This window comes from Adiantum capillus-veneris, chromosome 13 (genome assembly GCF_014529385.1).
Source record: "Adiantum capillus-veneris isolate H3 chromosome 13, ASM1452938v2, whole genome shotgun sequence".
NCBI classification, from domain to species: domain Eukaryota; kingdom Viridiplantae; phylum Streptophyta; class Polypodiopsida; order Polypodiales; family Pteridaceae; genus Adiantum; species Adiantum capillus-veneris.
In genome coordinates this window covers 11,675,292-11,747,380 of record NC_140943.1, presented here as the reverse complement: position 1 = coordinate 11,747,380, position 72,089 = coordinate 11,675,292, and positions in this window count along the sequence as shown.

The following is a 72,089-nucleotide window of genomic DNA, read 5'->3' as shown; positions in this document are numbered from 1 at the left end:
TTTAAGGAATTTAGATCAAGTGGCCTTAAAAAATTTAGAGCAAGTGACGTTAAAAAAATTAGAGCCTCAGGAGTGCCCCCCCCCCCCCCCCCCCCCCTTTGGTTTGATGGCGGCTTACTTTTGCCAAGCTAACCAATGGCCCATGTATGACCTAGTGCCATTGTACTCACGTGTTGCACCACAACTACCTGCACATGTGTGTTGCAAGCCTCGCACTTTGTGAGCTTTGCAACCTTCGTGTGCAATATTGTAGGTTTTGGCTTCACCTTCACTAATGTCCTCACTTTTGCAGCAGACTTTGCCGGTTTCTTCACTCCCTCCACTTAATAAAATGCTTGATCCAAACAAGTTATGGGGGATAGAATAGCTTTGAAAGACTTTGGAGCAGTAGGAGGCTCTAAGAAGATTGTTATGAGATGCACTTTGCTTTCATCAGTAGGAAGCTACAAGTTGCTTGTTTTTTTACCTTGTGATAAATCTATTCTTACAAGGCGGACCAACCTAGCCCCTACGTGCAGCTCAACGGTTCACAATTGGACTGTAGGTCAACTTCTTGTGATGTCTTGCTTTGATGCTCTTTGGACACTTAATTTCCCTTCGACACTTAATTCCTTATTACTGACCCCTCTTCATTTCTTCCAAAACAATTGCAAAAAAAAAAAAACATTGATTGCAATGCTTAACCCAAACCACTACGTATCTTCTTCGCTTTAAGGCCACAAGAGCACACATAGCCTTAAATGACGAATTTAATCTCTCTAGGGATGCACTTGGAGATTGTGTTGCACTTGCGAGGGAATCGAAACACACAATCAAATGCCCAGGCTCTTGTAAGGAGAAAATGCCCAGGTTTGTTAAACACTTCTCGGGTCTCCAAAATGCTTTGAGTGAAGGCTTGTACTAAGTGTTCTCTCCACCCATTCCTCCCAATTCCTGTTCCAACATCTCCTTCCACTAGGCACCCATGATTGTAAGAGTGCTACTTATCCCTAGCTACCATGGCTCTAATACCATGTTAAAAACAAGGATCAATCTAAGCTAGGGTGGGTGCAATCTAGTACTTGGTTTGATATGTGTGTGTGTGTGTGTGTGTGTGTGGGGGGGGGTGTGTGTGTGCATGCGTGCGTGCGTGCACGCGCTTATGGACAAACAATGTTACTCAAGTAAATTAGGTCCCAAGATGGAAGCTTGGGCTCATAAACATGATTTTGAGTATAGACAAGGTGATCATAAGTTTATAAGTAGAGTATTGTATCAAAAGAACAAACTTGGATGGTTTCCATTGAACTAAAGGACTCCTTTTATACTTGGCCCTTCACCAATACATTGCATGTGGGATTATTGCCCCTCTCTCTCCTTCACTCTCTACCAAACTTCAACACGCCTCCTCAAAGATGCAATCTTTGGACTTCCATGTCCTATATGCCTACTTTCCTAGTAGCATAACCCGCACATGGTGCCCCAGATTCTGTTGGTCCAACAATGGCGCTTGAATCTTGAGGGTAATCTTGAAAAAAAATGTCCTAACTATTCACATCTATGACAAGTGAAGTGTCCTATGCCTCCACCATGGCCTTTGCCTCTTCCTTTGGTCATCTTTCTTCCTTTGATTCCTCCTTGGTTGAAAAATACCTTTTCTCTTGGTGCTTCTATTGGAGCCACATGGTATAGCTTGATCCTGTGCTTTGATTCAAATTCCATGAGTGTTGCGATGAAGCTTCTTTAATTCTATATTCGTTCTCAATTTAGTGTGAACGCAAAGGTCTTACTACTTGTGCATCTAGTCACAAGAACAATGTCTAATTGTGCATACAAGAGCCTTTTGGAGCTAAATTTGGCATACAAAAAATGATGGGTGGTCTTATCGAGTGCGCAATTGCATTGGCAATGTCTAAACCCTTTATTACGAGTCTCACACACATTCATGATTGCATACAAAGATTGTGCTCTTACAATGGCATAGGCTTCAAAAATCAACCTTGATGGAATTTGCAAACATGTAGGCTTTGTGAAAATATGGATTTTGTGAAGTCACTCTTCACCCTTGATTGGAGCACCTCTTCACAAAATCTCAAGCTTGCAATGGATAGCCAAAAACAAATGAAATCAACCAGTTATATTGCCACAAAGAGTTACATTTGGTGTCACAAAGTCTTTGAAAAGCTAGCTTTGAATGCTTGTTAAGGGAGCTATTGCTTTGCCAATATCAAGAAAGTGACATTTTAAGGAATTTAGATCAAGTGGCCTTAAAAAATTTAGAGCAAGTGACGTTAAAAAAATTAGAGCCTCAGGAGTGCCCCCCCCCCCTTTTGGTTTGATGGCGGCTTACTTTTGCCAAGCTAACCAATGGCCCATGTATGACCTAGTGCCAATGTACTCACGTGTTGCACCACAGCTACCTTCACATGTGTGTTGCAAGCCTCGCACTTTTTGAGCTTTGCAACCTTCGTGTGCAATATTGTAGGTTTTGGCTTCACCTTCAATGATGTCCTCACTTTTGCAGCAGACTTTGCCGGTTTCTTCACTCCCTCCACTTAAATAAAATCCTTGATCCAAACAAGTGTTGGGGGATAAAATAGCTTTCAAAGACTTTGGAGCAGTAGGAGGATCTGAGAAGATTGCTATGAGCTGCACTTTGCTTTCATCAGTAGGAAGCTACAAGCTGCTTTTCTTTTGACCTCGTGATAGATCTATTTTTACAAGGCGGACCAGCCTAGCCCCTAGACGCAGCTCAATGGTTCACAATTAGACTGTATGTCAAATTCTTGTGATGTCTTGCTTTGATGCTCTTTGGACACTTAATTTCCCTTCGACACTTGATTCCTTATTACTGACCCCTCTTCATTTCTTCCAAAACAATTGCAAAAGAAAAAAAAACATTGACTGCAATGCTTCACCCACACCACCATGTAACTTTTTCACATTAAGGCCACATGAGCACACGTAGCCATAAATGACGAATTTAATCTCTCTAGGGATGCACTTGGAGATTGTGTTGCACCTACGAGCGAATCAAAACACACAATCAAATGCCTAGGCTCTTGTAAGGAGAAAATGCCCTGGTTTGTTAAAAAATTCTCGAATCTCCAAAATGCTTTGAGTGAAGGGTTGTACTAAGTGTTCTCTCCACCCATTCCTCCCAATTCCTGAACCAACATCTCCTTCCAGTAAGAAGCTATGATTGTAAGAGTGCTACTTATCCCTAGCTACCATGGCTCTAATACCATGTTAAAAACAAGGATCAATCTAAGCTAGGGTGGGTGCAATCTAGTACTTGACATGATATGTGTGTGTGTGTGGATGTGTGCGCGCGCTCAAGTGCATGCACGCGCTTATGGACAAACAATGTTACTCAAGCAAATTAGGTCCCAAGATGGAAACTTGGGCTCTTAAACATGATTTTGAGTATAGACAAGGTGATCACAAGTTCATAAGTAGAGTATTGTACTCAAAGAACAAACTTGGATGATTTCCATTGAACTAAAGGCCTCCTTTTATACTTGGCCCTTCACCAATACATTGCATGTGGGATTATATCCCCTCTCTCTCCTTCACTCTCTACCAAACTTCAACACGCCTCCTCAAAGATGCAATTTTGGACTTCCGTGTCCTATGTGCTTGCTTTCTTAGTAGCATAGCCCGCACATGGTGCCCCAGATTGCTTTAGTCCAACAATGGCTCCCAAATCTTGAGGATAATAACGAGAAAAATGTTTTGGCTCTCCATATCTATGGCAAGTGAAGTGTCCTCTACCTCCACCATGGCCTTTTCCTCTTCCTTTGGTCATCTTTCCTTCCTCTTCCATATTTGTTCTCAAATTAGTGTGAACGCAAAGGTTTTACTACTTGTGCATCTAGTCACAAGAACAATGTCTTATTGCGCATACAAGAGCCTTTTGGAGCTAAATTTGGCATACAAAAAATGATGGGTGGTCTTATCGAGTGTGCAATTGCATTGGCAATGTCTAAACCATTTATTACGGCTCTCACGCACATTCATGATTGCACACAAAGATTGTGCTCTTGCACTGGCATAGGCTTCAAAAATCAACGTTTCCATACATTATGGAAGTTGCAAACATGTAGGCTTTGTGAGAATATGGATTTTGTGAAGTCACTCTTCACCCTTGATTAAAGCACCTATTCACCAAATCTCAAGCTTGCATAAACAAATGAAACAAATCAGTTACCTTACCACAAAGAGTTACATTTGGTGTCACAAAGTCTTGGAGAAGCTACCTTTGAATGCTTGTTGTGGGAACCATTGCTTTGCCAATATCAAGAAAGTGACATTTTAAGGAATTCATAGCAAGTGGCGTTAAAAAATTTAGAGCAAGTGACATTAAAAAAATTAGAGCCTCATGAGTTCCCCCCACGTTTTGGTTTGATGGCGGCTTACTTTTGCTAGGCTAACCCAGCGGCCTGTGTACGACATAGTGCCACTGTACTCATGTGTTGTACCACAGCTACCTTCACATGTGTGTTGCAAGCCTTGCACTTTGTGAGCTTTGCAACCTTCACGTGCAGTATTGTAGGTTTCAGCTTCATTGATGTCCGCACTTTTGCAGCAGACTTTGTCGGTTTCTTCACTCCCTCCACTTAAATAAAATTCTTGATTTGAGAAAGTGTTGGGGTGGGGTAGAATAGCTTTGAAATACTTTGGAGCTGTAGGAGGCTCTGAGAAGATTTCTATGAGCTGAATTTTGCTTTTGTCAGTAGGAGGCTACAGGCTGCTTTTCTTTTGACCTCGTGATAGATCTATTTTTACAAGGCGGACCAGCCCAGCCCCTATGCAGCTCAACGGTTCAGACTGTAGGTTAAACTCTTGTGATGTCTTGCTTTGATGCTCTTTGAACACTTAATTTCCCTTCGATACTTGTTTCCTTACTACTGACCCCCTCTTCATTTCTTCCAAAACAATTGCAAAAAAAAAAAAGTCGCGTCCGTGCCATCTTTGCTTCGTCTTTATTGCAACGCCTTAGCCACACCACTGCATAGCTTCTTCACTTTAAGGCCACATGTGCACACGTAGCCTTAAATGATAAATTTAATCTCTCTAGAGTTGTACTTGGAGATTGTGTTGCACTTGCGAGGGAATCGAAACATACAATCAAATGCCAAGGCTCTTGTAAGGAGAAAATGCCCTGGTTTGTTAAACACTTCCCGGATCTCCAAAATAATTCGAGTGAAGGCTTGTACTAAGTGTTCTCTCCACCCATTCCTCCCAATGCCTGAACCAACATCTCCTTCCACTAAGCACCCATGATTGTAAGAGTGCTACTTATTCCTAGCTACCATGGATCTGATACCATGTTAAAAACAAGGATCAATCTAAGCTAGGGTGGGTGAAATCTAGTACTTGGCATGATGTTGTGTGTGTGTGTGTGTGTGCGCGCGCGCGCCTACGGACAAACAATGTTAAGAAAATTAGGTCCCAAGATGGAAACTTGGGCTCATAAACATGATTTTGAGTTTAAACAAGGTGAGCACAAGTTCATAAGTAGAGTATTGTACTCAAAAAACAAACTTGGATGATTTCCATTGAACTAAAGGCCTCCTTTTATACTTGGCCCTTCACCAATACATTGCATGTGGGATTATTGCCCCTCTCTCTCCTTCACTAGGTGGGTGTTATGCTTTTTGTTGCTCTCTCCATCCAAGCACTCTTGATATGCTCATTATGAATCTATTCTAATGGAATGCTCACTATGTTTATGCTATTTTCCGCTACACACAAGTTACTAGGCCATTAAATGTTACATTGGTATCAGAGCACAAGGTTTCTTTTTTCTTGCTCAAGAAGGGAGGTCCTCAAGCTAACTATAAAGGGTTGGTATTATTAATTGCAATCGAGTAAGTAGAATAGGGATTTTTCAACCTTGCAGATGAAGCAGATAACGGGGCATCATCGTCGAGAGCTATGGTCTTAATAGTGGATATGGGGCTTGCCTATGGCTTATTAACCACTATTGAGCTATTAGAAGCTTGACAGGAGCCGGTACTATTTTGGTTTTGAAAGACTCTCTCTTCTATTTCTTGCAATTAATGATATTCGAGCCACGGGTACAGGAGCTTGAGTTCTTTTCTAAAGGGGTAAAGAGGAGTAACAACTAGGGCTTGAAATGCCAAAGTACACCTAAAAAAGTTTACACCTAAGAGTTGTTAGAATGGATGACAATAGTAAAGAGAGTGAAATTAATGTTGATAGCTTTGATTTTGCTAATGAGCAGGCTACTAATGATGCCCCTATGCTTGTTAACTACCTTGTTTCTAGGACTCAACAAGCCATGGGCAATCCATCCCTCCAAAGTGAAGTGCAACGGCAGCTTCGTGCTCATGGGATTCTCCAAACTCCCCACCAAGAAGAGAGAGTGCCTAGGAAGCCTCCTTGTGAGACTTCCAAAAGAGGCCTCTGTCCGATTCGGGAAGAAGAAGAGGATCCGTACGAAGGGCTCAAAAATTTACTACTTGATGACGCATCTCCTTCCCAAAGGAGAATTCAAGAGCCCCCACCATCATAATGAGAAAGAAGTGAGTCTCCTGCCACCTCCGCGGAGATGGCAGAAGACCATCGCACACCTCTCCACACCATAATTCAAAGAGGGATGATAAAACACAGGAGAAGAAAAAGGCAAGAAAGAGATCACCCTCTTCTCCATCTTCTTCATCCTCTTCCTCTTATGAAGAAAGTGATGGGGTAGAAAACGAGGAAAAAGGCAAGAAAAAGGTGAGAAATAGGTCACCCTCTTCTCCATCTTCCTCAAATTCTTCATCTTTTGAAGAAAGCGATGGTGCAACGTTTGAACCACCAAAAAGAAGAGGCCATAGGAAATCCTATGCCGCATGGAAGAGGTGGTCCAAGCTCAAGAAGTTTAAAGAGGGAGGAAAGAACATCTGTTTCCTTACCTACCATGGCACCTTTGGTGCTACGGACAAAGTCTTGGCTTTCATCCAACAATTTGATGCGGCGTTTGGAGATGAGGGCTTCATGGAGTCCTCTAAGCTACACCATGTAGCTATGCATTTTCAAAAGTCCGCTAGGCAATGGTGGTCTAGCCTATGGGCAAACAGTGAAGCCCCATGAACATGGAAAGATTTAAGAGCTTCCATCATGAAGCAGTTTTTGGCCACCGATGCCAAAGACAAAGTACTCACCAAATGGCAAATCTTGAAGCCCTCTTCCTACAAATCCATTCACAAATATGTAAAGTTTTGGGACTTACATCTCAAAGCCACTGTCTTCAAAAAGATGGATTTTGGAGAGCAAAAACAACAATTTTGTGTGGGCTTAACTAAAGATATGGTGGAGTATGTCAACTCCCAAAGGCCACGCACCATATCTGCGGTCATACACCATACCATGGTGGATTCACAAATCAATTTCCAAACAGGGGCTAAGAGAAATCTGAAGCCCACGAAAAACAAGGGTTCCAATGAGCCTAAGGGGAAGGACAATGTCCAAAAAGTCTCCTAAGGGAAATTCCAATAACAAACAAGCTAAGGAGAAGGGAGTTTACAAAGGCAAAAACAAACTCTCTCGTGAAGAGCGTGAGCGTTATCGCAAGGATAACCGTTGTTTCAAATGCAGCGAGCAAGGGCATGTGTATCATGATTGCCCCCAAAAGAACATCCGCCATGAGCCTCCTAGAGCTACCTTGGTCAAAATCCAAGAAGAGGAAACTCACCACAAAGGATCTCCTCCGATGCCATGCTTGTGGAAAGGTAAGAGACTATGATGGTTTTATTCTCTTTGACCCTGGTTCTAGTCACAATTTCATATCCACAGAGTTCGCCACCAAGCTAGGCATCCAAGCCTATGAGATGGGAGACGTCCTACCCACCGATGTTGCTTTCAAGGGGCAAGAAGCTTCAGTCACTCCCTTAATCGAGAAATTGAGGCTCCATGTCCAAAGCTATGTGGACAAAGAGGAATTCTTTATCTCTCCTCTCAAGCACAAGGATGTAATCCTAGGGGCACCATGGTTTGATCGCATGGCTGCCAATGTCAAATTTCCTGAAAGGAAAATCTACTTTAGATTTAGGGAAAAAGACATGTACATAGATGCCAAGGAGTTGGGTAACACCATATCCATTGTACATACACACACTTTCATTAAGTCAATAAAGAGCTCTATTTCCGTGTACATGATTTTTGTTAAAGATTCTCAAAATGAACCTAATGATTTAGCAAAAGAAAATATAACCAATCACAAGGAATTAGGGTTATCCAATTTTCTCAAGGGATTTCAAGATATTTTTATTGACGACATCCCTTGTGAACTACCTCATAAACGAGGCAATGATGACCATGCAATTGAAATTCTTCCAGGAAGTTCACCACCTCTGGAAAACCTCCTTATAGATTTTCTCAAACTCAACAAGAGGAGATTATGCGGCAAGTGCATGAGTTAGTTGAGAAGGGCATGGTTAGGCGTAGCTCATCTCCATTTTTCTCACCCGTATTAGTACAAAAGAAAGACAGCACAGATCGTATCTGTGTCGACTATAGAGCCCTAAATATGATCACTATCAAAAATAGGTTTCCCGTTCCACGAGTAGAAGACCTATTTGATAAGCTGCAAGGGTCGACCTACTTCAATATGGTTGACCTAAAAAGCGGCTACCATCAAGTAAGGATAGTTGATCAAGACATTGCAAAGATTGCATTTTGTACTATCTTTGGTCTTTATGAATACATTGTCATGCATTTTGGCTTGACCAATGCATCAGCCACATTTAACCGCTTGATGGAGAAGCTATTCAGGCCTCACTGATGGAGCGTTCTTTGATGATATTATCATCTACTCTAATTCATTAGATCTCTAGGTAAGATTTCAAGTCTTACGAGAGAATAAAATTTATATTAACCGAAAGAAAAGTGAGTTTTTCTTACAAGAGATTCAATATTTAGGTCACATTATCTCTCAAGATGGCACCCAAATGGATCCATCAAAGCTAGAGGTAATAAAAGGATGGCCTAATCCAAGGAATCTTCATGAACTAAGAAGTTTTATAGGTATGTGTGCATACTATAGATGATTCAAAGAAAAGTTCTCACAAATCACAAGACCATTAGATGACCTAACAAAGAAAAACATTAGGTATACATGGTCTGCCAAGGATAAGAATTCTTTTTAAAAGCTTATCTCTGAACCTGTGCGCACATTGCCAGATCTCTCAAAGCCATTTGAGGTCCAATGTGATGCTTGTGGAGATTGCCTTGGAGCTATTTTGCTCCAAGAAGGGCAAGCCATAGCCTATGAAAGTCGAACGCTCGACCCTATTGAGCAAGCTCTAGGAATATATGAAAAGGAACTCCTCGCAGTTCTACATGCTGGAAGCACTATTTATTGGGGACTCCTTTCATTCTGCGGAGAGTGAATGTGGTTTCCATAGCAACTCACAATGATCTATCTTCTATGATAGATGAGTATGCTATTGATCCCAATTTTAGAGATGTGATTTCAACCCTTGCACTAGGGAAGAAAGAGGAACCATTTACTTTACAAGATGGTTATCTTCTCTATGGCAATAGAGAAGATGGTTACCTTCTCTATGGCAATAGACTATGTGTTATCAACTCACTACGTGAGAAAGTAATGTATGAATCTCATGCTCCTCCTTATGCGGGGCATAGAGGGATTTAGTCTACCCTAAAAGGGATTGAAACATATTTCTACTGGCCTACCATGAAAGCAAACATACAAGAGCATGTTTCTAAATGTGTGGTATGCCAAAACGAAGTTTGATAGAGGGAAGCAACAAGGATTTCTTCAACCTTTGCCAATCCCTAATTCACCATGGGAGAGCATATCCATGGATTTTATCTTTGGATTGCCTAAGTCTATCCATGGGAATATGGGAATATGGACGACAGTAGATAGGTTCAATAAATAGGCTCATTTTATACTTGTAAAAAAGACTATCAAAGCCCATCAAATCGCAACCCTCTTCATATCACAAATCTTCAAGTGCCATGGCTTGGCGATGTCCATAGTGTCGGATAGAGATCCTAAAAAGTCCAGTAATTTTTTGAAGGGTCTCTTTGAGAATTTAGGGACAAGGCTAAACTTGTCTTCAGCCTATCACCCGCAAACGAATGGCCAAAGTGAAATAGCTAACTTAACAATTCTTGATCTATAACGGAAGTAGATAAAAGGTCCCAATGGGAGAAGTACTTACCCTTAGTGGAGAATGCCTACAATAATACTGTACATACCTTCATATGGGAAAAGCTGTAACATTTAATGGTCTAGCAACTTGTGTGTAGCGGAAAATAGCATGAACATAGTGAGAATTTCATTAGAATAGATTCCTAATGAGCATAACAAGAGTGCTTGGGTGGAGAGAGCAACAAAACGTATAACACCTAGTTAGATAGCATGAAAAATACTTCAAAAGAGAGAGAAATTAAGCAATTGACAACAATTGAGGACCGGATTTGCATGGAACCTGTTCCCCCTCCAAAAGGCTTTGTATTATGGTTTCTCCCAATCAAGAGAGGCATTTTACAATACAATTCTTTGTGTTCCTTCAATACTAGCTAGTGCAATGAAGATGAAAGCTTCATGCACTAAGAAAAACACTTATCAAACACAACATCAATTATCCCCGGTCTCAGACCCAAGACCTCACACACCTTCGAAGATGGTGAGAGCTAGCGGGGTATGAGAGTAGATTGAGAGGAAGAAGGAGTAGTCTTACGAGAAAGATGTACCTCTCCTCACATAATCACTCATATTAGCATAGCTTAGCTTAGTAATTAGCATGGTAGAGGAGATGAGAATGCATTGAAGCTTGACTCTTGGTTGGATTTGCATCACAAAGCCAAGAGTTTTTGGTGTAGGCCTCCCTTTTCACTAGCTTGGAGTAGGCGATAAGCTTTCCATTAAAGCTTGAGAAGAGAGAGAGAGTCATCTTACTCTACACATGAGCTTTTGTGAGTGTGTGTGGATAATTGCCTTTGAATATCATCCCCCTCTCTCTCTTGGTCGACCCCTCTTGCTATTTGCTCTTGCTAGCACCTCATTGGACCTCTCCCTGCTTAGCTAATGAAAGTTAAGTAGCATAAGTGATAGTGTTCTGCCATGTGTCCCCCTTTCCCCTTTTTTGAGAGATTTAGGTAATTAATTAATTGAACTAAACTCTCATTGGATCCCTTTGCCTCCTGGCCAATAGGAATCAGGCAAGCCATTGGACTGTTGAATGCTCATTGGACCCCTTGGGAGACTGTCCAATAGTCTTCTAGCGAGCTTAATTCCTATTGGTTCTTTTATTAAGTGTTTTCAAATTAATTAAACTAGATTTAATCTATCCTAATTCTCATTGGTCCACCTCCATGGCCATCCAATAGGATTTGAGTACACCTTGTGGGCATATGGCCTAGGGAGCTGACATGTGTCCCTCTTTCCCCTTGTGTACAAATGAAGCTTGTGAGTGTGTGTGTGTGTGTGTGTGTGTGTTTCTCTCTCATCCCCTACTTCTTGGGCTCGCCCCCTTCTATGTAGGGACTTGTGAAGACTTTTGTACACACACACAAAGCATCCAAATTTCCTAATCTTTTTGGACACAACCTTTGAATTTTGGAACCTTAGCATTTTGGAAGTCTTAATGGGATGAACCCTAAGGTCTTTGGAGCCCATTGTCGCAAATAGATATTTTGCAGATGGACCCCCCTTTGGATCCCTGTTGTGGCCGGTCTGCCAGCTTAACCAATATTCTAGGTTTTTCTCCCCTGGCACTTCCCCATATTAAATGATTAGTTTAACATGAGAAAATCATTCAGGAGAATTAGATATTAGTTATTATGACATTACCTCTCTCTTGAAGTCATAGTCATCCTCGACTATGAGGTAGAGAAGATAAATCATATTCATTAGTCCTTTTGCTAGTAGGTAGAGGATCCATATGTTACCCTACGACATCGTTCCAGAATGGATGACTAGTCCATTTGGCGCTTGAGAGCCTAAGTTGCCGCAAGCATGTCTACACATTAGTCTCATCAATCTTCCATAGTAGAGTGACAAGCTCTACTTGGTGTTTAGGAGACGTCGTCTCCGCAAACTTGATCTAAGTATGCATACTACTTCACATTTGTGCACAATAAAGAAAAAAAGAGTCTTATAAGACAAAAAATTTGTTCATTTTTAAACATTCGTACATTTTCTTACTCTAGGGAAGCATTGTAAGCATTGACAAGGTTTAGGTTATCCTTTAGTTGTTTGCCTTGCATCCATCTAGCATCTTCAAAAGGATAATTCTTAAACTTAATAAGATATCGTCGGATAGTCTTACCGCCTCTTAGTACATTGTGTTCATGTCGGAGAATGGACTAGGACTGTAGCACCTCTTCTTGGTCCTTGATCTCCAGTGGGTCTTCAATAGTAGGTTCTTGAGGTGGCTCTCCTTTGTAAGGCTTTAATAGGCTCACATGAAAAGCATTGTGTATGAGCCAATGGCTGGGCAACTTGAGTTGATAGGCCATCTCATTGATTGGACTAAGAATCTGGAAGGGACCATAGTACCTTTTTGCTAACTTAGCATAGTACTTTTGGTGTCCCATAGAATTCTTGCCCGTCGTGTGTCTTAATCAAGCCTTGGGAAATTTGAGTAAGACCCATTTTCTTTGAAGTCTTGGGCTCTTCTGTGCTTGTCAGCAACAGCCTTTTGCCTTTGCTGTGAGATAGAGATAGCATCCTTAATCTTTTGGAAAGATTCTTGTAGGTCTCGGCTATACTCATCTACAATGAAGATCTTCGCGTGTACCTTAAGTAGCAAGGGAATTTTTGATCTTCCCTCAATTACTTCAAAAGGTGCTTTTCCTGTGGGAGTATGTATAGTGTTATTGTAGGCATACTCCACTAAGGGTAAGTACTTCTCCCATTGGGATGCTTGATCTACTTCCGTTACATAGGCTTTTAGTAGATCAAGAATTGTTAGGTTAGCTATTTCACTTTGGCCATCCGTTTGTGGGTGATAGGCCGAAGAGAAGTTTAGCCTTGTCCCTAAATTCGCAAAGAGATCCTTCCAAAAATTACTGGTCATTCTAGGATCTCTATCCGACACTATGGACATTGGCAAGCCATGGTACTTCAAGATTTGTGAAATTAAGAGGGTTGCCATTTGATGGGCTTTGATAGTCTTTTTGACAGGTATAAAATGAGCTTGTTTACTAGACCTGTCTACCATCGTCCATATTCCCATATTCCCATGGATAGACTTAGGCAATCCAAAGATAAAATCCATGGATATGCTCTCCCATGGTGAATTAGGGATTGGCAAAGGTTGAAGCAATCCAGGTTGCTTCCCTCTATCAAACTTCATCTTTTGGCATACCACACATTTAAAAACATACTCTTGTATGTTTGCTTTCATGGTAGGCCAATAGAAATATGTTTCAATCCCCTTTAGGGTAGATTGAATCCCTCTATGCCCCGCATAAGGAGGAGCATGAGATTCATACATTACTTTCTCACAAAGTGAGTTAGTAACGCATAGTCTATTGCCATAGAGAAAATAACCATCTTGCAAAGTAAATGGTTCCTCTTTCTTCCCTAGTGCAAGGGCTGAAATCACATCTCTAAAATCGGAATCAATAGCATACTCATCTATTATAGAAGATAGATCATTGTGAGTTGGTATGGAAACCGCATTCACTCTCGGCCATCTTGAGAGTGCATCAACTATTTGATTATGCTTGCAAGCAATGTCAGCAATATGAAAATGAAATTGCAAAAGGAAATTTTCCCAGCTCATTAGTTTGTCAGAGAGCTTGGTCTGCGTCATGAAGTACTTAAGACTTTGGTGATCCGTTCGCAGAATGAAAGGAGTCCCCAATAAATAGTGCTTCCATGAGTCTAAGGCATGTAGAATTGTGAGGAGTTCCTTTTCATATATGCCTAGAGCTTGCTCAACAGGGTCGAGCCTTCAACTTTCATAGCCTATGGCATGCCCTTCTTGGAGCAAAACAGCTCCAAGGCAATCACCACAAGCATCACATTGGACCTCAAATGGTTTTGAGAGATCCGGTAGTGTAAGCACAGATTGAGAGATAAGCTTTTCTTTAAGCTTTTTGAAAGCATCATTCTCCTTGGCAGACCATGTGTACCTAACATTTTTCTTTGTTAGGTCATGTAATGGTCCTGCTATTACTGAGAACTTTTCTATTAAGCGTCTATAGTATGTACACATACCTATGAAGCTTCTTACTTCATGAAGATTCCTTGGTTCTGGCCATCCTTTTATTACCTCCAACTTTGATGGATCCATTTGGATGCCATCTTGAGAGATAATGTGAACTAAATACTGAACCTCTTGTAAGAAAAATTCACTTTTCTTTCGATTAACATAAAGTTTATTCTTTCTTAAAACTTGAAATATTACCTGGAGGTGTTGCTTGTGTTCGTCTAATGAATTAGAGTAGATGATGATATCATCAAAGAACACTCCAGTAAAGGTTCGGTGGGGCCTGAATAGCTTCTCCATCAAGCGGTTGAATGTGGCTGGTGCATTGGTCAAGAAAAAAGGCATGATAATGTATTCGTAAAGACCAAACGTAGTGCAAAATGCGGTCTTTACAAGGTCTTGATCAACTATCCTTATTTGATGATAGCCACTTTTTAGGTCAATCCTACTGATGTAGGTGGACCCTTGTAGCTTATCAAATAGGTCTTCTACCCGTGAAACGGGAAACCTATTCTTGATAGTGCTCCTATTTAGTGCTCTATAGTCAACACACATACGATATGTGCCGTCTTTCTTTTGCACTAATAGCACATGAGAACAAAATGGAGATGAGCTAGGACTAACCATGCCCTTCTCAACTAACTCATGCACTTGCCACATAATCTCCTCTTGTTGAGCTTGAGAAACTCTATAAGGATGTTTATTAGGCGGTGAATTTTCTGAAGAAGTTCAATTGCATGGTCATCATTGCCTCGTTTAGGAGGAAGTTCACAAGGGATATCATCAATAAAGACATCTTGAAACCCCTTGAGAAAATTGGATAGCTCTAATTCCTTGTGAGTGTGTTTATTTTCTTTTGTTAAAACATTAGGTTCATTTTGAGAATCTTTAACAAAAATCATGTACATGGAAATAGAGCTCTTTATTGACTTATTGAAAGCTTGTGTATGTACAATGGGTATGGCGTTACGCATTTGCTTGGCATCTATGTACATATCTTTTTCCCTGAACCTAAAGGAGATTCTTCTCAGGGAATTCAACATTGGCATCCATGCGATCAAACCATGGTGCCCCTAGGATTACATCCTCATGCTTGAGAGGAGAGATAAAGAAGTCCTCTTTGTCCACATAGCTTTGGACATGGAGCCTCAATTTCCTGATTAAGGGAGTTACCGAGGATTCTTGCCCCTTGAAAGCACCATCTATGGGTAGGACATCTCCCATCTTGTAAGCTTGTATGCATAGCTTTGTGGCCAACTCTATGGATATGAAATTGTGAGTAGAACCAGGGTCAAAGAGAATAAAAGCATCACGTTCTCTTACCTTTCCCCAAGCATAGCATAGAAGAGATCCTTTGTGGCGAGTTTCCTCTTCTTGTATTTCAACCAAGGTAGCTCTAGGAGGTTCATGGAGGGTGTTCTTTTGGGGACAAGCGCAGTATGCATGCCCTTGCTTGTCGCACTTGAAACAATGGTTATCCTTGCGATAACACTCAAGCTCTTCAGGAGAGAGTTTGTTTTTACCTTTGTAAACTCCCTTCTCCTTAGCTTTGTTGGAGTTGCCCTTAGGAGACTTTTGGACATTGTCCTTCCCCTTAGGCTCATTGGAACCCTTGTTTTTTGTGGGCCTAAAATTTCTTTTAGCCCCCGTTTGGAAATTGTTTCGAGAAGCCACCATAGTATGGTGTATAACTGCCGATATGGTGCGTGGCCTTTGGGAGTTGACATACTCCACCCTTTCTTCAATTAAGCCCACACAAAATTGTTGCTTTTGCTCTCCAAAACCCAACTTTTTGAAGACAGTGGCTTTGAGTTGTAGGTCCCAAAACTTGTCTACATATTTGTGAATGGATTCATACGGAGAGAGCTTCAAGCTTCGTCATTCGGTGAGTACATTGTCTTTGGCATTGGTGGCCAAAAACTGCTTCATAATGGAAGCTCTTAAAGCTTTCCATGTTCGTGGAGCTTCATCGTTGGCCCATAGGCTAGACCACCATTGCTTGGCGGAATTTTGAAAGTGCATAGCTACATGGCATATCTTAGAGGACTCCGTGAAGCCCTCATCTCCAAATGCCACATTGAACTGTTGGATAAAGGCCAAGACTTTGTCCGTAGCACCAAAAGTCCCATCGTAGGTAAGGAAAGAGATGCTCTTCTCTCCCTCTTTGAACTTCTTGAGCTTGGATGACCTCTTCCATGCGGCATAGGATTTTCTATGGCCTCTTTTTTTTTATGGTTCAAAGAACCATCACTTTCTTCAGAAGGTGAAGAATTTGAGGAAGATGGAGAAGAGGGTGACCTCTTTCTCGCCTTTTTCTTGCCTTGATCTTCTTTGTCTTCACCATCACTTTCATAAGAGGAAGAGGACAAAGAAGATGGAGAAGAAGGTGTCCTCTTTCTTGCCTTTTTCTTCTCTTGATTTTTGTCATCCCTCTTTCAAGTATGGTGTGGAGAAGTATGCGATGGTCTTCTCCGTTTTGGAGGTGATGGAGAGCATTTAGCCCGCCGTCTTCATGGAGCCATCTCTGTCAAGGTGGCAGGAGACTCAGTTCTTTCTCGTTCCTTTGGTGGAGGCTCTTGAATTCTCCTTTGGGAAGGGGATGCAGTATCAAGAAGAAAATTTTTGAGCCCTTCGTATGGATCTTCTTCTTCTTCTCGAATCAGAGAGAAGCCTCTTTTGGAAGTCTCACAAGGAGGCTTCCTAGGTACTCTCTCGTCATGGTGGGGAGCTTGGAGAATCCCATGAGCACGAAGCTACCGTTGCACTTCACTTTGGAGGGATGGATTGCCATGGCTTGTTGAAGCCTAGAAACAAGGTAGTTAACAAGCATAGGGACATCATTAGTAGCCTGCTCATTAGAATCAAAGTTATCAATATTAATTTCACTCTCTTTACTATTGTCAACCATTCTAACGACTTTTAGGTGTACTTTGGCACTTCAAGCCCTAGTTGCTACTCCTCTTTACCCCTTTAGAAAAAGCACTCAAGCTACTGTACCCGTGGCTCGAATACCATTAATTGCAAGGAATAGAAGAGAGGGTCTTTCAACACCAAAACAGCACCGGCTCCTCTCAAGCTTCTAATAGCTCAATAGTGGTTAGGGCAAGACCCGTAGGACTCCACTATTAAGAATGTCAAGCTTCTAATAGCTCAATAGTGGTTAAGGCAAGACCCGTAGGACTCCACTCTTAAGACCATAGCTCTCGACGGTGATGCCCCATTAATTGCACAAAGGCAGGCGCACTACAAGGCTGAAAAATACCTATTCTACTTACTCACATGCAATTAATAATACCAACCATTTATAGCTAGCTTGAGCACCTCCCTTCTTGAGCAAGAAATGAGAAACCTTGTGCTTTGATACCAATGTAACATTTAATGGTCTAGTAACTTGTGTGCAATGGAAAATAGCTTGAAAATAGTGAGAATTTCATTAGAATAGATTCCTAATGAGAATAACAAGAGTGCTTGGGTGGAGAGAGCAACAAAACGTATAACACCTAGTTAGATAGCATGAACAATACTTCAAAAGAGAGAGAAATTAAGCAATTGACAACAATTGAGGACCGGATTTTCATGGAGCCGGTCCCCCCTCCAAAAGGACTTGTATTATGGTTTCTCCCATCAAGAGAGACATTTTACAATACAATTCTTTGTGTTCCTTCAATACTAGCTAGTTCAATGAAGATGGAAACTTCAAGCACTAAGCAAAACACTTATCAAACACAACATCAATTCCCTCACGGTCTCAGACCCAAGACCTCACACACCTTCGAAGATGGTGAGAGTTAGCGGGATATGAGAGTAGATTGAGAGGAAGAAGGAGTAGTCTTATGAGAAAGATGTACATCTCCTCACATAATCACTCATATTAGCATAGCTTAGATTAGTAATTAGCATGGTAGAGGAGATGAGCATGCATTGAAGCTTGACTCTTGGTTGGATTTGCATCACAAAGCCAAGAGTTTTTGGCGTAGGACTCCCTTCTCACAAGCTTGGAGTAGGTGATAAGCTTTCCATTAAAGCTTGAGAAGAGAGAGAGAGAGAGAGAGAGTCTTCTTACTCTACACATGAGCTTCTATGAGTGTGTGTGGATAATTGCCTTTGAAACATCATCCCCCCCTCTCTCTCTTGGTCGACCCCTCTTGCTATTTGCTCTTGCTAGCACCTCATTGGACCTCTTGTTAAGTATGGAGCCTGATTTACCCCTTGTAATTTTCTGTGGTAAAAACGCACATTTGTAAGGACCCCATTATGAGGAGAAGACATCATGCTTGAAGAAAAATCACTCGCCAGAAACCAGAATTTTTACGGCCAAAATTCAGGGGCAATTTTAGGGGAACATTCCTTTTCGACGGAATATTATGGCCAAACGGCGGCCGAAAAGTGGTCGGAAAACGATCGGTTGGTTGCCGGTGGCCGGTAGTCAATGGCCGGTGGCTGGTGGCCGAAAGTCAATGGCCGGTGGCCGATGGCCGAATTCAAAAGTGGACTTGTCTTCTCAAGGGCGGCCACACATGGGTGGACTCGGGGGGTTGACTATGTGTAAAACTACCATATCACATGCGTTCAAGACATGTTTGTAAAACCCCTTATCTGTGAATTTTGTTAGGAAAATAATGTATCCTTTTCTTTTAAAATCAGTAAGTTTTTTCAAAATTGAAAAAATAATGCCCTTCTGTATGTTTATTTCTGTAAGTTTCAAGAACTTTAAATACCCTTCTGTTGAACTCACGTGATAGGTTACATTTTTATTAGGTGACCTCCCCAGGTGGGTGGATTGGAGGGTCCGATTTTGACTTATCTACACAAGGGCACCTACACATGGCTGCCTCTCATGAGAGAGGGCAACCCTTTTGGCCTATAAAAGGAGGCCATTTCTACACACATTAGATAGTGTGAAGTTGATGCAACAAGGTGGGTGTGAGGTGGTGAGAGTGAAGCAAGGCGGGAGCTCTATTAAGGGTATAATCCTTTTGTAAACTACTTCTTGTTTTGAAGTACTAAAGCCATTGAGTGGCTACTTTACCGTGGATGTAGCCCACATTGGGTGAACCACGTATATCATGTGTACTCTCTCTCTCTCTCTCTCCTCTATAATTTTTTTTGTGTGAAATCTATCTCTCTTCATTAAGTAATCTACTCAAACATCTATTTAGCTACGTCATATTTTCTAACAACTGGTATTAGAGCAAGGTTTGCTCGTAGCTAAGTTATCTCAAGGAAAGGATTCCTTGAATTGAGTGGGAGTTATGGCTGAGGAAGGGAAGCTCAAGATTGAGAAGTTCAACGGCAAAAACTACCAACATTGGAAGATGCATATTGAAGACTATCTCTACTAGAAGGAACTCTATTTGCCCACTAGGCGGTCTTGCAAAGAAGTCGCAACAATGGCAGATGAAGCATGGATTGTCCTTGATTGAAAGGCACTGGGAACAATCCGGTTAAGCTTGGCGTCAACGGTGTCCTTTAATGTTTCGGAGATGAAGACCACGGAGGACTTGATGAAGTCACTTGACGACTTCTACGAGAAACCATCGGTATCCAATAAGGTATTTCTTATGAAGGGCTTGTTCAATCTAAAGGTGGCAGAGAATGGTTCAGTTTCAGAACACCTAAATGACTTTAACACAAACATAAGTCAACTTCAATCAGTGAAAATCAATTTTGATGATGAAGTGCGAGCTCTCCTTATACTATCATCTCTACCGGATAGTTGGGACAACCTTGTGATGGCTGTAAGTAATTCTATCTCTGGCACAAATACTCTTAAGTTTGATGATGTTGTGGGTGTTCTCCTAAGCGAGGAAATGAGAAGGAGAAGCACAGGAGAATCATCACGTGCTGCACTATTAGTGGAAACAAGAGGAAGGCCTAAGGAGAGGTTCAAAAACCAAAAGGATCGTGATCGCTCAAGGTAGAGCAAGTCACACACAAAGTCAGTTCTTGAATGTTGGAACTGCGGCAAGAAGGGCCACGTCAAGAAGGATTGTTGGTCCAAGAAGAAGAAGGAGACAGAGTCTCAAGACAACAAACCAACATTTGGAGGCCAATGTGGCAGGTAAAAGTAGAGCAAGATGCTCTAAATCTCTCATTAGACAATGTGTCTAATTCTTGGATAGTAGATTCCAAGGCTTCATTCCATGCGACACCACACAAGCAACATTTCCAAGATTACACCAAAGGTAATTTTGGGTATGTATACTTGGGAGATGATGAAGCTTGTGAGATTGTCGACAATGGTACAGTTTCTGTCAAAACTGCTAACGAAAATGAATGGAAGCTTAAAGATATTAGGCATGTTCCTTCTCTTCGCAAAAAAATGATCTCTACAGGACAATTGGATGATGAAGGTCACAACATTGCATTCGGAAACAAACGGTGGAAGATCTCAAAGGGATCTTTGGTGGTTGCCAAGGGAGAAAAGGTCGGTACACTTTACTTGTGTACTATGAGCATGCAACCTTCAGCTTGTGCAGCAACTACAGAAGTTGATAGTGTGGTGTGGCACTACCGGCTTGGGCATATGAGTGCCAAAGGAAAGCAAATCCTTCAAACAAAGAATCTTGTACCAGGTTTGAAAGAAGTGGACTTAGAGTTCTGTGAAGATTGTGTTTATGGTAAACAAAAGAGGGTAACATTTCAAAAATTAGGAAATGAAAGAAGAAAAAAATTTGAGTTGGTTCATTCTGATGTTTGGGGTCCTACAAGTACACCATCACTTGGTGGCTCATTGTACTATGTAACATTCATAGACGATGCAACTAGAAAAACGTGGGTTTATTTCATGAAGAATAAGTCCTATGTATTTTTCATATTTCAAAGGTGGAAAGCCTTTGTGGAGAATGAAATAGGTACCAAGGTTAAGTGCCTCAGATTCGACAATGGGGGCGAATATTGTAGCCAAGATTTTGAAAGCTTTTTTGCTAGCAATGGAATTCAGAGGCAAAGGACAACCCCAAGGACACCTCAACAAAATGGGATTTTGGAAAGGATGAACAAGACAATCATGGAGCGAGCACGAAGCATGCGGCTACATGCAGGCCTACCGCTTGAGCTTTGGGCTAAGCTGTAAGTACGTCTATGTACTTAATCAACCAGTCACCCTCAACGACATTGGATGGGGGAGTTCCAAAAGAGGCATGGACAGGTAAATCGGTGAATTATGCATTTCTCAAAGTGTTTGGGTGTGAGGCTTTCATGTACATAGAAAGAAGCCTAAGATCAAAGCTAGATGCAAAGTCCAAAAAGTGTTTCTTCATTGGCTATGGAGAAGGTGACTTTGGGTATCGCCTATGGAATCCTGAAGATGGTAAAATCTTAAGGAGTAGGGATGTAATTTTTAACGAACAAAATATGTACAAAGATTACTTGGAAAGAAAACAAACAAAAGAAACAGGTGATGAGTACATGGAGCTTGAGGACGGTGAAGACTCAAGGACTACAAACGGTGACAATGTGCAACAACATCAACCAAATGAAGAGCCTCAACCTATTCCCCGAAGATCTACAAGAGCAAGTAGACCTCCATAAAGGTTTGTTTCTTCCTTCAACCATCTCTTGATCTCAGATTCTGGAGAGCTGGAATCATATAAAGAAGCTATGCAACATGAATCCAAAGAAGCATGGACGAAGAGCATGCAAGTGGAGATGGACTCACTACATCGCAACCAAACATGGGAGTTGGTTGAGTTGCCTAAAGGTAAGTGGGCACTTCAAAACAAATGGGTGTACAAGCTGAAGGAAGAAGAAGGTGGGAAGAAAAGGTACAAGTTTAGGCTTGTGGTAAAAGGGGTTTTCTCAAAACAAAGGTATCGACTTCAATAAAATATTTTCTCCTGTTATAAAAATGAACTCAATTAGGCTTGTCCTAAGCCTTGTGGTGCTCATGATTCAAATCTTGAGCAAATGGATGTAAATACGGCATTCCCTCACGGTGACTTAGAGGAGGAAATTTACATGCTTCAACCAAAGAGGTATGAAGTAAAAGGTAAGGAGAAAATTGTTTGCAGATTAAAGAAGAGCTTATATGGTTTAAAACAAGCATCAAAATTGTGGGACGCAAGTCTAACCTCACCATCCTATCTTATTGCAATATTAGCGAGAACCACGATTAATTTGTCAAACCATGGGACGAAGCTGACTTGACTAGTGCATAGAGGCTACAAGAGCTTGTCAATCTCTTGGAAAAAAACTAACAACTTGCATCTAACTCAGGCTACACTCAAGTGACTGAAATCACCAAAAGCCAATCGCTCATCGACAAGAAAATCACATCTGTTACAGCATCAAATGACATCCAAACATAACGAAACTTATAGGAGAATTTTACAAGACCTAAGCACACATGCCTATGGCCTCAAACCCCACTTTAGGTCAAGTTCTAAAATCGCGATTATTAACAACAGTGGATTTTTGACCTAGTCGTTTTTGACCCAGAATGCATATAAATGCTTATCAATGATGCCCCAATGCTTAGTTTTTTATTTGAACATGTAAACTCCTAGATATGATGAAATTAGGCCACGGATCGGAGATGCCAAAAGGTACGAAATACTGTGAATGGCTTATGTCAATGCGTAGAGCTCTTACCTGCGGTTGCAATGCAACAAATGCATTCATAATGTGACAACCGGAGAGGGAGTAGGAAGCGCGATAAGGAGAGAAGTGAGTGTCGTTAGCTCACTCTGTGTATTTCTTATCCAAAAACTTAATAAAATCTTTACAAAGTTGGCTTTTATACCTTAGCCAAGGTCTAAAATGTATAATGTCCGGTGCCCAAGACCTTTGAGACTCCACACTTATTGTATCTGCAACCTAGGTACACTAAGTGACCTATGCTTTACATCTTGGAACTCTTATTGAGCCCGTAACACGTTACAAATATTACAATGCTTGAAATAAATCAGGAATTTACAATACGTGACCATTTTGGGAAAATGTGGAAAATATATAACTCCAATCTTTACTGCTTCTTCACTTTGATCTTCGATGTGCATTCGTATGTCTTCATTCTTTAGCAGCTTTTGTTAACAGACGTTGACTCAGTTAACATTCCCTCCTTCCTATTTTAGAGCCCGTCCCTGTGCACTGTTGAAAAAGTGTCCGTGGAAGCTGTGGAAGGTTTTGATTGGTTGTTGATGGGCTGATCTTCATTTTGTCATTGGATTTGTTGATGAGGTTCAATTTGCTGCAACATCTTCATTGGTCCGAGTAGTCGATTTTGAGAGATGATGTTGCATTTTTCCATTGTAATAGCATCATGATGAGGTTGCTGTTTATTCATGAAAAATATGTACAAGGGAAGTAGAATGATGAGGTTCTAAATTAGGGTCTAATACCTGGATGACCAAAGGAAAAAACCCAGTGGAAAAAAAGTTCCTTTGGTATACGCGCATTATTGGAGTACTTATTAACATGGGAACTATTAATAAAGTACTCAAGGGATTATTTGCTGATAGATATGGAATTAAAAAGGTAGAAAATATGAAAGGGTAGCATGATGGAACATTGGTTTGCCCATTGTAGTTCACTTAAGGTGCATAGGTGGAAGCAAAAAAGGAGTGTCTAATGCATATGTCCAATGATGGGACATCCTATTTATGCATACACAAAAATGCATGGAGAACAATATGCTATGCAAGAAGGATTTTGAGGGATTCTTCAGAAAGATGATGTAGCTATAAAAGCATATGACATGGCTTTTCAAGCTGGCACCCATTTAAGAATGGTTTTTGTTGACGAGGATACGTGCTCTCATCTTACTGTGCACTGTGTGTGAGTGTTGGACTCTACGACACTCCACCAATTGTAAGTTAATAGACTTCGACTCTTATGCTCATCTCATCCACCAGGAGCAACATGACTTAGATATGCTCAACTCTTCCAGCTTGAGCATAAGCCTAATAACTACAACTCTTAGCACATAGTTTAATATGACTTGAAGATTTGGGACTAATGATTTGCTCATTTTATGGCTCAGCAGGCCGACTCTGACTATGCCAAAGAATGTTTTTGGCACCCTGGCGACTTGACTTTTTACATTCTTGAGCTTACAACAAACATTTCTTCAGGTAAAAGTAAGATTGAATCCTCAAAAAGAGGATTACTGAAGGACCAAGTTGGCATTGAAGGTTTATTTTGCCATACCCGTTTTATCTTCTTCAAATCTGCATTCTCATTGGTTGGGTTGTCCTTCTTTGACTATGAAGACTCCATTATCCGTTTGATTCTCCAAGTAGGCCTATTGATAGGAGTCTTTGATGTTGTTGTATGCCTCTGTTGGCTATCGACATTTGGCTTTTGACTAGGAGCATTGGAAGACTTAGGAATCCAAATCTCTTGATGACCTTTGTATCTCCATTGTTGCCTTTGCTTTGCTCTTGGTCTTGTTGATTTCTTGAGATCTTCATGCAGGTTTGGTGTAGTTGCAGTTGGCTTGCGAATGACTGGTAGCCCAATCTCTGTATACCCTGTGTAGAATCCTTGTCCAAGAAGAACATTCTTTGAGGTCCATCTTTATTCTGTATCCTTTTGTGAGCCATGGTATACTTTAACAACATTCAATGTTGTTCTATTGTATACCTGCTTCTTAGGTATCCTAGGATATTATCGAGGTTGATACCTTGTGGACCTTCTTTCTTGGGAGGGACTTGAAGTTACTTCATATGCTCTAACCTGTGGTTTTGGCACCCATATTGTCTGTTACCTCCATAGTACTCCTGTTCCTTTAAGCTCCATTGTGATGCTATCCATCCCATGTGTTTGTCTTTTTGTGTTGATTTATCATTCTTAATCCAAACCGGATCATTGAATTTGACTAAACTACTCGGAACAAAAACTTGCTTGACTTTCCTTTGATTTCTTGAGTACTTTGGCTGATATACCTTTGCTTTTCTGGGTGTCTCCTTAGAGGTTTTAGTTGGGTCAGCAATTGTCTTGAATTTGTGAAAGACTGACTTTCTTGAAGAAGCTAATCCATGAGGGTTCTCTAATGCAGAGACATATGCTGTCACATCTTCTTTGCTAATCGGTGGAAGTTCCACTTTAGCTTTACCTTTGTCTACAATTTTGATCTTCGTTCCTTCTAGCTTTGGTGACATTTTTTGCTCCATAGCTATCATGGTTGCTATTACCTGATTTTCTTTAAGCTCTTCTGAAATTCTGTTCGATGGAGATGAATCAGCTTCAATATACTTTTCTTTGGCATCTGTCTCCATTTTAACTATGCTCAAGGACTTTGTACTGTCGTCCATGGGTGACCAATCTTGGTCTTCATTCTTTGATGTCTGTGATGACTCCGTCATGTTTGAATTATGTATCTCTAACATCTTCTTGGCCATTTGCATGCCCATTATGATGTCGTCTGGCATATCTTTTGCTGTGATCACGTGGAATTGAGCTTTGATGATTTGTGAACTTACTTCAATGGTGGTGGAGATGATTCCCCAGCATTCTGCTCGTTTGTTTCCTGATATGATCACAAATTTAGGAGCGTCTTCCAGCTGTGGTTGGCCACATATTTTCCAAGCGCGAAAAGACATGAGATTCTTATCTAGCTGTAAATCTAGCTTTACTTCTTTTGACAGCTTTTCTTCATTCTCACCAACAATGTTGCACATTCTTAGCAGAGCTTGGATTCAAACAAGACAATTGTGTCCTGTATAGTGATAGCCAAAGCGCTATCCATCTTGCAAAGAACTCAGCCTTTCATTCAAGGACAAAGCGCATTGAGGTGAGATATCACTTCATACGCACTCTTTTGGAAGAGGGACAATTTAAGCTAGGAAAGGTGCATACAAGTGAAAATCTTGCAAACATGTTTACAAAGGTGGTCAACAAGGAGAAGTTGAGCTTTTGCTCATCTTCAATCGACATTCAAGGAGATCAGTCTCCAAGTGGGAGATTGTTAAGTATGGAGCCTGATTTACCCCTTGTAATTTTCTGTGGTAAAAACGCACATTTGTAAGGCCCCCATAATGAGGAGAAGCCATCGTGCGTGAAGCAAAATCACTCACCAGAAATAAAAATAACTCGTCGAAAACCAAAATTTTCACGGCCAAAATTCAGGGGCAACTTTAGGGGAATATTCCTTTTTGTCGGAATATTATGGCCAGACGGCGGTCGAAAAGTGGTCGGAAAATGACCGGTCGGTTGGCCAGTTGGCCGGTAGTCGATGGCCGTTGGCCGGTGGTCGGAAGTCGATGGCCGGCCGGTGGCTGAATTCAATGGCTAGTGGCCGAATTCAAAAGCGGACTTGTCTTCCCAAGGGCGGCCACACATGGGCGGATTGGAGGGTCCGATTTGGACTCATCTTACACAAGGGCGGCTACACATGAGAGAGGGAAACCCTTTTGGCCTATAAAAGGAGGCCATTTCTACACACATTAGATAGTGTGAAGTTGATGCAACAAGGTGGGTGTGAGGTGGTGAGAGTGAAGCAAGGCGGGAGCTCTATTAAGAATATAATCCCTTTCTAAACTACTTCTTGTTTTGAAGTACTAAAGCCATTGAGTGGCTGCTTTACCGTGGACGTAGCCCACATTGGGTGAACCACATATATCGTGTGTACTCTCTCTCTCTCTCTACTCTATAATCTGTTTTGTGTGAAATCTCTCTCTCCATTAAGTAATCTACTCAAATATCTATTTAGCTACGTCATATTTCCTAACACCTCTCCCAGCTTGCCAATGAAAGTTAAGTAGCATAAGTGATAGTCTTCTGACATGTGTCCCCCTTTCCCGTTTTGTGAGAGATTTAGGTAATAAATTAATTCAACTAAACTCTCATTGGACCCCTTTGCCTCCTGGCCAATAGGAATCAGGCAAGCCATTGGGCTAATGACCCCTTAGGAGACTGTCCAATAGTCTTCTAGAGAGATTAATTCCTATTGGTTATTTTTTAAAGCCTTTTTAATTAATTAAACTAGATTAATTCTCATTGTTCCACCTCCATGGCCATCCAATAGGATTTGAGTACACCTTGTGGGCATATGGCCTAGGGAGCTGACATGTGTCCCTCTTTCCCCTTGTGTACAAATGAAGCTTGTGAGTGTGTGTGTGTTTCTCTCTCATCCCCTACTTCTTGAGCTTGCCCCCTTCTATGTAGGGACTTGTGAAGACTTTTATACACACACACAAAGCATCCAAATTTCCTAATCTTTGACCTTTGGACACAACCTTTGAATTTTGGAACCTTAGCATTTTGGAAGTCTTAATGGGCTGAACCCTAAAGTCTTTGGATCCCATTGTTTCATATAGCTAGCTCTTTTGCAGATGCCCCCCCCTTTGGATCCCTATTTCCCTCCTTTGGATCCCTACTATGGCTAGTCTACCAACTTAACCAATATTCTAGCTTTTTCTCCCTTGGCACTTCCTCATATTAAATGATCAGTTTAACATGAGAAAATCATTTAGGAGAATTAGATATTAGTTATTATGATAAATGCAACTTTCGAGGTAATTGAGGGAAGATCAAAAAGTCCCTTGCTACTTAAGGTACACGGGCATATCTTTGTTGAAGATGAGTATAGCGGAGACCTACAAGAATCTTTTCAAAAGATTAAGGATGCTATCTCTATCTCACAGCAAAGGCAAAAGGCTGCTTCTGATAAGCACAGAAGATCCCAAGACTTTAAATAAAATGATTGGGTATTGCCAAGGCTTGATTAAGGCACACGACGGGCAAGAATTCTACGGGACACCAAAAGTACTATGCTAAGTTAGCAAAAAGGTACTATGGACCTTCCACATTCTTAGACCAATCAATGAGAGGGCCTATCAACTCAAGTTGCCCAATCATTGGCTCATACACAATGCTTTTCATGTGAGCGTACTAAAACTTTACAAAGGAGAGCCACCTCAAGAACCAACTATTAAAGACCCACTGGAGATTGAGGACCAAGAAGAGGTGCTGCAGCCCGAGTCCATTCTCGAACATGAAGACAAGGTATTGAGAGGTGGTAAGATTATTTGACGGTATCTTGAGTTTAAGAACTATCCTTTTGAAGATGCTAGATGGATGCAAGGCATACAATTAAAGGATAACCTAAACCTTGTCAATGCTTACAATGCTTTCCTAGAGTAAGCAAATGTACAAATGTTTAAAATGATTTTTTTTTGTCTTAGAAGACTCTCTTCTTTTTTATTGTGCACAAATGCTAAGTAGTATGCATGCTTAGGATCAAGTTTGCGGAGATTACGTCTCCTAAACACCAAGTAGAGCTTGTCACTCTACTATGGAAGATTGATAGGACTAATGTGCAGACATGCTTACGACAACTTAGGCTCTCAAGCACCAAATGGATTAGTCATCCATTCTGGAACGATGTCGTAGGGTAAGATAGGGATCCTCTACCTGCTAGAAAAAGGACTAATGAATAGGCTCTATCTTCTCTACCTCATAGTCAAGGACGACTATGATTTGAAGAGAGAGGTAATGTCATAATAACTAATATCTTATCTCCTAAATGATTTTCTCATGTTAAACTGATCATTTAATATGGGAAAGTACTAGGGGAGAAAAAGCTAGACTATTGGTAAGGCTAGGAGATTGGTCACACTAGGGATCCAAGGAGAGAAAATAGTCGGATCCAAAGGGGGATCATTTGCAGAAGAGAAATGTGCAAGCAACGGGCTTCAAAGACCTAAGGTTCAACCCATTAAGACTTCCAAAATGCTAAGGTTCCAAATTTTAAAGGGTAAGTCCAATGGTCAAACCTTAGGGAAATTGGATGCTTTGTAAGTGTACACAAAGTCTTCCTAGATCCCTATATAGGAGGGGGCCAGTCCTTTTAGTAGGGGATGAGAGAGAAACACACACAAACACACACACACACACACACACACACACACACACACACACACACACACACACACACACACACACACACTCATGCAAGCCCCTTTACACAAAGGGAATAGGGGACACAGGTCAGCTCCCTAATCCATTTGCCCCCAAGGTGCACTCAAATCCTATTGGATGGCCATAGAGGTGGACCAATGAGAATTAGGCTAGAGTACATTTAGTTTAATTCAGTTTAAAACACTTGATAAAAGAACCAATAGGAATTAATCTCTCTGGAAGACTATTGGACAGTCTACCAAGGGGTCCAATGAGCATTCAGCAGCCCAATAGCTTGCCTGCTTCCTATTGGCCAGAAGACAAAGGGGTCCACTGAGAGTTGAATTGCATTATTTAATTACCTAAAGCTCTCACAAAAGGGGAAAGGGGGACACATGTCACAAGGCTATCACTTATGCTTCTCATTATGATTGGCTAAGCTTTGCAGGGTCCAATGGGGTGCCAACATGAGTAAATTGCAAGGGGGGTCGACATAGAGAGAGAGAGAAAGAGAGGGAGCTGATTTTGGCAAGGCATTATCGCACACACACTCACACAATCTCTTGTGTGAAGCAAGAAGACTCTCTCTCTCCTTCTCAAGATTTAATGGAAAGATCATCATCTACTCCAAGATTGTGAGAAGGGAGGCCTACACCAACAACTCTTGGCTTTGTGATGCAAATCCAACCAAGAGCCAAGATTCAATGCATGCTCATCTCCTCTACCATGCTAATTACTAAGCTATGCTAAGCTATCATGAGTGATTATGAGATGAGATATAATTCTTTCTCATAAGTGATTATGAGATGAGATATACTTCTTTCTCATAAGAATGCTCCTTCTTCCTCTCAATCTACTCTCATACCCCGCTAGCTCTCACCATCTTTGAAGGTGTGTGAGGTCTTGGGTTTGAGACTGTGAGGGAATTTATGTTGTGTTTTATAAGTATGTGCATGGTGCTTGAAGCTTCCATATTCATTGCACTAGCAAGTTATTGAAGGAACACAAAGTATTGTATTGTAAAATGTCTCCATGGATGGGGGAAACCTATAATACAAAGCCTTTTGGAGGGGGGAATGGCTCCATGTAAATCTGGTCCTCAACTGTTGTCAATAGCTTAATTTCTCTCTCTTTTGAAGTATTTTTCATGCCTATCTAACTAGGTGTTATGCTTTTTATTGCTCTCTCCATCCAAGCACTCTTGCTATGCTCATTAGGAATCTATTCTAATGAAATGCTCACTATGTTTATGCTATTTTCCGCTACACACAAGTTACTAGGCCATTAAATGTTACAAAAGAAACACCAATCGTTGAGGTTGGGCGAGGGTGGCATTGATATTGGATATGGTGTTCAAGTGAAATTTAGGCATGCGAATGCCCTATTGAACTTATTATAGACAAAGCAAAATGCAAAATCCACTAGAGGAGAAGTGCACGCAAGGTCAAGTTCTAGAATCGATGGGGTGGTGTTATAGTTTTCACATCTTACTTAGGTACACTAGGGATGTCCACCAATTCAGTCAAATTTGCCTCACTGTCCACTTCTTGTTCTACATCCACAAACTCATGCATGCCCTCCTTTGTCCACTAATTCAGGTACATCTACCTCAGTGTCCACATCTTATTACATCCACAAAATCATCTGCACCCTTCTTGGTCTTTGCCTACATATCCCATCTTCTCTGATGGTGTAGAGTGCACTTGGAAGGAAAACTCATGCATTCTCAATTTAACCGCTCTGTTGTATGGGCTTGGCACTTTAACATGCATCATATTCATCAAAAGTGTTGGACCATAAAGAACAAAACTAGTTGTATGCATGCTAAGTTACTATGAAGTTGTGAATGTGTTGTGCACCTCTCTCAAATAAAATGAAGAACAAACATTGCACATGGAAGCAAGAACATATCTATTCTATAATACAATGATGGAAGAATGGAATACATCTTTGTTTGCTTGCATGACTATGTGAAACGTGTATTGATAGATCTAAACTTGTAGACAATGAATGACCTCTACTAGTTGGGATATTTATGCGATAGCACATAAGAACTCCTATCTTAGTATAATCCTTGATGAATTTACAAAAATAGCATGCCATTCTAGGAAAATTCAATTTTTTTTCAGACTAGTAGGATGAGGCCATCACCCGGCCATCATAAGATTACATCTACCTTAGTTGGATCCATTTGAAGGCTAGCATAAGAGATAACATGCCTAAGTACTTCATTTTCGTTTCAAGAAATCACATTTTCTTAGCTTCTCAAAAAACATGTGCTCGCTAAGCATTTCAAACACCAACTTGATGTGATGGAGCTGCTCGACCGTAATGTTGTCAAGGAAAACAATGACCCATTTCTTTGAATAAGTATCATCCATCATAGTCATGAAAGAGACATGAGGATTAGGGCATAACTAAGAACTCACAATGGGCAAATTTTGTATGAAAAGTAGTATTTAGAATATATGCTAAATGTATACCTACCTGATGATAGTTGGAGCACAAATCTACCTTAGAGAGATAATGAGCTTCCTTTAGCTTATCAAATTACTCATACACTCTTGGAAGAGGATACTAGTTCTTAACAGTCATGGCAATCAAAGCACCATAATCTACACACATACACTTAGATCTTTGTTTGTTTCTCAGCCTAAAGGTGTTGCCCATAGTAGCAAAGAGCTTGGATGAATGAAACCACAAATTTAGTCAAAAGATTTTTATTTTACTTCCATGGATTTCATGTGACTAAGTAAGGAGACTCGTGTATATATTTTCTACCATGCACCAAAAACAATGCCATGTGGCACTGAACATTTTTGCGGTAATTCTAGAGGCAAATCTTGAGGGAAAACATCATGATATTCTTGTAGCGGTTGCTAGAGTTGAAGTTCAATGTCCTCAAAAACACGTTTCTTTGTGTGTTCATGAGAAGCCATAGAGTGAGAGAATAAGGGTGCAACATTGGTGAATTTCCTTTATTAATAGACATTTTCTTATTATCATTTGAAGAAGAAAAGCTCAAAAGAGCATGAGGCAACGAGTAACATAAAAAATAACTTTTTTAATTTCATTGTTGTCATACAACTTGGAGAATTCATAGAACATATGAACATAGATTGAGGTACGTCTTGTTCTCCTAGAAGTCGGTTGATTGACCCTCCCAAGCTGAAAATTATCCATGACTATCTTCCTTCTCCTTGCTCTTGCCTTTGCCTGATTACTACTTTTAGCCTCTTCCATATGTGCTTTGCCTTTATCTACATCCCTCCTTGGCTTTGTTCTTTCTCTTATCTCTTTGAAAAGGCCTTCACTCTTTTATTTTTGTACCCTTGTTTTCTTATGTGCAAAGACATTGACCTCATCATCTTCATCTCCCTCATCAACTGCCTCCAAAATCTCTACATTAAACAATGGAGGTCCTTGAGCTTGATTTTGTCCTTCCTCCATTGGCCAAAAATTGAGGAGTGCATCATTGAGGAATTTTATGATTGATAGGTATTTTCTTATTATCATTTGAAGAAGAAAATATCAAAAGATCATGAAGCAAAGAGTAACTTAAAATGATTCTTTTATTTTAATTGTTGTCATACAACTTGGAGAATTCATAGAACATATGAAGAGAGATTGAGGTACATCTTGTTTTCCTAGCAACTTGTCTTCCATTCATGAAAAATTGAAGAAAATTGTGCTCATAAATTTGAGCTAAAGAGGGACCTAAATGGTTTAGCTAAAACCTACAAAGAACAACATATGCACAACTCCCACTGCCAGGTGCAATTGTGAGATATGTGTATCCATATCAATACCAACAAGAGAATGCTCTAGTGCAATACATATGTATTACGAAGAGGAAAGCTACAAACCCACCATGCATGTGATCCTTACTCATCAAGGATCATGGAGTCATATGAGCACAAGAATGCCGCTTCATCCTCTAGTAATCCTCAATCAATAATGAGCAACGTAGCCCAGAGTGAAGGGTTTGCTCTGAGTCAAAGAACATTGATGTCCATGAAAATTTGAAAGCATATGAAGCTAGACTATACAAAAAATAGACAATGTAACATAGACCTATGAATTATCATAATGGGAATGGGAAGATCTTAGGTTGGAGATGTGCAAAAAGTTGATTGAGACTGCTCAAGTCCTCATGGAACCTCCATTAGCTATGCATGTTCAAGCTAGGATAATATCTCAACTCCTGCAGACCCTAAAGAAACAAACGAGGGAAAAGAATAGAGCTTGAATGACATAGGTGAACAAGAATGGAGTCATGAGATTTTAGATGCGGGCAGAAATTATCATGAAACTTCAAAAGAGCGAGGTGAGGAAAATATTGAAATGGAGATGCAAATTCCTCAAGGGAGAGAAAATGAAATCACAAGCCAAAAAGGTTTGACAGATCAAGTGGAAGAAAGCACAACGGATGACTGTGTTTACCAAATACCTCCTACCATGCTAGAGGTCAAAGGCAATTGGCTTGAATAACTTTGGGATGTAGTCAAGAAGGTTAGGGATGGACATCCGGCATGGGAAGCAACACCCATTGTGAACTTCAACCTTGACATAGGCATGATGGATGTCAAAGTGCAATCCATGTATGGCAACCAAGGAACTAAAAGATTGAAAGATTGTATTGAAGAAACCCTTAGGGAGTTTCCCTCTTACTTAGGACCATATGAGAAGAGATATCTCATTATGATCCTACCATCACAATGAGTATCTATCAAGCCAATCATAGATTCTCATGGGTTGCAAGAATTCATATCAACATTGGTGAGATGTACGCTAATGCCATAGCCAAGCTGCTAAAGTCCAGACCACAAATGTGGATGGATGTTGGTAAATATCTTGAGAAAATGGAAATCAAAAACCTTGTTGAGAACCTAGTTCAAGACATGGAGGATTGGAGCCAACCCAAAAAGGATGCAAAACTAGTTCCCATAAACGAAGTTGGTGATTATTGCAAAGGTGAAGAGGGAAACACCACATTTCCCATACAATATTGAGGAATATAAACCATTTCTATTCTGGAAAGTGGCGCTGGGGCTGCCATTGTCACCACAGTAATTTGGGAGAAATGGGAAAAACCTACTCTTAGACAGACGTGGATGAAATTATAGTTATCAGATGGCCATATTGTAAATCCTATTGGATTTTTGGAGCAGGTGGTGATGACTTCTTGTGGAATTGAGTATGAACATACACTTGCGGTGGTAGATTTTGGTACTGTAGATTTTGGACTAACAATAACCTATGATGTTATTTTAGGAAGACCATTCATGCGCCAATTGAAAACAGATAAATAATGGGGCTATGATTACATCTAGTTGCGCCACATGGAGACCACCACGCACATCAATGTAAGAGACCATAATTATAGAGATGTATGTAGAAATCTTGTAGAAGAAGTACCTGTGTGGTTGAACTCTAAAGATCATCTATGGATGTGTTGAGCTTTAGGATGTGACAATCTTGTAAAGGAAGAGCATAAATAGGTCAGACCATTTGAAGATTCCAACTATATACTTGAACCTTTTCCCAAAGAGAGAATGGAACCCTTCGGGAATGGGCTCAGGAAGGGAATGGGGTATAGGAGGGCCTCTTTATTTGGAAGTTTAAGGGAATGCTTAAAGTTGACCAAGCCTAAAAGAGAGGGCAAAAAGGCCTATGCTGAGATTTTTTAAAATACCATTTGTATATTTTGTATTTTGAGAATAGGCTATTTTAACACAAAAGAGAGGTGTGTAATTGAATTTTAAAATGTCTTTTCCCTATCTCTCTAACATATAAAACACCCTGTCTCACTTAGTTCTCATTAAAAGAAGCACTTTTCAGTCCCCCTACCAAAAAAGCATATTTTGCATATTCTCTCATTGCATTCTCTCTCTAAAATGTGAGCCAACTCTTTCTCTCCCCCCCCCCCCCCTCTTGTCACTTCCACCTCCCAATCATCAGGAGGACATTATATGCTGCCTACATCTGACAGAAAGTGTAGATCCTCCAAGGCTGCAGAACTACTATCTCTCCCACTCTCTTCCTTTATGTCTCTCTCTCTCTCTCTCTCTCTCTCTCTCTCTCTCTCTCTCTCTCCTCCCACTCCAGCTTCAAGTGAGAGCAATGGAGAACTCCAGTACCTCTGTGTGCATCTGCATTTCTCTCTGTAAATATCTCATGATCAATATTTTGAATTCAAAGGAGATTGAGCTACAATCCCTCTCTTTCTTCCCTTCACAACATAATCCTTTTCTACTATCTCTGAGTACCTTTCACTTTTTTCCTCCATAGACAGCTTTCCCTGCTTGCAGCAGTTACCATTACACATTCTCTCACTATTTTCTTGATTAGCTAACAAACATGTCATTCAATCGCCCTCCACTGCAAGACATTACTAATAGGCCAAAACGATATCGATTAAATGCTAATTTGGAGTAGGAGTACGCTACTGTGCAACTTGGCACATCAAATCCCAATGCTGCAAAGAAGCTATGAAGCATTGGGTGCAAGTCAATCAACTTATGGGTTGATGGCCACATTTGCCCAGGTGATCCAATGACTAATGCACCACTACCCTTTTGTAATGTCACTGAGCTTCTGCGTTTTATTAGAGATGGAAGAGACAGGCCGTTTAGCTACTGTTGGAGACTGTATTCAGCTTTTGTCAATGAAAGGGAAGCAAGTAAACATCTTTTGGCTGCCTATTCATCACTGCAAGAGAAGTCTGTGAAAGATCTACAACAAGTTAGAGAGGAAGCCAACAAGAAGATGAAGCAACTGAAGGATGAGATGTTGAATCTCAATGAAAAAGTATAGCAATAAAAAAAAGAGTAAGAACGTCGACTAGACAATTATGTTCAACTACAACACACTTCACAAAATATGCATCGGTGAATTGATCATCTCACACACATTCCCCTCGGCTACCACATTTGTAAGCGCAAGAGACAAGCGATGTCCTTGTTATCCTCAAGTGATGGAGCTTGAAAGAAACATGTCCGTCAAACTCGGTAAGAATACTGATGCAAGATTTTGATTTCCTACATGTTCTACAGGTTGGTGTAACAGTAATTCAATATGCAAAAACGTGGCTCGAATGACGATGGGAATTGATCCCGATGCTCAAACAACCGGATGTGCTCTGCTCCAGCATATTATCAAGCCAAAGGAGTTGGTTGAGCTACTAGATGATCCATCCAACATTGGCATTGCTAACGTTTTAGGGCAGAAGTATTTTAGTGAGCTAAAGAGCATTGGGTCGCCTCAAGAGATAATGGAGGTGTGTGACAGTACAGGAATAAGTTTTAAGGCCTATGAATCTTTGTATAGAAGTGTCACACTCGGTCATCGGACAAAGGTTTGTTTCGGTTTTTGCGAACACCTTACAGTGTCACTGTTGCAAAAAAGTGCACCAATAATGATGTTGCAAGCTTGTTGGGCAGATTTCAGTATGTGGAGGATGACATGCCATTAGAAGACAATAAATTCTTCCGCTACAACGAGTTCAACAATGTGTATGTTGACTTGTTGAAGCTCCAAGAGTCAATGATAAGATTTTATGGGTTGACACAAGAAGAGTGTGATGGGAAAGTGATATTTTTTATGAAGCTTGATGGGTGCCAAGTTGTTAAAGGTCAACGGCTAGAAAGGGTAAGTGTTACATTGATAAGTAGGGCCTTGGTGGGTGTCGATGTGGAGCTAAATGCCAATGAGAAGGAAAACACTTGTTTAGGTGTTCAGCCAGAGAAAAATATTTGGTGGCTGACAGCTTTTCATCTCCCACATGAGACACATGAGACTTTGAAATGGTATTTCAATCACACAGCAATTGTTGATGTCATTCGACAACAGCAAGAAGGACAGAGATTGCATATTTCAGGTCTTGGAACGTTCCAAGTTGAGTGGCATTTGGCAGGAGACTTGAAAACACTCAAGTGTATATTAGGGTGCAAGCAAGGTGCAATGACCCTCTTTCCATGCATTTATTGCTGCCACAATAAAGTCTCAATTTGGAACTGATGGCAAGGGTACAAAGGCCCACAATTCGAAAGGTGGTAAGGGTAAGGGAGACAAAGTTACAATCAACTCTACAAAATGTGTGCCCACTACACCAGCAGTGGGTAAAGCACTACAACAATGGTTTCAAGGTATCCTCAGTTGTGACCAGCAAGTACCCCCTAATCAAAACATGGATGATCCAAATTGGGATCCTATTCTTCCAATACCACTGATAAATGTGCATGTGTGCACCCTTCATGTCCGTCTACAAATTCTTGACAAGTTGCTTATGCTCCATATTAATTATGCTTGGAATATGGAGCCTACAGAAAGAAGAGAAGAGTGTATACAAGAACTCGAATCTATTCTATCGAGTGTTGATCTACATGGGGGTGCAGTTGAGTAGTCAAAGGACAAAAAGGCGTCTGGAAGTACACAAAATTTCCCTAATAAAGTATGTATGGGTGATAGTAAAGCTAGACATTTTCTTTCAAACTATTCAGACTCCCAAAGTCCCAATGAGTTTCAGCTGTGGAAAAAGGTGTGTGACATTACCACCTACAAAGGTAATGAAGCAGACCTATGAATTAAGCGTGCTCGTGTGTGGCAGTCTGCTGATGATATTTTTTGTCTTTTGGAAAAGGCAAAGCTAACCTATGATGAGGGATCCACCCTAAAGTTTGTAATCAATAGTTTTACAGCACAAATGGTGGATGCTTGGGGGGAGACACACATAACACATTGCATGGTGTGTTGAACTTTTGATATTTTCAATCAAAATACATATGTATGCGAAACTAAAGTTTGTTTTTTTTTTAGCACGTTCTTTTTGCACATAGTGTATTTTTTCTTGACACTTATGGTTCATTAGGCATTTGGAGCAGCTAAGGAAGCGCTCACACTATCAACCAAAAGCAGTGTATTTTAAAAATACACGACATGGAGGTGGAAGAAAAAAGAGCAATGCCCTTCACGAGATGCTCAATTGGTCCTACAGAGTTTTAACAGGGAGAGAGAGATTGAAGACAAGAGAACAAAGATGTTTAAAATGTAGAATAGAAAAAGGGGTTAGCTTGAGGCGATCACAATCATATCATGCTTCGAGTATAAAAGATCGATTTCGATGCTGATTGGAGACAAGGCGGCGTTGTGAGCGGGATGGAAACACACACAATGCCTCTATAATTACCCAACACACACTCTTGGGATGATACACACACACACACACACACTATGGGGCACCACTCGGCTTACACAACCCGCCTGGCCGAGACAAGAAATACACAGATGGAGTGAGAGGAGAGAGACTATCCATTTACCCACTCCACACAGAGAGAGACACACACACACACACACCCAAAAAACTCACCTCAAAAGAGGAGAATTTCTGATGTTTAGATACAATTGAGCTTGGGCCAACACCAACGGGGAAAATAGCTCACACAATATGGGTAAAGTATGCCAGATACAATCACAAATTGGAGCAGAGGCTTCGCTCATAGGAGAAACTTACACAGACAAAAAACAAACAGTGAGGAATTTGGCAAAATGGACAGCACCATCGTGTGTGGAACAGCCCAAAATCCCAATCTACAATGTCAAAGTGCTCAAATCCGACCTCGGATGAGCAGTTTATGGCCAAAATAGGCTCCAAAAATAGCAAAAACTCAGTTGCGAGTGTTCCTCCTCTTCTCTCCACATTTTTTCTGGTATTCTCTTAGTTTTTTTAGTTCCCACACTTAGATTTATTACTTGGGCACCTTTGGCCTTTTAGTTGACCTCAAACAGACCCCGAACAGGCCAAAAAGTGGCCTTGCAGTGCATAGTTGTCACCCTGCTGCATCCATCCGCACACCTGGCACTCAGCTTTCTGCAATAATTCATCCCACAACCACGTGAAGTGGCCCCAAAAGATGATCCTCAGTATGACCTTTTGCATAATTATCACAAGAAAACACCCATGTTGTGTCCGTACTCATCCACGTGCAAGTATTGGCCCCCATTCGTCCTCCTGACGCCACTAGATGCTATCTGGCGCACCTACTTACCTCATGTCATCGGCCCGCGGATAGCTTCCTTGAGAAGTTTTACGCGCTACCAACTCCTCAATATTATAGAAAAAACACAATGATACTAGTGACGATCAAAATCGATGCACTACATGTTGTCCTACCTATACACATATGGGCCCCATGTAACCACTTGGCTGTGGAAAATGGGCAATTCTTTATTCGATGCACCATGCATGGGTATGTACATATGCGGAATCACTTCTTTCAATAACTCCTAACATAATTTTCCCATCCCCTAGACTACTAGATCATTCATGATCAGCAGAGTAGCAAAAAGAGATATGAGACTCGCCGCGTCATAGGTCTCCTCTTCCCTCACCAACATTACTTTCTCCATAGACATCTCATCTTGCTCCACCATCATTAACCTAGCATGATATAATTAAAGACGCAATCCATTTACCCTTGACTTATGTAAAATCCCATCCAGGTTAGCCAGCTGATATGTACCATTCAGAAAACACTCCACTACCTTGAAAGGGCCTTCCCACTTAATTTGAAACTTCTTTTGGAAGGTGTTGTCCACCTTACTATTGTAGCGTAAAACCAAGTCATGTTTCTTGATACCCTTACTTTTGACCTTTTCATTTATCTTTTCTAAAGCCTTATCCTGCATCTGCCCATAATGTTCCAATGCACTCATCGTATCTAGTTGAACCTCGTGTAATTATAAGAGCCTCTCTTTGAATGCATCACTAGGCGGCCCAAGCAGCTTCTCTAGCATCTTTACTGTAGGCAACTCTATCTCCATAGGCAATAGTGCTTCCTTTCCATATACCAAATGAAATGGAGTAAACCATGTGCCTATCTTTACCGAAGTACGATAAGCCCATAATGCACTAGGAAATTCCAAATCCCAATTCTTTCCTTGGTGCTCTGTCACTTTCGAAAGAATTTTATACAAACTCACCATTGAATCTTTCATCTAAGCCATTACATTGGGGATAATAAGGAGTGGTATGCTGGTGCCTAATCTTCCTCTTCATGCATAAAACATCTAGCAGATTAGCTCTAAATCCTGGTCCCTTATCCGAAATCAGCTCTAGTGGCACCCCAAACTTGCAACATATTTCATCGTACACAAATTTTGCCACATCCTTTGCAGTGATTTGTTTTACGGCTATAGCCTCTGCCCATCTAGAGAGATAGTCCACTGCAGTCAAAATATATCTTTTGCCCCTGCTTGTGATAGGTAACGGGCCTATTGCATCAATCCCCCACTTTTCAAACACATCAAACGCCATAATTTTTTTTCGTAACTCTCGCTTCAACACTCTCTTCCCAAATGCTTGACACCTATTGCAAGACCTACACCAATGGTGAACATCCTTGTGCAAACTAGGCCATACATACCCCTCTTGCAAGATCTTATGCAAGGTGATCTTTAGAGCAAAATGGCCGCTACATGCGCCTTCATGATTCTCTTCCAACACTCTATAAAGCTCCTCCCGCCAAGGTACACATCTCAACACGAGATCAGCCCCTTTCATGTATAAGACATCACCAATCAATTTATACCTGTATGCTCTATGCACAAAACCATACTTCTTAGACTTCTGAATGTCTTTCGGAATGATTCCTGCTAGCAAAAACTCCTCTTCTTGAGCCAAACTTTCTCGGCCATGATAAAGAGGTAAATCGGTCCTCAACACAAATAGCTCCCCAATCATGCTTTGAGCTGCTTCATGTGCCTCTCCATTTAGAGCACGTTCAATGTGTCTAATGCTCCATGATTCAAACTTTTTTAATAGGCCTTTAATTCTGAAACACATTTCCTTCAATGAGGTGTTCTTGCTCTTCCACACACCCAACGCTTGCTTCACAACTAACAAGGCATCACCTTTTATGCTCAACCTTCTAATCCCATGCTTCAAACAAATGTGTAATCCGGCTTCCAATGTAGCATATTCAACCTCATTGTTACCATGAGCATCCAATTTGAACCCTCTCTTGCATACTAGCTTCCCCTCTAGATCATAAAGTGCTATACTCCCTGAAGCTGCATCATGGATCTTTCTGTATGAGCCATCAAAGAAAAACACATGTGCATTGCTGATCTATGGCACTTCTTCAACTACCTTTATCACCACCTTTTCCTTAACAAGAAGGAGATTCTCCTTGTAAGTCAACAAATCAGCTAGGGTAGCCCTTGTAGTGTCTTCCACTAGAAAAGAGAACTCAAACTCTTGCAGCTCATTACCCATTTCTTCACCACATTTGACATGCTAGTGCCATTAATTAACTGTGGCAAAAAGGTGTACTTATCAAGAAAACAAAAGGTCGTGGTAGCAAGTAATGACAAAATTGTCGATAAGCAAATATTACACTGGCCATCACTAGCTCTACTTCCAAGAATTTTCTCTCTGCTACCAACTTCACTCGGCTTGCACAATACACTGGCCTCATATAATGGCTGCCCTTTCCCTTTTTCAATAGCATGGCTCCAATGGCATCATCCCCTACTGATGGATTTACATGAAACACTTGCTCCCAATCAGGAGCTTGCATGGCTGACAACCCCCCTAACACCTCTTTCACCTCTTGAAACACTTCTTCACACTTGTCATCCCATTGCAATGGATCATGCTTTGCCACTTGTTGTAATGGATAAAGAAGCTGTGAAGCCAACGGAATAAACCACACCATGTACTTTAGTTTGTGTATAAAGGTTGCCAATTTCTTTGTACTCGTAGGTGATGGAAGAAGAATAATAGACTTAACCTTGTCTGGATCATCCTCAATGCCATTTTTTGATACCATGTGGCCCAATAACTTCACCCTTGGCTGTGCTAGATGAAATTTCTTTGGATTTAGTTTTCCTCCACATTCATCATATCGAGCCAATACCATCTGCAGCTTCTCATGGTGTTCAGCCCTACTGATGTAGGCATAGAAGTCGTCCATAAAAGCTTTAACACAACTACCAATGAATGGTTCGAATACCCAATTTTCTCTCTCTTGATAGAAAGATGGTCCATTTGACAACCCAAATGGCAATATTGTGTAGCAATAACAGCCCCATGGTGTAATGAAAGCTGTCTTTGTTCGGTCTTTAAGAGCAATCTTCAATTGAAAATAGCCTGAAAAACCATCACACACATTGTACCTCTCATAACTTGCCACCACTGAATCCAAGATCTGATCGATGAATGGGAGAGGATATGGGTTCTTCTTAGTGGCTGCATTTAAGGGTTTAAAATCTACACAAATCCTCCACTTCCCATCCTTCTTTGGACTGACTACTACTGGACTCACCCATTCTGTGGTCTCCACTGGGACTATGAACCCTGCCTTCAATAACTTATCCACCTCTTCCCGCAAGACTTCCATCTGCTCTTGACCCATCCTTCTCAGCCTTTGTCGCATTGGCTTAGCACCTTCTTTCAGCTCTATATGCATCTCTTTGCCCTTTAACCCTCTAATATCTTCATATGAAGTAATGAACAAATCAAGAAAACTAGCCAGTATGTGCAAATATATCTCCTTCTCCATAGCTGGGAGGTCTCCACTGATCATTTGTGTCATCAATTCCTGCTTCTTTGACAATTCAACCTTGGTTTGCATCAGCCCTTCAATCACTTCATAAGGCCTTTCACTTTCATCTTCAATCTCATTTGCAAATGCAACTAAACTACACTTCTGGATTTCTTTGTCCATTAAAAGAAATGCAACATCAACATCCTCATCACTGCTGGTAGTACTATTACTATCCTCATCAATCACTGTGGAATAGTCTTCATCACTAGACTCATCTTCATCTTCATAAAGCTCTTCCAATTTTTTCCTTGTGTCCATATTATATAGCATCTTGGCACCTGTCTTTCCATAGAGGCTAATTTTACCACGTTTCCAATCTTGAACAGCTCGCACTGCATGTAACCATGGTCTGCCCAATATAATATGATATACTCCCAACCTTGCTGGCATCACATGAAAATCAACCACTACCTTTGCATCATATGCCTCCACTTCTAAGCTCTTTACAACACCCAAGCATTTTACTATTTGATGGTTTTCCAATCTAATCCGGAAGCCTGACACCCCAGTCACTGTAAGACCCTTCTTCTCAATGCATGAGTGTGTTATGACACATATTTGGGCTCCACCATCAACATAACCTTGTCCCAAATTTTTTCTTTTGTACCACACATCTACTATTGGGCAAATTTTTGGTAGCTCATCCATCACCAACACCTTCACTGAACCTCTCTCTGGCTCTTTCTCCATTGGGGTAACCATCCTCTTCCACTATCGCTTTAGCTTAGGAACCATCTCTATAAGCTGCCCAAAAGTAACATCTGCCTTCCTGCTTGTCAGATCCTCCTTCAAGTCATAGCTTAATTTCCCATCCCCTAGTGGAAAATCTGAAACATGAAACTTGCGACGAGCCCTTCTTTCCCTCTTGGCCTTGACATCCTCGCCTTCATGGCTCTTTCCCTTCTTCTTACTAGGACCTAGGGCACTTCTTCCTACCTTGTCCCAATAGGCATCACTAATGTATCCTCTAGCTTTGATGCCTTCTCCAAGGTAACCACACTTATCACTTTTGTCTTTCCCTTTTCCTCTTGGGTTAATCCACTGACTCCTTCTTCTCCCTTAATTTTAATGCCATAATCATTTGACCTAGTTAGCACCTGTCTTGGCAATGGATACATGTATCCCCCCATCCTTGGTGGCTTATCACATTGCGAGCTGATGTGTCCCAACTCTCCACAATTATAACATGTGGGAATCTGCCTCCAGAACCTACCATTGATTTGTCCAACACCATTCCTAGGTTTTTCTTCACCTCCTGTCTGATTTGCAAACCTCTCTCGACCTCGATTATTGCCCACTTGACCTAACATGTTTAGGCTGAGATTATTCATTAAATCTACCACTTGCCTCATGTCTTGCCTTAGGCCATCATCTTGCATTGCTATAGTGACCACTGGTGGCATAACTTGAGGAGTAACAAGAACCACTGGTTCATGATGAACCCCTGCCATGTGACCTTGTAAAGACTCCGTTGGCTGAAACTCAGACCTCCTCGGAGAAGACTCCACCCCTAGCTGGCTCATTTTCCCCAGCTTCCACTCTTTGTTCCTCGCTACCTCTAATGCATCTTCATATGTCCTACGCTTCTTTAGCTCCACTCTCCAATGTATATTCTCCTAAAGACCAGCCAAGAACCTGTCCTTCTTCATCATGTCAGGTGGGGGTACTTGTAGTGCTAAGGCCTTGCACATCCGCTCCCATGCCAATGAAAACTTACATATGTAGGCATCTACTGGCTCACCTTCCTTTTGCACCAAACCTTGTACTTCTTGCCACAATTTGTCAGGATCTTCTGTCTTCACAAACTCGACTTCCAATCCATGCCTTAGATCGTTCCAACTCAATCTTACAGGTGGATCAGCCACACGTAATTCCTCTTCAAATGATTTGGATCAAACTCGTACATCACTCTTCAAACAAATCTGGAGAAGACGTAACATCTGTGTTGGGTCATGAATCTGGTTGCTAATGCAGGCAACCTCCATCTTTTCCAAAAAGTCTTCCACATCTTCATCACTTCTTCCATGAAATTCCGGATAAGAGAAAGCCATGGCTACCCAAGTTACGATGCTTTGAGAACCCCTTTTAACACACGTGCAAGAACCCAAAACTTTTGACTGACTCAATCCCTAGAAACTTCAATGGAGCTTGTCTTTAGATAAGGACAAACACATGCGCATCAAATGAGTTTTCATAGTTAATCATCAGAATTACAATAGGCAAAGGACATTCCATTCTCTCTTAATCTTCTTGGCATGAACATAAAGACTATGCACTGTTGGAAAAAATTCTTCCTGGATACATGAACATTTATTTAGATTCTTTGTGTTAAATGAAAAGGAGTGAATTGAGGTGCGTTTTGATCATCCATTAAAGCTAACCATGCAGCTCCCAAGAAGGCACATCTGACTTATCCTCTGATTTTGCAAGAATTTTAGCAGATTAACAGCATAAATGGCTCAAAAGACCAAAAACCCAGCCATCACAACTTGGAAACATTTTGGCAGAGTTTCCCCAGAAGTAGAGCTGTAAGAACCCAGAATATAGACTGTATATGTATGCATAACCTGCCAACAATAGAACTCGAGCATCAAGTAGGAATCACTAGTACATAGCCTATGGCGAGGTCATGAAAAGGGTGCTCCAGCCATCTGTATCACCGAAAGGATTTCACATTTGAGAATCCCCCAGCTCAATAAAACCTCACTGTATGGATCCTCTCATGAAAGCTTATGAAAATCTCGTATAGTCAAGTCTCAGAAATGACTATCTTCGAGACCAAGTCTCAAAAATGGCTGGGACTGCCAAATAAAACCAAGTATGGCTCCACAAAGGCATACAATGGCAGTTTCCATGAGTAACGTACAATACTAGTAGACAATGCGCTCAAACATGCGCTATTTGATGCATAACCACAGCAACTGCAAGTGACTTCCACTGTTAGTGTATCACTCTACTCCAGCTACCTGTACCTGTGTGAATCACCTATACCTATGCATGTCCCTGTAACCTGTAACCTGTAACTTGTAATCTGTAATCTGGTATCCTGAATCTCAAAGCTTGAAGCAGAAGGTACTCAAAGAAGATCCTCAGTGGGGGCACCGAAAGAATGTGAGCGGGATGAAAACACACACAACGCCTCTATAATCACCCGACATACACTCTTGGGATGACACACACACACACACACACACTATGGTGCACCATTCGGCTTACATAACCCGCCTAGCTGAGACAAGAAATACACAGATGGAGTGAGAGGAGAGAGACTATCCATTTACCCACTCCACACAGAGACACACACACACACCCCCAAAAAACTCAGCTCAAAAGAGGAGAATTTTTTATATTTAGATACAATTGAGCTTGGGCCAACACCAATGGGGCAAATAGCTCACAAAATATGGATAAAATATGCTAGATACAATCACAAATTGGAGCAGAGGCTTCGCTCATAGAGGCTTCGCTCATGCTAGATACAATCACAAATTGGAGCAGAGGCTTCGCTCATAGAAGAAACTTACACAACCAAAATAGCAAAAATAAAAGTGAGGAATTTGGAAAAATGGATAGTGTCATCGCGTCTGGAAAAGTCCAAAACCCCAGTCTACAATGTCAAAGTGCTCAAATCCGACCTCGGATGAGCAGTTTATGGCCAAAACAGGCTCTAAAAACAACAAAAACTCACTTGCGACTGTTCCTCCTCTTCTCTCCACGTTGTTTCTGGTCTTCTCTCAGGTTTTTCAATCCCCACACTTAGCTTTATTACTTGGGCACCTTTGGCCTTTTAGTTGACCTCAAACGGACCCCGAACAGACAATTGAGCTTCATTTTGAAGTGATGTGGCAGGTGTGTGATTTCATTGATCCAAGAAAGGTTCGTCATTGCAAAATATTGCAAAATGTGGCTAGTTAGAGCCATTCCAAGGTTTTTGGATTAAAAATTGTATACATGCTAGCTCATAGCTTGGTCTAAAGTGAAAATGTTTTCATTCAAGCTAGCGTAGACAATTTTTTGAGAGCTTTCAAGTAAAAACTTGGCTATTGAGAGCCACTTCATTTCATTCAAAAGTTGCATTACTTTCAGCTCTTGACTTGTTTTTTCCATATTTCATTGAGCTAGAAACTAATCGACTCTTGAATCATGCATGAGAGGTTTTTATAAGTGAATTTGCTTATGTAGAAGCATTTTATCTCTCTCATTGTTGATATGTATGCAAAAATTTTATATCTAAGAGCGTCATGTGCTTAACCAAAGGCATTTTTTTCTCTTGGGTTTTTTCCCTTTGACATATTTGGGTATGCAAGACCCTAGCTTTAGTTTTTTATTAATGTTTTTTGTGTGCTTTTGGCTTTCAATAATTGGCTTTGGAGCTTGTGTTTACACTTAGCTTCAAAAAGCTTCTTTTGCAAATAAAAAGGATCAAGGGGCTTCTCTATACAAAGGGGATGATTGCTCAAGGATGCTCAAAAGAGCATGAATAGGTGTGATCCTTCCATGATTTTTCTCGTTTTTATCTCTATGCTTGGTTTAAGTGAAATTTTGCTTCTAAGCTATTGTTCTCTCATGTTCGAAAGCTAGGTATCTTAAAGTTTCAACACTTTGCTTTGTGAAAATTAACTCATCAAAAACTTAGGTTTTATGTGTGCTAATCATAGGTGATTGGCCTTGACCTTAGGTTAATGTAGGTTCATTTCTCATTAGTTCTAGACTCTTAGTGATAGTCTTAATACTCCATTATTTTTTAACATGACCTAGGGCTATGATTAGGCTTTAGTCCTTTAGTCCAATTGCCATAAAGCATCTCATAATGGAAGAAATAAAAAAGTGCTAAAAAATGCATCAATGAAACAAAAAAGTGTCAAGAAAAAGTAGCAAAAATGCTACTAGAAACATGAAAAGAAAATTTATATGTTGTGTTGTGTTTATGTGAGGCCTAGCGCCTTATGGGCACTTGGCAGGTGAGGGGAATCACCTTGGCTCGCTTGGTCAAGACCCTAAACCGATGCCCTGACTGATAGGGGTTAGCCATCGCCTTGGTAGGCTAGTAGGCTTTTGGAACACCTTCTTGAGGGTTCAAGGAGCCGAGAGCCACACCTAGACTTGCCTTGGGGTGGTAGCCTTGTATTGTGTTTAACTTTTTTCAATGAATAACAAAACCAAAACTTCCATGAGATTTAAAAAGCTTTGACAATGTACTAATAGATTAGGAGCTTTTTTATAGCCCGTAGACATGATAGATTTGAATGATTTATTAAGATTGGTCACATATTTTTTAGGCTAGTAGATTTATGAACTTGCATTAGCCTAGGGTCATAATTGATTGCTTGTGTTTCATGCATAAAACTGAAATTTCAAGTGGTTTAATCTTCACGATATTTTAGGTGTCTTTTTTGCTTTATGTTGTCTAGTTTTTGACTATGATTCACCCATCTTCTAGAAGCAAAAAATCACTTTGCATGATTGTTCATTGTGCTTCATGTTTTATTCATTCTTGGTGACCTTTGATGCTCATTACTTGTTCTTATGTTTTGCAGCTGAACATTTCTTCCATGGACTTGCTTTCTACCATGTCACCGTGTATTGCTTCACCGGCACACAAGGACGTGTGCCAGATTAGGAAGTGGGAAATGTTAGCAGCAGCTAACACAGGCTACACCGAATATGCATCGAGCGGGAGATATGCTATGGATGTCACAATATTCTACTCACTTTGTATAAGTCTTGGGCTCACTTGGAGTTCCAAAGTTGCATTTATTAGTTTGAGGGCTAAGTTTAAACCCATAATAGAAGGGATTGTGGTGAAAGCCCTTAAAAGGAAGCCTTGAGGCAAGGAGGCTTCATTTTTGAGTATCCACTCTTGAGGATCCACTTTTGAGAGCTCCCTCTCTCTAGAGTGTTCACTCTTTGGCATAGGCTTGAGCTTAATGTCTATGCTTGAGAGGCTAGTGCTAACCATTGTAATTAGAGTAATCTCTTCTTGATTAATCTAATTCTTATTTTCTCATTAGTCTACTTCTTCTCTACATCTCATCTTGTCATGAAGTAGTATTACACTTTCGTTATTTTAGATTTGAGAGATGTATGTACTTCTTGCTCGTAACCACTCTTATCTCTCTACGAGCGATTGATTTACGATATTTAGCATCACAAATTAGGTTGATTAAGTTGGGTCTTAATCTTGTAATTTGTGTGTTTCCCTATTCTTTGCTTGTGTGTGTAGATAGGTTTTATGAAGCTCTAGCACCATTCACCTCGTGTGTGTAAGCTATTGATGAACTGCCTTAATTGACATGTGGTAATTAGTGTGTGCTTGTCATTAGTGTGCTTGGGGTTTTTATTCTATGGCAAGACAGAATTTGGTGGGCTTGATGTGTATAGGAGATTAATTGATTAGTGATTAGATTAGGTTTAGAGTTAGTCTTGCAATGGCTAATCTCTACTTACATTGAGAGGTGATCTCTTGAATCCTCTATCCTATTCATCCAATGCTCGTGCTTCCATGCCCTAGCCGGGTTGCCAGATCCACGGATTTGATAATTTTGTGTGGGTTGCGCTTAGGTCGTGCTACAACGCCTCCCCACATTTGGTGTTGTTGTTGGGGATCAATAACCTAAGCTATTGAGTTTAGGATGTGTACAATAGAGTAATTTCACTTCTAATTTTGTTTGTTGAAATCGATAGTCAAATTTGACTAATGAACTTTGTGTGTATCCAAATAATGCTTAATTATCATCAAGAATTCGTGTGTGTATGCATAAAAATCATTTGTGTGTACATGCAGCAAAGAAGGAAAAAACTGCCATCTTGAAGCACGAACCTAAAAATACACCCATAAAAGCATACACCTAATTTTTTGATGACGGTGTACCCACTTGCAGACCTTGTACCCGTCATAAGAGGCCCTTATTGCTTGGCTCACCACGAGCTCATTCACACACACACACACACACACACACACAAAAGAACGCTCGTGATTATTGGCCCCACCCCGCCGTTGTTGCATTCACTGGCCACCACTGTGTGAAAATCCCACAAAAAGACACACACACACACACACTCTGCTTTGTCGCTTTTGGTGCTTGTCAACTTGACTCAGTGTTGATCATAGGATCCCACCTACTCACCAAGCCCACCACTTGCCTTAGGCGCCCAATTTTTTATGCAACCATTAATGCAAGTCCACACCCACTTTTGGCAGGTTTCACTTTTTGATGCCGTTTTGTTTGCTTTTGCCTCTGTTTTTAGCTTGCAAACAAAGCACATATACTCCTATCACGTGGAGTTTTGCCCACAAAATTATTACTCTTGGAAGTTAGCGCGGTGGCTTAACCTCTCCATTATAGCCTTTAGTAGACCCACCATCAAACATACACACCAAATTGCTGTGATACCAGTAACCAGTAAAGGTCATAACCAACTGATATGAGACCTTGGGCATTCACTAAACCCCCTATTCGCCTGGTCGTGACCCTGCTGCAAAACTAGTGTTTATTAAAAGAAAAAGGTCATAACGAAGCGAAGGGAGGCCTTGGGCAGTCTCTAAGCCCCCTATTCGCATGGTCTTGACCCCGATGCAAATGGCGTTCACCAAAGGCAAATCAAAAGAGGTCATAAACAAGCGAAATGAGACCTTGGGCAATCACTCAAGAATGCACGTGATATAGTAGTTTTACACATAGTGAACCCCCCGAGAACACGTTGCACTTCTCCGCACTCAATTCTGACCACTAGTGCGCACGTAGCATCAAGATAAAACTCTCACTCTCTCTCGTACACAGAGTACGCTCAACTCACACATACAAAAGCTTATAAAAGTGACAACGGTTTTTTGCATTGAGGTCAAAAGTGGTATAAATACCTTACAATCGCAAGCCCTAATGTTCCAATTTAACCATTTACTCAGTCTAAATGTCAAAAATAGGATACAATCTGGAAGCTTCTACAAGCCCCACTATTCACAAAGGTGAAATAACGGTTTCTTCTCAATTAAGGAATAAGTACAAAGGAAATTAATATCCCACTGGGCAATCATCCTCCGTTGGGTGTGTCCAGCCACTAACATTAAGCTTTAATGGTAACCTCGCAATTAGGGTTAAGTGCTAAGAGTATCTATGCATCATTAAGCTAAGCTTCAAAGGTAGATTTGCATCCTTAAGCTAAGCTTTGATGGTAACTTTGCACTTAGGAAAAGCATTGAAAGACAAGCTTGCAATTTAGGGTTTAGCTTCCATGATGACTTTGTATGTGATTAGGGTTAAGCTTCCATGGTGACCTTGTATGATTAGGGTTAGTTCCAAAAGAGTCATGGACAGGTAAACCGGTGAATTATGCATTTCTCAAAGTGTTTGGGTGTGAGGCTTTCATGCACATAGATAGAAGCCTAAGATCAAAGCTAGATGCAAAGTTCAAAAAGTGTTTCTTCATTGGCTATGGAGAAGGTGACTTTGGATATCGCCTATGAAACCTTGAAGATTGTAAAATCTTAAGGAGTAGGGATGTAATTTTTAATGAACAAAATATGTAAAAAGATTACTTGGAAATAAAAAAAACAAAAGAAACAAGTGATGAGTACATGGAGCAGAAAAAAATTAAATTTTAAGCCAGTAAACATGCTACGTGTAGGATGTCTACACGGTGTTCTGGTGAGAATTTTGAAAATCTGAGTTGACCAGTGTGTTTAGAAGGTACGTTTTACCCTATTTTCACCTGGAAAGTGGAAGTTTGACCTTATCTTGACAGGATAAGGCCAAAAGAAAGGAAATTACCAGACATCCTACCCAAATTGTGCCAGGGCATTATTTTAAGACCAAAACCATAGGATGGCTTCATGAGCATGATCTATATGATTTATTGAGTGCATGAGAAAGGTTTCATCTCAATTGGGTGAGAAAATTTGGTTTTAGGCAGACTTTAGCATTTTTGACTGAAAAAGGCTAGGATAGCTAAAATTGGGGTCTTTTGAAATCCAAACTAAAATCTAAGCATAGCATTGGGTTGCTGACATCAAGGGGAAGCTGTGGCTCAAGTTTGGGGTCAAACACATCACTTAGACATCCTACGCGTAGGATGTGTTCACAGTGATTTAGCACTCCAAATCCAATTCTGAGCATACCAGAGTGATCAACACCTTAAGAGGAGTCTGTGGGTTGCATTTGAAGCAATTTTGAGCAGTTAGACATGCTATGCATAGGATGTCTACTGCATGATATTGAAGTCAAAATCTGACTATAGGCATAGCAGAGTGTTGTATAGCCTTAGGCAAGCCTCCTAGTCAATTTTGGTCCAAATTGGAGTTGATTTGACTGGTCAGACCAACATCAGGCTGTTGGAATAGATTTCTGATCAGTTGACCAGCTTATAGGTGTCCAAATCAAAAAGTGAGAACAGCTGTGGACTCAGTACATGAAGGGGAATCTATAGTGCAAATTTCAACCGAAAAAGAGCAGGTAGACATGCTACGTGTAGGATGTCTATAGTGGCTTATTGAAGTCAAAATCTGATTGTGGGCATAGAGTGATGTTCCAATTGACTTAAGAGTTCCAGAACTTCTTTTAGAAGTGAAATTGGAACTTGTTTGACCTTTTGAGGGAGCAAAGACTGAATTAAGACTTTCCTTCTAAACTGACAAACATTCAAGTGAAGTATAGTTCCAGATTAGCATATCTAATCAAGAACATCCGAAGTGTATAAAGTACAGTAGTGGTTGAGGTTAACCCTCCATTTATACCAATCACTACTAAGACCACCTCTAGCGGTTAAATGCTTTGATTCGATTTGCCAAAATTAAATGCTTGTGTATAGGTATATTCAGTGGCAAGGCAAGAAGTTGTGCGAAAACTGATTCCTTGCCAGGTGAGTGGTTGGATTTGAGATAAATTGCATTGCTAAGTTTGATGAATTTAAGATCGGGAAGACACATTCTTAGAGACCAAAAAGTGGCAGGTGATCAGGGTAGCTTAGTGTCCACTGAGGAGAGTGTAACTCAGGCAAGGCTAGATCCATTAGCACCGATCATTGAGGAGGGTAGTAATACTGACACTTCATCAGATAAGTCCTTCTTCATGATGAGTAGTCAACAGCCAGGAGGTTTCTCCGGTGAAGGACCAATGCTAGGAGGAAGTACCTACCAAAACCCTTTGAACAATGCCAAGTTCACTATAATCTTATTAGAAGGAACAAACTCTAGGGGAGCCCTAGTTTATTCTAACTATCGGGGACGCAAGTGTATTTGTATAGATAATTCGAGTCTATGATGATGGAGATAGATTCCAAGATGAAAAGGAGAACCACTATCTGATAGTTAGTAACCCTGAGGATTGCAACAGATATGGAAATAATGTGGCAAAAGGAAAAATGGTCTCCGAGGCTCAAGAGCCGCCTCCAAAAATTGATCGACCTGAAGCTCTTTTTATGTATGATAAAAAAACAACCAGGGTCTCTACCTATAATGAAGCATGAGAGCGAGGGAGTAGTCTCTTATTTTTGATGCAAAGAACCCTACCCAAATGAATTAAGCAAAGACAAGGTTCTTTACTTATTCTCTTATGAAATTGCTATGGGGAAGGATATCATTTTTGTTGACAGGTATGGGTGAGAATACAAACGAATTCTCCCAGAGGAGGTAGAAAAGGAAACAGTTCTAGAAACATCAACATATGCCCTTGAAGAAGTGCTAGGGTCCACCTATACCCCTAGCAAGTCTACAAATCCATTTTTAGAAGAGTACGATGCAACATCACATTCTAACCGACAACAAACGTTCAACTACCAGAACCAACAAGCAACCCAACCATCATTGCAGGCATGGCTTCGACAAAGTACGACATTAGAACAATACCGAAACAGAGATGGTTATCCAGATGCACGAGGGCTAAGAGATTTACAAGAACCACCACTCTATTTATAATAATAAGGGGAGAGTAAGCCAAAAACTCAAGAGTTGACAGAGCCTGGAAGATAACCCATAGAACGAGTTCGAAGAGATGAACCACCTCTTGCAAGAACCATCAAAAATTATGGCTTAGGGGCACCTTTGGGAGAGGAACCCTCCCAATCTAAGGCCAGAGGAGGTATATTGAGTAGGACGAGGAGAACCACTGATGAGATTTGTAGACCATCGTAGAAATAGACCTTTTCAGGTGCAAAAATGGGTAAACAAGAAATACACGGGAAACAAAGATCCTAGGGATCATGTAGCAGCATTTGTGCATGTAATTAGAGCTGAAGAAGTGTTGGACTTCCTTATTCAATTTGTAGGGTTGGGACTAACCCTAGAGGAGGATGTTGCTACTTGGTTTGACTCTGTGGAGCGTAGAGACTTTGAGTCTATGGAGGAGATGTTTGACGAGTTTATTGAGGAATTCTCACAAAGGCGGGTAGCTCATAATAGTCTCACAAATCCATAAATTCAAACAGAAAGAAGGGGAATCTGTGCGAAAGGCAGCCCTTCGACTAAAAAGATATGTGAAATTCTGCCCTGTGGAAGAACTACCAACTCAGTCCAGACTTATGCTTATATTTATTCAAGGACTAAGGAATGCAGATCTCCAGAAGGACTTACATATGAAGAGGAGCACAACATTAAATGAGTTAACTAAGGAGGCTCTTTACCTTGTAGACAATTGTGCAGTCTACAAGGAGGGTGAATTCAAGGATCTTGATGACGATTCATCCTCACAACAAAGTGGAAGCAAATCCGCTAAGACAGCACCGAAAGGAGAAGTAACTGTAAGCTAGGAGCAGCTTGTGGAGGAAGTGCTAAAAAAAATTAACACTAGGTTGGTAACCTAACAGGACATAAAAGTGTCTTTTCAGGGTTTTGAAAAAAACCTCCAAAACCATAGTAGATCCACTCATTTTGTAAAATCCTTTCATGAGGTTATAGTTCAAGGCCTACTACACATAGAAAAAATAAGAGACTTGTAAAATTTCTCATCTTTTGGTCACACCAAGCCTCCAAAGTTGATGGACTAGTAGATTTTCATCAAAACAGTCATTTATTACGTTTTTTTGTATAAAAATAAGATTGGGGATTTTTGTAGGACTTGAGATAAATTCCCTTGTTAACTTCAATGGGTTGGTGATCAGAACATATGATTGCTTCTCACTCACTATTTTTTGTTTTGCCAAAAGAAATAGGTACAAAAAAGTTGAATTTTTACCATTCTGGAAACCTATCATCAAAGTTTCTATACCCATGCTGAATACAAATAATATATGCATGTTTTCTTAGTTCCCTATTGTCCTTTAGGTTCATAAGGAGCCATGGAGCATGTCAAAAGAATAATACATCTCTTACCAAGGGGAATCTTGGGGACAAAGATGAAGTGCTAAATACAGCAAACATGAAAAAACTGGGTTCAACATTATGAGTTGTAGAATCCCATAGAAACTATTGAATATCTAGCCAAATTTGATCCTTATGACTAGATATGGTTACTACCTACAAAATGCATATAGTTGTCACAAGAAACTAGCAATATTGAAAAAGCTATACTTGATATACTAGAATGTTTTGTTTTCTTCTATAATAGAAAAAACCAACCATCGTTGTGTACTATGAAAAATAGGGTATTAGGTGCCCAAAAACTCAAGGAATATTAGCTTTATGTTACAATATGGGACATAGAAAATCAAAACTACATTTGGATATCATGAAAGACACCAAAAAAATCATAGAAGAGCTAAAATTGGCTAAAAAACAGGATTTGACAATTTTTGTAATTTGGTCATAACTTACAACTTTAATATTTATTTCTCCCTAGAAGCATCAGGACATGTTGAGGACTACTAAAGATAGTTCTCTAGCATTATAGACCTCACAAACATGAATTCTAGAGTGGTATAGTTGCAAAAAAGTTGAAAAAAGCCAAAAACAGGACCCGTTTTTTCACACAGTTTAGGTTGTGAAATGTTGTGCAAGGACAAGGTTAAAGATGGAATTGATATTCCAAAAAAATGTCAAGTTTTTTTCAGCTCATGAGACAACTTTCTAGATAGATAGCACCTCAAAATACATTTTGAAACTCTTGAAATAATTCAAGGAAAATGGTCACTTAACAGGACATAAAAGTGTCCCAGGACATAAACCTAGTGTTAATATGTATGCCAAGCCTCAGGCTAAATAGCCAAAGTGGTGTGCTATCGAACAAAAATGGACAAACCATGTGACGGAGGAATGTTATTATAACAAGGGATATGTGAGAGAGCGACCATATGCTCCCCAAGTTCACGTAGCATCTTCTCAACTTCCACCGATGCCTAGGTATCAAGCAGGCAACCTACCGGGACTTGTAGGTGTAGAAAGACCACAACCAGTATTGGGGCAACAACCACCCCTACCAGGATTACGACCAGTCAGCATAAGATACACACCAACGATAAACAAACTAGAAGAGAAGGCTTTGGTACCTATGCATGCATATTACAAAGATTCCAATGGATATGCTGCAAATCCTGTCTATTATCCACCGGAAGAACCCACAATGCCAGAACCTTGGATCATGATTGGAAGTACAGGACCACCAATAGCTGCATAGGCAACAAGAGAAGGAAGATACAGCTTGGATGAACGAACACTGTTGTTCATAGCCAACGGAGGCATGGGTGGGCAGAGGCATTCATACTAACAAAGAGGAGCTCAAGGAGCACCTCAGCAGCCTAAGGGACCCTGCTACAAGTGTGGTGGAGATCATTGGCTAAGAGACTCTCCTCACGATGAAATCATTAGAGTCAACGCGTATTTCACTGAGTGTGGAATTACTCACTTGATTCTTGGTTGCCCTAAGAGTCCAAGCAAAGGAGAAAAAACTACTTTGAACATACTGGAAGCAGTGCCTTCCAGTGGAGGATCAGAAAATAAGACAGTAATACCTATTCAGGCAGTGACACGAGCCCATGCTCAAAGAATGACAAACGAACCCATAATCGAAGAGCCAAAGACCGATGCCTCAAGTGCAAAAATGAAAAAGTAGAGAAGCACTTGGAAAGCTAGAAAGGCACGTATGAAAGCCAGGAGAGAACGAGAGCAAACGAGATGCGCGTATGAAATCCAGGAGAGAACGAGAGCAAACGGCTCTATCCAAGGAGTTAAAGCACACAAAGGATAGATTAGAGAGGTTAGAGGATCTAACTAGTTTAAGCTCACACACTGCGGCGACAATAGGACCTAAGGAAATAGTAGAACCCAAAAGTGCAGGATCAGAAGGATCAGTGCTGGCAGAAAAAGTAAATGAGCAGTTGGACGCACTTTTAAAAGCATACGAAGCCAGACTCAAAAACAACCAAACCCAAGAGCAAAGATGGATGACTTATCCATATGCAAAATTAGAAAAATAGAGGTTGGAAATGTGTCGAAAGATGATTGAAACAACCCAATCCTTGATAGAAAACCCGCTTGGCAAACCTACAAGTTGGCACGAGGTACCAGCTCCAATCCCTATCAAACAAACTCTAGAGAAACAAGTAGACACAAAGGAGAGACTCATGATTGCCTCTGAGTCTAGGAAAGAATCTATCATAGTGCCAAATACAACAAATGAGACAATTGATGGTTTCCAGCCTAAAACATTGAGTTATTGTCCACCCGTGTGGCATGCACAAACTCCTGAGGTTACGACCAAACATGTGGACCACCGTAGGGAAATGCTTAGAAAAATTTGGAGTAAAAGACCCTACCTCTAAGCTTCAAGAAGGGATCAGAGAGTTGGACAAGCCTCAACTAAACACTAGGCCAGTACCTTGAAACAAGGTTGGAGAATATTGCGAGGGAGAAGATGGAGATGCCACACTACCAGTAGAGTTCCAAGGAGTAGTTTCCAAAGATATTCTTGATAGTGGAGTGGGAGTCGCTATCGCCACCAAAGAAATTTGGAAAAAATGGGGAAAAACGGCTTTAAGAGCTACCAGAATGAAATTGCAACTGGCAGATGGGTTCATGGAAAAGCCTCTAGGACTCTTAGAAAAAGTAATTGTCACCTCTTGCGGAATCGAGTATGAGCATACATTTGCAATAGTTGATTTCGACAAAAAGAACAATTACGAGATCATCTTGGGAAGACCATCCATGAGACAATTAAAGATGGTCCAGGATTGGGGTTACGACCACATATACCTCAGACATGGGGAAACTACGACCAAAATAAACCTAAAAGACCATAGTTACAAGGATGTGAACTAGACACCAGTGGAAGAGTTTGATTCAGCTACATTAGCAGGGTCCGAACTCCCAGCATGGTTAGGGCAGAAAAAAGAGCTATGGATGTGCGGAGCTTCACATTGTGAGAGCTTAAAAAGAGAGGAATGCATCTTAGAAAGAGCTATGGAGGACAAGGATTACATTCCTGAACCTTTTCCCGAAGATGCCTTAGAACCTCTGGAATGGGAACACATACCAGCAACATTGGATGTCTGTACCATTACAGATAGCCCAACGATAAAATTTTGTGATAAGGATGGCTATGATGTGCTACCCTATTACATGGTAAGCCTTATACCAACAGGAGATGAGAATGTAGACTCACCAGAACAAGAAGAGTTTTATGACTCCTCTAAGCACCTGGAATTAAGTAACAATGCAGATAACGAGTGTTTAGACAGCTCAAGCGAGCGTGGGGAGACAACTACGAATATCAAGTTTTATGATTTTGCAAATCAACACCCTAGACGCCAGGAACGCTATAGAAAAAAAAGAGCAGAAAACAAAATTAGAGAGAAACTGATGCCCATGATAGAAGATAAAACTCACTATCTAATGCTTGTCAAGGCAGAGGATTGTGTGAAAGACCAAATATCAGGAAGATTCTCAAGAGTTCAAAGGGAAAGGACACGTGAGGAAATAAAACAAGCACGAAAGACTAAAACAGAAACAAAATCAAGAAAATCTCAACAATCAAAACAGGAAAAGACAAAAGATCCAGAATGGACCAAAATGGAGCGTAAAAAGAAATACCAAGAACTAAAACAGTCGTTACGAGAGGTATGGACTATTGAGGGAGAAAGTGACGGTAAGGAGGATTCAGAAAAAGGAAACATGAATGTACCATCCCACTATCAAAAATTCACCATCCAAGACAGAAAAATCATAATGACACCACCAATAAGGGAAAGAATAAACCAGGAATCTTACGATGGGCCAGAAAATGCAAAACAGATAGACCTCATTGCACCAAGTGAAGAGCCTTAGCCTGTCTATATAGCAACTGATTTAGATCCTGAAGAAGAAGAACTGCTAACACAACTTCTCAAGAAGTATAAAGATGTGTTTGCATGGTCTTACAAAGACCTCAAAGGAGTTGATCCATCGATATGCCAACATACAATTCCTTTGAAATCAGATGCCAAACCTAGCAAACAGCGTCCTTACACATATAATGATACATTCGCTAAACGAATCAAAGAGGAGATTGACAAGCTGATGGATGTTGAATTCATCTATGAAATCGAGCCTACAGATTGGGTGTCACCCATAGTGGTTGTCCCCAAAAAGATCGGAAAGCTGCGTGTGTGTGTGTGTGAACCTCAAAAAAGTGAACGCAGCCACAATAAGGGATAATTATCCCTTGCCAATCACAGAACATGTGTTTGAAAGGGTGACTAGAAAACGGGCTTATTCGTTTTTTAGATGGGTTTTTGGGGTATAACCAATTGGCAATTGCAATAGAGGATCAACACAAAACAGCATTTTCCACAGAGTGGGGAATATATGCGTATAGAGTTATACCTTTTGGCCTAACCAATACCCCAGCTACCTTCCAAAGGTTAATGACTCATGCGTTCAAAGAATACGTGAGAATATTCTTAGAAATATATATGGATGATCTCTGTGTCCACTCTCTTATACGAGAAGAACATATTGACCATTTACAAAAGGTATTTGAGAAGGGCAGAACATATCGAATCTATCTCAACCCGAAAAAGTGCATTTTTATGGTTAGGCAAGGCTGCATCTTAGGACATATTGTCTCGAGAAATGGCATAACCACTGACCTAAACAAAATTAGAGTCATAGTAGACTTGCCGAGTCCTACTAATGCCAAACAAGTACAATCCTTCATGGGACATTGCGGATATTATCGAAGATTCATATACATGTATGAAGTCATTGCACAACCTTTGTATCGCTTATTAGTCAGTTTCGACTGGACTGATGAGTGTGAAACTTCATTCCAAAAGCTTAAGGAAAACCTGGTATCAACACCTGTACTTAAAGCACCAGATTGGGAAAAGATATTCCATGTTCACATTGATGCATCTACATATGCAATTGGGAGTATTCTGGCTCAACCTCGAGAGGAAACAATGGATTTCCCAGTTTGTTATGCGAGCCGATAGCTAAATAGTGCAGAAAAGAACTACACCACCACTAAAAGAGAGGGATTAGGAATGATTTACGCTGTAAAGAAATTTTGGAATTACTTGCTTGTAAACAAATTTGTGTTCTTCACAGATCATCAAGCTCTTTTGTATCTAGTAAATAAACCATGCAATACTGGAAGAACTGTACGGTGGTTTATTATATTGCTAAAGTTTGACTTCATAGTGGTAGTAAAAAATGGTAAAAGTCATATACGGGCGGATCATCTTTCAAGGCTGCAAAACGGGGAAGCTCTTGAAGGAGTAGACGATGATATACCTGATGCTTATATTTTCAATATTGAAATGATACCCAAATGGTCTCAGGAAATTGTTAGCATTCTTTCCTTTGGAGGAAGATTTGATAACAAGGAAGACATATCCAAACAACAAACATTTCGATAAACAAAAAACTTTCAGTTGATTGATTGTAGGACGACTGTACCATCTAGGCTCGAACCAAATTCTATGATTATGTATAAATCCAGAGGAATTCGAGTGTTATCTTGAAGAAGCACACATCCAGGATTGTGCATTTCATTGTTCAACAATGAAAACACACCAAAGATTGAAACAATTAGGAGTTTATTGGCCAACTATGTATGCTGACACACATGCTTATGTTAACAATTGTACTATATGTAGTGCCAAACGACCGGTGGATCACGCGACATTATTTCAGGTAAACATTACACCTGCATGGAGTCAATATATCATTGATTTCTTAACAACAAGGACATTTCCTGAAAACATAACAAAAGCGCAAAAAAGGGCTATAGAGCTGGAGGCTCGCAACTTTAATTTAATTGGAAATCAACTCTACAAGCAAGGAAAGGACAATCAACTTAGAATCTATGCAAGTGAAAGCGAATACCTGCTGATTCTAGAACATGCACATGGAGGAATAAGTGAAGGCCATTTGTCAGGCAATAAGACGGTAAAAATTTTCTTAATCGCAGGAATATGGTGGCCTACATTGCACATGGATGCCGAGGAGTTTGTAAAGCGTTGTGACGCATGTCAGCACACTAAGGTGCCGATAAAGAGAGATGAAATGCCACTACGGCCAATGATGGGAGCACGGGCATTTGCAAAATGGGGCATTGATTTTGTGGGGCCTATTCCACCCCTTGCATATCGCACCCATACCCAATATATCATTGTGGCTACGGACTATCTCACAAAATGGGCAGAAGCCAAAGCAACACAAAAAGTAGATGAAAGAACCACTGCACAATTTTTGTATGAGAATGTATTTGTACGATACGGATTACTAATAGAAATTGTCAGTGATCGAGGAATACATCTTCTTAATGAAGTCATTGAATATCTGCTAGAGAAATTCATGGTCATACATAGAAAATCTGCTCCATATCATCCACATGCAAATGGACAAGCTGAGGCCACAAATAAGACACTATGCACTATTTTTACTAAAATTGTATTAGAGTCAAGGACGGACTAGGATCAGCAACTACACTCAACACTATGGGCATACATGGTAGCTTACAAGACATCAATCGGAACAACACCGTACAACATAGTGTTTCGTCTAAACGCTATATTACCCATATAGTTTTTAGTTCCAACTCTACGAGTGGCGAAACGCTTAGATGGATAGGGCATGAGCTCTCTTCAAGAATAGATGATCTTGAAAAGCTAGATGAACTTTGACTGAGAGCTGTAGCTTCGATCTATGCCAAAAAGAGAAGACAAAAAGAGTTTTTTGACAAGCATGTGCGTACGAAAGAGTTCAATACAGGTGATTATGTACTTGTTTACACTTTGAAGCAACATGCCAAAAAACTTAAAAAGCGAGGGATGGGACCCTTTGTGATTAGTGACTTATTACAAAGTGGAGCTGTCAAACTTGCTACATTGGCAGGAGAAGAAATGTCAAATTGGATTAGTGGGTGTCGGCGGTTAAAAAAGTATCATTTACCACTAACACAGGATATGCTTCAACAAATCCATCACGAAAAACAACGGATGAAGGAGAAACAGAGGGTATAAGAAGAAGCACAAGCAGAAGCAAAAGAACGCATTGCAAAAAGAAGACTTCTACGACAACAACATCAAAGTGGATCACCGTTGTGAATAAATGCTATTCGATTAATGAATTTTGGTGAAGACATAGTGGAACCAATAATTGCAGCCAAAGTGGGTAGCAATCAAGTTGAATCGACGGCATTGCTTGATTTTGGAGCTCAAGAAAATCTGATCTCTTACAAATTATATAAACAGCTCAAGCCCAAAGATCAACTACATCCTTATCCACAAGTGCTAGAAAGTAGTACATCACATTCGCTAAGAACATTGGGTTGGACAATATTGCATGTACAAATACATCAATATGTTTACCTCCACAAGTTTTATGTGGTTGAGGATGCGAGCACACTACACCCCATGTTGTTGGGACAACCTTGGCAGAAAGAGTATAATGTGCAGATAGATTGGAATTCAGATACAGTCAAAATTCAGCATGCACAAGACCAATAGGTGGTAGCCTTTGCTCAGCAAACCTGGAAGAACCAAATGACAGCACCACCATCACTAGATAAAGAACAAAAAGGATGGGTGCCAATAAAGCACAACATGATACCCATGGAGAACAACCAGGAAACTGCCAACCATGTTCACTACAAAAATAAGACAACATAGATAACAGTGAATAGATCAAGGTTAGCAACACACAAAAAACAAGTATGGGTACGGAAGGATAGAGGTGACCTGGCATACAAACCACAATACAACACCAGAAGTCAACAGAAGAACACGGTTAAACCCACGGGAATAAAAAAGATATGGATCCCAAAGAGAATTCTCAGTAACAACTTAAATGCGACTCACATTTGGATCCCGAAACCAAATCAATAGGAACTCCCTTCAATACAAGCAACACCAGCAGGCAAACACACACTACATATGAAACCGACAAACCAATCTATGTGGGTGCCGATCAGCAGAACAACAATGACGACCACGGACGTGGCAATAAACCTACAAAAGCCTCCAAAACAAAGCTACAAATGGCAAGCAAAAGAGAAAAAGACTACGGCCAATTCAGCCACAATATTTCTCTCCACGGAGACAACCACGGCCATATCGACAGTAGCGGCAAACCACGCAACTTTTGCAAGAAAGATGATCATACAAAGAGATGTAGAGTTACAGCTTTTACTTGCAAAGAAAATCAGCCAACCAAATCAACAACAAACAGGAAACCTCGACGTTGAATGCCAATAAGCATCTTGCTTATTCCCTCCTCTAGCAGAACATTAATTTTTCAACGCATTGACTGAGTATGCATCAAATAGGGCCACATTCCAAGGCCGTGCATTAGCACAATTTTTAATCCATGCACTGCACAAACCCCGAGGTGATACCTTGTTGTCCGGGAGGACTCCGACTAGGAGGGGGGGAGGCATTCTCAATGCGGACCCAATGAAGGTAAAAAGAGCAAAAAAAGGGCATGTTTTTCGACTATTTTGAAGGGTTTTTGTTTGATTGTAAAATTTTCTGGACTAACCTAAGTACATATGCCCTTATACAGCAGGAAGCTACAAGTATATGGGGCCAAACGCCAAATTAGGCCCCTAGGTGTGTGTATATATGTAAAAATAGCCATTTTTCGGGCAAAATATTGGTAAAACGGAGAAATCCCGCCATAAAAATTGCATGTGTGTATACATAGTGTTTTGCGGTGATGTTTTTGAGTTATTATGATTTTTGGGGATTTTTTGGGTTTAATTTGCTATTTTCTTTATAATTTTACTAATTATCGGCAAAAAAACTTCAAAAATACAAAAAGCAGGTGAAATATGGTTGTAATGAAAAAAAATATATATGGAGATAATCAGTGACTATAGTCCACAACCTATGGTATAATGGGGGTGCAATTATGTGAATGGAGCGGAAGACGTGTTTTGGCCAGATTTTGACCGAAACGTCAAATTTCTCAAAAACTGGGCAAACAGAGTTCAAATCAAGAGCTTCTCGAGCCTAAACCGCATCTCGCAAGAAGTTGGGAGCACATGTCAAATTTCATAGAAAGTGGTTCGGGGACCCCGATTATAAGATTTTTTCACTTCACTTAGAGCTCATTTCTACTATTTTCTTCTTGAGAGAGAGCTCTTGCCACCTAGAGCGAACCGAACTTCCAGCTGATTCTACGACGCGCACGACCACCCAACAGGCTCCAGATATGAGAGGTAGGCTCACCACCTTGAGCTTTTCGCGTATGTTTGATGTTTTGTCGCGAAAACTAGTGTAGGGTTCACACGGGGAACGGGCAGTAGAGACCTTACAGGTAGAGGTAGCCACCTAACGGCTAACCCAAAAGCAATAAGGCTTGATAGGGGGTTTACCCTAGCATAGGAGACCACTCTTGAATGCACAAAGGTGGCAAAAAATCATTGCGAAAAACCCTAACTTCTAAAGCCCTGCAAGAGGCCACCAAGTGGTAAATCGGTGGAGTGAGAGTTTTATCTTGATGCTACGCGCGCACTGGTGGTCGGAATCGAGTGCGGAGAAGTGCAGCATGTTGCCCCCAAAGAGAGCTACGCGCCAACACCTACATTGCAGGTGTATGGCCCGAATTCGCGAGATCCACCCATGAGCTATATCTGGTGATTCGGTGAGCATACGTTGTCTTTTTTTTGTATTTCATCATATCCACGCGTTCACAATGAGTAGAGCTACACATTAGGCACTTTAGTTTTCCGAAACAATGACTTGAAAAGTTCGACCAGACATCCTACGTGATTTTACACCGGGTGTTTAGGGTTGGGGTTTTGGTTCATGGACCTTAGGGAGAGCGACATATTGGTGTTAATAGGGTTTCCTTCAAGTTCCGTGGAATTTCGAGAACGTATGATGGGTATTTGGCACTTGAAAGCGTTGTAGGAAATCTCCTCTTATGTACTCTTGAAGGCTGTAGCTTAGACATTGGGTAGAGACCTCTGTAGGAAGTAGTCGAGAGTCGGTCGAGTGTAGGTTGACACCCTATGCTTGCTTCCATGCGTCTGCGGGTCAAAATTCGTCCTTAGCTGAAAAATCTTGTTAGGCGAGTTCTCGTTGTGCTGATGTCCGTGGCGGCATATCCGCCAACACTTAAACCTAAAATACAAGGTAGTCACTAAAGCTTACACCTAAGTGCAAAGTTACCATTAAAGATTAGCTTAAGAGTGCAAATCTACCTTTAAAGCTTAACTTAATGATGCATAGATACTGTAGCACTTAATCCTAATTGTGAGGTTACCATTAAAGTTTAAACCTAAAATACAAGGTAGTCACTAAAGCTTACACCTAAGTGCAAAGTTACCGTTAAAGCTTAGCTTAAGAGTGAAAATCTACCTTTGAAGCTTAACTTAATGATGCATAGATACTCTTGGCACTTAATCCATTGCGAGGTTACCATAAAAGCTTAAACCTAAAATACAAGGTAGTCATTAAAGCTTAAACCTAAGTGCAAAGTTACTATTAAAGCTTAGCTTAAGAGTGCAAATTTACCTTTGAAGCTTAACTTAATGATGCATAGATACTCTTAGCACTGAACCCTAATTGCGAGGTTACCATTAAAGCTTAAACCTAAAATACACTAAAGCTTACAACTAAGTGCAAAGTTACCATTAAAGCTTAGCTTAAGAGTGCAAATCTACCTTTAAAGCTTAACTTAAGGAAGCAAGGATACCATTAGAGATTATCCCTAAAGGCAAGGTTGCCATTAAAGATTAGACCTAATATGATGCACATAAACCTTCCTAGTATTAAAACACATGGTTTAAGTTCATTAATCTTGCAACAAGTAAAGATTACCTCCTCTAAACAAGAGCGAAGTGGGGTTGTAGTCCTTCTTGAAGAGATGTGAGGCTCAAGAAAGAAGGAAAGGGATTTAGGATGAAGAGGAAGGAGAGAGGAGCTTCTTCACAAAACCCTCAAGGGTTTGGCCTTCAAGAGATTGAGAGAGCAAGAGAAAGGTTTAATGGAAACCTTGATTTACTTAAGCATAATCTTGAGAATGGAAAGAATGCAAGTTGCTTAGCAATGTGTGTAAAATTACAAAAGAGAGGGGGTGCTTATATAGGAAATGGTGGGTAGAATACAATGTATATACTTGGGGGGGGGGGGGGGGTGGGGGGGGGGGGGTGGATGAAAAAGTACAATTACAGTCCCACTAAAAATCCACAATAGTAGAGAGAGAGGGAGGGTGGTTGGGCTCACCTTCAATGCAAGCTAGAGAGAGAATGAGTGGAAAGTTGCAACTTTTGACTCATTCAAGAATTTTACTCTAAATTGAATTCTTCAATCAAAGAATTTTATTTCAATTTGAATTCTTCTAAATTCCTATTGGACTCCAATTCTCTTCTCAATTCCTATTGGACCCCAATTCTCTTCTCAATTCTTATTGGACCCCAATTTCTTCTCAATTCCTATTGGATCCAATTCTCTTCTCAATTCCTATTGGACCCCAATTTCTTCTCAATTCCTATTGGACTCCAATTCGCTTCTCAAATCCTATCTCTTAATTTTATCTTCCAATCAAGTTAGTCCCTTTTTTTGCCAGTTCTCGATCTAGATCAGTTCCCACGCGGTTTTTGACAAAGAAGTATAAAAATAATCTTAATCTTTTTGAAAACATATAGGGATGACGTAATTTCTTATCCGGAATATCCTTGTCTTTTCATTCTGGAGTAAAGTCTCGTTGTTTGCATGACTTCTTTGTCGGTCTTGCTTTTTCTAAATTAATTTCTAGGCTGAAAAAGTTTTGAATGGCTCTAGGGTTCAAGGAGGGACCTTACAAACTCCTCAACAAAAAGAAAGAGCTATCCTCAACTCGGGACATGCTTTAGAGAGTATTCAGACTCAATCTTCGGTCAACTTATGATTGAAGATGGTCAGTAACTTTAGGGTAATTAATTAAAGGATAGTGAAGCTGGTATGGACCTTGAATAATACACTTCTCTTCCATTTTTAGCATTGACTCAAAAGTCTTAACCATAAAGAAGTCTTAATGACTCGGGGTTACTTGAATTAGTGAATGTGATCTTACTCAACTAGGTATTTTTCCTTTGGTGTGACCGGATTGTGTTTCTCTTATGAGGTCTGAAGATCATTTCTTCACTTTGCTCTCTATCTAGCCTCAATACACTGTCGTGCTGTGACACGTACATAGTGGGAACACATGCTATAAGAGTTATCTTGTAACTTTTTAGATACATAATTATATTTTCTATAATGTACATATGTATATCTAAGTATAATAATAAGCTTTCTATCTCATCCTATTATCTCAAGGGTAACATATTCTTACTTTACCGTCAAAAAGTACTATTGGAAAGAGTCAATAGCTCTGCCTCTTTAACTTGGGACAAAAAGAATTGATTCTTTGTTTTTACTATCTCATTATTATCTCACACCATAGCTAGATCCTATATCTAGGGTAACTTCCATTATATATATATATTCTATGTGTTTTTCATATTTTTCTTATATTTCTTTTTAAAAAGCTACTAGGAGGGAATCAAATCCTAGTAGGAAACTAGGTGGCATGATTTCAAAGATACATTTATTTTAATGCATTATTGCAAGCATGATTACAAAACTTTGTCAAGGAGCAATGTCATGATTTCATATGGCATGAGGTGTCCATTGGAATCAAATAGAAGTCTAGGCTAAGGGGACCACAAGAAGACTTTTGCTGCCAAAACTATACCCTATTTTGATGGATTTTTTACACGAGATTCCAATTCCAATTGGAAAAAGCATATAAAATAGGAGTCGTAGCTAATGAGCTGAATTTTCTGCCTATATTTTTACTTTTTTATTCGGAGCCACGGTTGAGGAGATATGATCAAAGTACTGGACCCTTGGGGGTTCCCTTTACCTATAAAAAGGACCTCTTCTTCCTTGAAAACCATTGAAGCATTCAAGCCATTGATGAGAGGAATTCATGAGGGAGTGAGTAGTAATGCTTAATTGTACTTAGCCATTAACATAAGCCTAAGCCTACACTTTCTCCTAGAGGAAGACTAGCCATTCTTGTAAGCTATCCTTGGCAGATCAACTTTAATCGAAGAAGGTCTTGGATTTTGTGTATCAATCAAAGTTGAATTCTTCTCTCTTCTTCTCTCTCCATCAAAAATGGTGCCGAAGGGTTTGACAAGTAAGATGTGTTCTACATTGATATTTTGTTGATTTATTGTTGTTTTCTTTTCCATCTCTAATCCAAAAAATATATATCTAATCTCATCTCCTTAACCAAACCTATCTCTCTCAGTCTTAGAAATTCATTCTCTCTATAACTTCTAAGTTCTCCTTGCTACAAGTACATCTCTCCCCGCAGTATCCTTATTGCCTACGGGAAAGAATAGGGCTTGGGAGGGAAACTTCTCATCTCTTCACTTCTCTCATATCTACATTTCTCATATACTATCCTAGTTGAATAATCCACATGATGAGAATTTCTATCGCTTCCACTCTGTGCGATCTATTAGAATTTACGTATGGAATAGCCATAAAATACACTTTCAACAACGTATATTGTTTCTCTTTGGCCCAGAAAGGCTCAATGAAATACTTCTTTCACCGGATGCCATCATACTACCTCTTATAGACTATAACTTTTCTTTTGACGTAAGTGTAGTTATCTTGCTATGAATCAAGAGGATTTGTACACACAATTAATCCCAATCATTAAACAAAAAATATATATATTATGATAAGCACAAAACTACAATTCCAAAGAACAATCTGTATCCTGTTTGGTCGGCAAAGATTGGACGCCATTAACTCATCTATTAACCCTTTCATATTACCTATGATACGTTATGACTTAGCCTTGATATTTTCATCATTGTGTTGTTTTGATATTCTCTTTTGTGTTCTTTCTTTGTGTGTGTGAGTACAAGAGAGAACGAATGAAGATTCTTTGATTGCACTTCCTTCCAAACCCTATACTTCATGGCATCTATGGTTTAACTCCTTCATATAGTTTTTGGAGTTCTCTCACAAACTCTCACAGCCAAAATCCCGGTGCTTTCCTGACAAGACCGTAAATTTCTCGACATATTTTTGAAGGAGTACGAGCGGAAGTGCGACGCGAGAGAGAGTGCGAGAAGAAGAGCACGACGATATGGTGAACTTGCTCTACTGTAATGTGTAGAGCATAGTGAGTTCTTATTAGGTTTTAACAAAAGAATATGTGTACATACCTGGCGGCCCGCCCACTTACCTGGGCGACCACATTGGGCTTTATACCCCAACAACCTCCCACTTAAAGTCCAATGTGGTACTTTAAGTGTGAGAGAAGCTACTATACAAGCTAATATACAAGAGATGTAGAGAAGTGATGTACTACCCTACACCTAGCTGCTTGCGAAAATGTGCAAAGCGCAACCAATGCAAGAAAGCATCTCAATGTAGTCATTTTGACCACCGGAGAGAAGAATTCATCAAAGTCAATGCCTTGTTCTTGCTTAAAGCCCTTGGCAACAAGCCTTGCTTTGTACTTTGGCTGACTATCATGAGCGGTGATCTTATACCTGTAAACCCATTTACAGGGTAGAGCCTTTTTGCCCCGTGGTAATTTAACTAGCTTCCATGTCTGGTTTTTATGTAGAGATGTCATCTCTGATTGCATTGACAATTTCCAATTCCCGAAGTCCTTCATTTGCATTGCTTCCTTGTAACATGAAGGCTCATTGCAATCAGTCAACATGACATAGTTCATAGATGGAACAAACCTATCAGGAGGTCACGTGATACGTCTAGATCTACGCACAATAGGTGGCTCAGGCTCAGGCTCAGCCACAACCTGTGGTTCCAATCTATCCTGTCCTTGCTCCTCTTGAGCCTTGACATTTTGTCTTGCACGTGCAGGTCCATCTTCTTGGAAGACAACTCTTCTAATCTCCTCAACCCTCTCTGGTTTAGAATGATATTTGGATTCATTAAAGTGAACATCATTGCTGCGGACAACCTTTCTGGATTCGGGATCCCAAAGTTTGTACCCCATCTCACCAGAATTACCATAGCCTAGAAAGATGCACTTTTTACTCTTTGGCTCAAGTTTGTTCCTAAATTCCTTTGGAACGTGAGTATATGCCTCACAACCAAAGACTCTGAGATGCTTGTATGAGGGCATTTTGCCTGACCATACCATCTCTGGCACTGAATCCTTCTGCAAAACCTTGCTAGGAGATCTATTTACAAGATGAACAGATGTTGATACAACTTCAGCCCAAAACCCATTTGGCAGCTGTGCATTAGACAACGTACTTCTGACTTTCTCTTGTATGGTCCTATTCATCCTCTCAGTAACACCATTTTGAGGAGGATTGTAAGGAGCAGTAAGTTCACGTTTTATACCTTTTGACTCACAAAAGTCCTGAAAGGCCTTTGAAACATACTCTCCACCATTGTCAGTGCGTAAGCATTTAAGCTTCTTGCCACTCTGATTCTCCACAAGTGTCACAAACGTTTTGAAAACACTAAACGCTTCATCCTTGTGCTTGAGAAAGTAAACCCATACTTTCCTCGAGTAATCATCTATAAATGTCATAAAGTAAGAAGCTCCACCTAGAGATAGGTTAGGCATAGGTCCACACAAATCACTATGAACAAGTGCCAACTGTGTATCTCTTCTACTGCTTCTATGCTTATGTGGCTGTTGTGTTTGCTTACCATATAGACAATGTTCACAGAATTCAAAATCATTAAATGAAAAGCTAGGAAAATAACCAGAACGAGACAAGATTTCCATTCCCTTCTTGGACATATGTCCTAACCGGCTATGCCACAAAGAAACGTTCGGCTGCTCGGTTACATTGATTACATTTTTAGAGACATTTGATACATAAATAATGTAAAGTACTCCAGACTTTACTCCATGTGCTACTGTCATAGAACCCTTGGATATCTTCCACATGTTCTGTCCAAAAGTGGTGACGTAGCCAGCATCATCAAGTAAACCTGTGTTGATCAAGCTCTTTGTAATTGCGGGAACATGTCTCACATTCTTCAGCGTGAAAGAAGATCCATTCTGAAACTTCAATTGAACATCTCCAACACCTAAGATCTCACATGTCTGCCCATTGCCTAGCCGAACATGATCTTTAGTGGGCACATAAGAGGTAAACAACTCCTTGTTTGGAGACACATGAAGTGATGCCCCTGAGTCTATAATCAAGTCACTCAGTGCATTTCCATCAGATGCTGTAAGAAGAGCTGAGTCCATTGTATTCTTCAAGAAGTAGATGTCTCCTGACACTAGACTGTCATCCACTGCAACAGTGTTTGCCACATTTATTTCTTGAATCTTCACTGAGGACTTGTTCTTTTCACCATGGTCTTCAGCTTTCACTTTCCCTTTTTCTGCTTTCCATTCTCTGCAGTCTCTTGTCATGTGACCCTTCTTGCCACAATGGTAGCATTCTATGTCACTCTTGCCTTTAGCACTGCGGGACTTGCTACGAGACTGATTCCTCTTTCCACCTTTGTACTTTTCTTTGGTCCTTCCCCTGACAACTAAGGCTATTCCTTTGCCTTTGTCCATTGTCTTTCTATTGGTTTCTTCAGTAAGTAGACTTCCTTCTACACCTGCTATGTTCAAACCATCTGGAGGTGAAGAATTACTCAAAGCTGTGCAAAAAGTGTCCCAACTTTCCGGAAATGTGATCAACAGGAACATAGCTCTAACAGGTTCATCAAACTTGACACCTTGAGCTGACAACTGACTGTAGATTGTGTGAATTCATTCAGATGATTGGACATAGGTGTCCCTTCTTTCATCTTCAAGTCAACAAGCTTCTTAAGCCAGTATACCTGTGAAGCTGCACTGTGCTTCTCATAAAGATCACTCAGCTTTAACCATGCTTGATAAGTCGACATCTCGTCTGCTACATTGAAGTAAACGCTTTCTGCCAAAGTCAGCATAATGGTAGAAAGTGCCAATTCATCCATTTCGCTCCATTCATCTTCGTCTATATCTTTTGGTTTTATCCCCTTGAGCTTTATAGGTTTTATCTGCTTCTTTTGTACCAACACGTGCCAAATCTGCTTCTTCCACAATGGGAAATTGGTTCCATCCAGCTTCTTGATATTG